Genomic DNA, 70,789 nt, shown 5'->3' on the forward strand with positions numbered 1-70,789 from the left:
GGCCTGATATATATGAACGGATTTGATTTCTTTCTTTTTCCTCCTTTATCTGGGTTTGCATAGCTTGAAATACTCCTGATGGTCATAAAGTTATCCTGGCCTTTTTAAAAGTCAGTACTTGCTATTTAGTAAAACCATGGGGCTACAGGCTGGAAAAGATTCAAGTCTCGCTAGCTTAGTGAAAAGGCATTAATTCACAGCATATATACATAACAATGCTGTCCTAACTTGCAGGGAGTCCTGCCTGCAAGATATCTTCCCTTGCCTACAAGATGGACTTTGGACATCTTCTTTTATTGTTTTGAAAGCTCAGTTTGATGGATAAATTGTCCAAAGCCGAGTGAGGTCTTTATTAAAGCAAGAAGAGACATATATCAAAATTAAGTGCCCAGATGACTAAGACTGGCCCAGGTTGCATAAAGCCTCTCCTCTCTAGGTTGTCTGCTTAAAGCCAGCCCATCTCTACTGCAGAGAAGATGACTCTGATGGCTGTTTTCTGGCCAACGGGGGGTAATTTTAGTCTTGCTCCAGATCTCGGAGGGTGAGCCACCCTTTACAGAGGGTGAAAGTCGGATTCCCCCTATCTAAAACAATCTCCTCCGCTGCCACTGAAGCTGGCCGGAGGGGCTGGGCGCCGCGTGGGCCGTGACGCTGACGGTCCCTCCTGCCCTGGGTAGAGTCCTCCCAGGGAGCAAGGGATGAGGAATATTATGAGATTTGTACTCCTGCCACAAGCACTAGCCTAATTAGAGGTTTTAATTCTCCRGGGTTGTCCAGCTGGCTTCATTTGCGAGCGTTAAGCCCTCACATATGCTGTGTTTGGCGATGCGATTTAAAGGGAAAAGATGAGCACGCGCGGACACCGCAAGGCAGCTTGGAGCCGGGAGCAGGGGCCGAGCTGCCTCCTCCTGGCCCCGCTGGGCGCCGGGGGCCTCCCGAGGCAGCCCAAAAGCTGGCAGGGCTCGGCCGTCCCGCCCGCGACCCGCCGAGGACCCGCGAGTCTCGCCTCGGGGGGCTCTGCGCGGGGCACACGGGGTCGCTCCTTTTCCCGTGCTTGTTTTGGTCTGCTCCTCTTGACCGGCGGTTGGGCCTCTGCGCAACCATCCGGAAGGGAAAAGAGAAGCCAAAGAGTAGATGTACTTTTTATTTTTGATCTTCAGAGCAGGGGAAGGGGAGCCACGCATCGCCTGCGTTTCGTTGTGACAGCGCGCGWCGCTCGTCCTGCCAGGCACCTACCACGTTTAAGGGCCGGGCTCCCGCTCTGCMTCGCTCGTAGCACGGCGGATCACCATAAATTCGTTTGCTCTTGGTGGCACTGTCACATGCCCTTTCCCTCCTGTTCCCGTAGCGCCGTGGGGGCTGGCGGGCAGGGCGATACCCGGCAAAACCAGGAAAGTCACGGAGGGATGCGTAATTCCAACCTAAAGCTTGCCACCCGCTCGTTAACCTTGAGAGGAGAGCGGCGGTCTCCTACCCGGCGCCGCCATCTGTTCCCAGCCGCGCTGCCGGGCTCCTTCCCCTCCCCGTGCCGGCGGATGAAGTAGCGGGAAGGAAACGAGAAGCATCGGCTGCAAGATGAAAGCCGGGAGCAACGTGGGCAAGGCTGGCGCGGGCGGCCCCGGAGGGACCGCGGGGTGGCGGGCAGGAGCCGGGGCCGCCGGAGCCGGGATGCTGGGCCGAGGGAAGTACCAGGGGTTGGGAGAGGGAGGATTACATCCACAGGAACTAGCTTTGCTCCCTCACTACGGAGACGTGAGAGCCGCTCGATCAGCTGCAGCCGAAGCGCGCTCTTACCTAGCGGCGCCCTGGTACCGCAAAACAGGCGTCGGGGCAGTTTCCCCCACACCGCCCGGCATCGCGCGCCACGTTGTCCTGTGACGGCCTCGGTGCGCGAGCGGCCCGGCGCATGCCACCCCGGCGGCCGCCCGCTGCGCGGGGGCGGCGTGTGGGGAAGGCTTTCCGGGGTCGCCTCGTCTTCCCACGCTCCAGGCGGACGGAAGGCGCCTGGGTGCCGGCAGCGGCAGCACCCGGTTGACTTCTCCCCCGCCTGCAGCCTCGGTTTGCCAGCAGCACGCGCGCGTGTTTCGGGGAGCGATTCGTCAAGCTGCCCCGGCTGTCGGGCCGGCGAGGGGCGCCGCGTGTCGGGGCGCAGCGCGGGGCCRAGCAGCGCTGGGGTGGCCCGGCTGCCCCACGGCCCGGCGGCGGGGCGCGACGGAGCAGAGAGAAGCAAACCGCTGGCAGGAAGCCAGGCTGGGTGGAAAGCGGTGCTTCCTTTCAGACAAATTGCAAAACTCCGTTTTTTTGGTTTGGAACAAGACCTCACAGGTCTGACGTTCTCTCTGTAGACCTGGAAGATCTAGAGAGGAAAACCCCATTGTGAGGACCCTCCGTTTCAGCATGGTTGAACTATTTTGGTGGTTCCTGTGTGCCTCGGTTTCTCYGCCGGTGGCTCCCCACCGAGCCAGGTAGTGGTCACTGAGCCCCTCCAACMGCTCCTTTGCAAAGCAGGACAGAGAAGGAAAAGGTACCAAATGTACTCTTTTGAAAAAGAGAGAGAAAGAAGGGGAAAGGAAAGCCTTTTTGCTAAATCCTCCTCCTCTTCTGCGCAGCCAGCTCTGACATAACCTAATTAAACCCAGCCATTCACATGCATCCCTGTTCACAGCTTACCCATGCAAACCTGGTTTCCTTCTAAAAATTTACAGGACACTCTCTCACGCAAACCCAYTGCTTTTCCTGAGGGACTTATAAATGATGACATTAAATACAAAAAAGCAAGCAAAACAAAGGCTGTCAGGGGTTYGTTAACCATTATGGCCCTGCGCGCGCTGGCGCTGATCCAGCTGACAGCATAGCTGCTCCAGCGTCTCGATAGCAATGTTCCATCGGTTGAAATCTGGCTCTTTTTTTTTATCTTTGGGGATGTATTTGCAACATAAACATTGTTTTGTTATTAACCTGAGGCTTTAACCAGGAAAACAGACTAGACGATAATGCATAATGCATAGCGTCGCTATGAATAATTACTGAGAGGCATTGAGGGTCAGCGGCGAGGGCGTCTGCCCAGGACTCTGGGGACATCTGTGCTCCCGGCRGTGTGACCTCGAGCCCACCCTTCCTCCTTCCCGTTTCCCCTCCTTTGTGCTGTGTCTCTGGTCAGCACGGAGTGATGTCTCTGGGGGAAGGACTGGCTCCGACTGTGTGCGTGTGGCGTGTGCGTACCACTGCGGGATAACAGTCTCGCTTAGGACCCGAAGATGCTATCACCTACTGAAATGCATTGAGGATTATTATTTGTACTCAGTTGCTGTAAGAACATTAATTTTCGTGCCTCTAGATTAAGCAATTAAAGAAATATGTGCTGGGCAATCAATGTGAAAGCTTAAATTTGCATTAATTTAGGATTTTACATTTTGATTCCTTTGGTTATTTCACAAAGAATAAAATTGACTCGACTTAATAGCTTGATCATTGAAATTGTCCTAATTATGCTTTGAAAGCCACATCCCTTTGAAGAAGGGTCTGTGTCTTACCTTCGCGGTGGTTGTTTTGCTTGGGGACAGCTGTCTGCTAAAGTGGGTTAATTGCACAACAGCAGATTGGTTTGCACTGAGATGTCTGCATCTTCGCGATGGAAGAGAATAAAGGATAATGTCTACACTGATGGCTACGGCACCGTGTAGAAAAAAACCTGAACAAAACAAAGCTGGTTTGCTCTCATGGGTAGGCAGCTCTCAGTACCTAGCCTGCTTGAAGCTGTCTGAAATCTCTCTATGCTACATTTACGGTCTGCAGGCTAGATGTACCCCAAAACATCTTCTGAAAGGCAAACCTTGAATTTGTAGAAGGTTGTGGGTATCCAGAGAGGTCAAATTGTCCTATTCCCTTTGCTCAAGAGGGAATAACGCTTATTTACTAATATTTTTATAGCTCTCCCGTGCTACCTGCAGTTTGAGCACAGCAGTGTTTTTCCTTTCCCAAGCAAAGCAGGAGGAATTTAACGATGATAAGGAAGAGTAAGGCTTTGCTGTGCTCATTACTGAAAAGAAAGTCTTCACCTGCAATTCGGAGCAAGCTTGTTGCATGGTCAAGGCAACGTCTAAGTGAAGTAGTCAGTAGTACCTGGCCCTGGTGCTTTGCTTTATTCCCTCCAGGACACTCTTGTCCTGTAGTTAATCTTCAGCCTTTCTGGTAGGTTTTGTTGGCCTTTCTCCATAGCAGCGTGGATCTCAGCACCGCTGCTCGGAGGCCCTGAGTACCAGGGTGCCGCAGACTTCGCTGCGCACGACTTCTCCTCCTCCAGGGGAACGCGTGCAGCTAGCATCTGGGGTGTTCAACAGCGCGAGCTTTGGGAGTGGATGTGTTGGCAAGCCGTGGGCAGTTACTCTAGTCCAACTGGCAGCACCGACAGCCTCGCTCCGCAGTTGCAGGATGACTCTGATTACCTGGTTCCACGTGGTTCAGCAGGAGACGAGATCGCTCTCTTGGTATTTAGGGCAGGAGACAGCAGGCCTGGACAGTTGGCTCCCGTATAGTTAACAAATGGTGCTTGATCTATGTGGCCGAAGAGCCTGGCTGCCCGCTCGGCGTGCCGCGGCATGCTTCTGCTCCTGATGAAGAGCCGTCCCGGTGCTGCAAGGAAAGTGACTGTGCTCGTGACATGATGCAGATGGTCACTTTGACATTTTCAATCAAGTGCGTTGACAGAGCTTGTGTCAGGAAGCTGAAGGAGTCAAAATATATGGGCCTTAAAAAAAAAAAAGAAAGGAAAACAAACCTGGTGTGATTAAATGTATCCAATTTACCAGATGGATTTTCTGCTCCGCTGTGCAGGATGGTCTGTTCCAAGAGTTTCCCTGCATTTCACATTCTGTTTACGTAGGAATGCGAAAGACCTCTCCACTTAATGAGTTTGATTTGTATCAAAAGTTAGCCTGTGTATCTCCCGACATAATAGGTCTCAGGCAAGGGACTGTGGGGTAAATTTCCACATAAATCTCCGGCAGTGGAATAGCACAGAAAACCGGCCGGCCGTAATGGGAGTCATCAGCCCCGTCCTGCGGTAGCCACTGACATCCACAGGCCTTGTGGAGGGGAAGCGTACTTCTAGTGAAAGATCGGACAAGATAAAAACGTCCATCTCCTTTTATTGCTTCTGCTATAGGGGCTGTAGGTGCGAGAAGAAGAACAGGCCGAGAGTGAAAGGAATTGTGGCCGAGGGTTAAAAAAACCTGTGCTCGTGGAAATGATCAGATTAGATCTTTTTAGCGTGGTCTCAATATGGGGTGCTTGGCTGGGAAGCTGAAACCCCTTAATCTCAACATCTGTCTGCCACTGCAAATATATCTAATAGGTATATAAAGTGTGGCTGTTTACGTGTAGAAAGGTGAAGGATGCCTCCAGCTGCGTCAGCCTGTATCAACACCGTAAAGAGGCCACAGCAGATTGGGGATATTTTCCCATTAGAGCCTTTTCAAATATGTAAGTTTTATAATCTTTTTATTTCATCATTTGCCACGCAGTGGGGGAGAGATGGTCTTTGTGCATAAATGCTCCGATTTCCAGCCGTGCTGGGAAGGGGACGTGCAAAGATGCAGACTGGAGAGTGGTGGGGGAGAGCGCGCTCGTTCATCACCAGCCCGGCACGTCTCGTGATGTGCAAAATCACAGGCTCTGGCTTTAATTTGCAAATCGGTGTGACCGGGATGGCAGTGAGCGAAGAGACCCTGTTGTAATTTAGATCAGACTTGTATCCAAGGCTTCGTGTAAATCCGTGATTGCACAGATTGCCGTCGTGTCGGGAAGAAGCTTGTCCTTGCGTAACGGCTGCTGATTGCTGCTGCCCGCCCCTGCCCCGAGTCGATGCGAGAAGCAGTGCAGGTCTGCGCAGAGCGAGGAGATCGGCAGCCCAGCGACAAGGTGCAGCTGCTGTTCGCTGGCCCCTCGCGGCAAGCGCAGAGGACGGGATGCGGGTGGGAAGCCCTGGGCAGAAAATGGGGGCTTTCGGGGCGGCCCAGCCTGGGGCTGCGCTGGGGCAGGCGGCTTTTCCAGCTCAGAAAGCCCCTGGGCTGAGCGTATCCCTGAGACGAGCGGTTCTTGGGGGAACGGCCTCAAAAAGCAGTTCTGGGAAGCTGCTTACGGGTACGTAAGGACAGGTAGTCCTTCAGGGCACGGATACCGATTCCCCTGCCCATTCAAATAGACATGAGTCACAACAACAATATTTTGTACCTGTGTTCTTCTAGGGAACATTAAAAGCCACCTAAATATTATTTATTATGTGCAGCCTAGGGCGGACTGTGCATAAACCATTGCCTTTTACCGAATGACTGACACTCTGCCCCCGCTAATGCCATTAGTCACCGCAGACGGCTCACAGATTTCTGGCTGCTTCCGCTCGGAGCGGGGACCAGGAGCCCTCACGAGGGACATCGCTGTTTGCGCGCGCCGCTCGCTCGCCCCCGCGCCCAGCCTGCCCTCTGCGTGGCAAGCCGCAGTCTTGGGGGCCGCCGCGCAGAGTTAGGGTCACTTGTCCCCGGCGTCGCGCTTTGCCACTCTGCGCCAGGAAGGTGAATGTAAGAAGCCGATAGCGCTGCCTTCAGCCTCGCTCGTGGAAAGGCCGAGTGCGGAGATGCTTCCGAACAGCCTGCAGCACCCGGGCCTTCAGGGCGCTCGCTCGGACCCGGCCCGTTCTTTGTGCAGCACACGGCCTCGGTCAGCGTTTTCCCTTTCCCTCTGATAAATGCCTTCCTAAGCTTTCCTACAGACACGCTGGGCTGGGGAAACTGGGAGATTTGCAAAATGGGGACATCAGCGGTGACATTTCAGCCGGGTTTGGGTTTGGATCAAACTGTCCAGCCCCTGGCTCTGAAGCACTCCAAAGCTGGCGTGACCTGCGAGGGGTGTTTCCGGAGCCGCCGCGGGGTCAGTGCTGTGGAGAGGCYGAGAACGGGCAGGGTAATGAAAAGAAACTTCTTTGGGGGCACCGGAGATGAGATAGACCGTTAGAGAGAGAAGGTCTCGTTACCAGAAGTGGGATGGGGTTTGGGTGCTATTTCTTTCCTCGGAGGTAGCTGGGCATGAGCTAGAAGCCAGTCCTTTGATCAGCGGGATTCCCACRCTGTGCGGCTGGATTCAGGGATGGATAATGTGAGAATAGGAGTAAAAACCCCCAGAACCGTGTCTGCAAAGCACAGTTATTTGCTGCTGTTGGTAACCCAGCGACCACTCTGCTTTGCTGTCCATGCCTCAGTTTCTCCACTGGTAGAAAAGGGGACCGGTAAGTGCTGTGTGAGGGTCCTGYGCTTTGCAAACACCTGCAAAGAGCAACGCGCAGGGCACTACCATCCCTCCACGCAGCCCCGTGGGGTGGCGGGCGTCCGTCCCGCCGGGCAGCCTGGGCTCTCAGACCCTCGTGCAGCTCCCGTCAGCTGCCACGGAGAAGGAGGGACGCGTCTCTGCAGCACTCCGTGTCATGCCGYGTGGTGCGCGAGCAAGAGCCGGCAGCCGTCATGGTGCAGGGCAACCAAGCGTGCACGGGGCAGCCCCTGCCCCAGCGCACATCACACCCTCTCCATGCCTTTCTAGCTATTAGGGTTGGCTAAAATCGTGCAAAAACTCCGCTGTCAGCAAGTCCTTAGTTGCAGTGAGGCTGCAGGTGTGAACCCTTGTGCTCCTTGGGGCAGAGCAGGGCAGTGGTGATGGGTTTCAGCTGTGCATCGCTGGGAAGCACCCATGGGTCCTCACGGTAAGGGCAGGGGGCTGGTGCGGATGTCCTTGCCTCTCGGTCTTGCTCTGCTGTTGCCTGGGAGCTGGTTCCTGCTCTTTGCCCAGCGGCAGCGGTCTGGTACATCCATAAGTGGTGCTGCATAATCTGATGCAGCTTGTAAAGCTTGCAGAGGTAACAGTGTGTACATAGGTGCGTATTTATTATTATCGGAATTAGCAATTGGGGGGAAATGRAGGAAGTGCTGGTAAAAGCAAGTTTTGCATTGCATGGTTCAGCTAGTTTCCCTAAGTCATGTACTGCAGGGTTTTAATCACTCAGGGGAAAAGTGTCATCTGTGTTTTTGTTTTGTTTTTGCTTTGTTCCGGTTGCTTTCTGCAAAACGGCTTTAGTCACAGGTCATGATTAAAACAAGTTCCCACTGAGAGCAGAGTCTTCCTGGTAGCCACAGGAAAGTGACCTGGACTAGTGAGAGCAAGTTAAATTATTCATTGCTGTTAGTTTGTTTTAATAATTAAAATTTTTTTGTCACGTTTTGTAAATTGTCCAACACTTCATTGTGATTCAAGGTTTTTTTTTTTAATCTGTGGTTGTTCAGTGGGTAATTTTTTCCAGCTTGTACAGCCTGTAGGTTGCTGATGAAGTACTTCTGAAGGGTTCCTGCTGCTTATTTTTTCACCTTAGGGCTGGTCACCTGAGAATTGTGATATTATTTCTTCCTTTTRATTTAATAGCCTTGTTCATAAACAGAAGACTCCTTTTTTTCTGCTCACTGGTTGCTCACAGCATCAATAATTGTTCAAGACACTTGCACAGCTAATAGAAAAAGCCTGTCAAGACGAATAGCTCATTGTAATATTTCTGTTTTAAAGAGATTGTGGGAAGCAGCAAAGCCAACCAGGTAGCAAATGTATTTTTAGCGTAGTTGCATGGACCCAGGGACAAGAGGCATAAGTGGACTTAATCCTCCCRCAAATGGATGCTCTATTTCACACCTCAACAAAGCTTCTGATTTATTGACTCTTTAATGTCACAATATTTTTTTATTGCTTAAAACTAAATGGGAAGGTGCAACCAAGGCCTGCGCTGAAGGCTGCTGAAGTAAACATAAGGACTGCGGCTGTTGTTAACGGTCCTCGGATCAGACGCGAGCACAGAACACGGTGTAGGAGCTTTTGGATCTCCAGTCTGTAGAGGGCTACAGGATTTCTGCCATCTCTTGAAAGGAAAATTGAGCTATACTGTGAGCATATTTAAACAAGCAGTCCATGTCCTGAGGTTATCTTCAAACCTAGCGCATCTAGCTGGAGGGAAACCTAATGCTACAAAGGGCAGGAGGGAAGCCGCTGGCCTGGCAACTAATGAGTGGAGGAAGGACGTACAGCTGAGCTGATTTATCAAGCTAAAATTCTGTCGGCACCTCTAAGTGGGGAAACAGTTAAGTCATGCTGGAGGTCCAGCTCTGAAGCCTGGGATGGAGGCTGAGCAGGGAGTGAGGACGTGCACAGGCCAAGGCAGACTCCCCCATTACTGGCTCTGCTGCGGAGAGGGAGTCGAGCCTGGACTCCATCCTGGAGGAGATGCTGTCCTAACAGAAGAGCCAGTAAATGGAGTTAGCGAGAGATTTGTTTTGATGTATAACAGTCTGTTCAGTTAGCTACCAGATGTGGTTTGTTTAATGACTGAAACCGAAAGACTAGGAGCTCATCTTGGTGAGACCRGGAGAGAATACAGATTAACACCATTGTTTTCTCAATGCATCATTGGCTTTCCCTATGTACTGTGAATAAATGTGTTGTTCGGGTCCAATGAGATGGCAGACTCATTAASGGAAAACAGGACCTCTAAAGTCACCCCATATGAGAGCCTTGCCTTGTATTCACGGTTTGGTAAAGAGCAATTAGTGTTTCTTTAAAAATATTCTGTCATTTCTGTGCTCATCTTGATCCCAACCCAGCTGGAAGACAGAAAGTRTTTGGAAGTTATCCGTAAAGTCTGCTTTGGTGATGTCTACAGCCCACTGAATACCCAGGAGGATTGGAGATTTTAATTATATGTCCAAACATCTGTTTGCTGAGACAAACTGAACCTCTGGAGAGTGGCTCTGCCAGAGCACGGAGCAAGACCTGCCACATGGATCGGCTGCCTGCTGTCCCCCRCGCGCGGGGCCGGCGTCCCGCAGAGCCCGGCGCCGGGAGAGACCAAGAGATGGAGACTCCCAGCACAAGATGTTCCTGCTGGAGGGGGTCCCCGCGGGACGGGAGAGCATCTGCCCTCCTGCCAACCCTCCGCAGGCAGTGGTGAGCCGAGGCGGCGGAGCGCAGGGAGGGGAGGGATTGAAGCGCTCCCTGTTCCCGCTGTGTTGCTTTAGCAGATGTTTCCTGAGGAACATTTTCCAGCTGGCTCTGTTCACAGCAGCCCCCAGGCTGCTTCAAACTCCACCAAGTCTGGTGCAAAATCATCCTGAGAACCAGGGAACCATGAACATGCCCKTGTCCTGTGCCATGCCCGTAAGACCCTGAATTTGCCAAGTCTTGGTCTTAATGTTTCTTCATATAGAGGTGATGTGACTGCAGGGAAAACGGGGCAACCTCACTTCTGAATTTATCAGGGAAAGTTTTTTTCCCTCGATTACATGTGGAAGGAAAGTTCTCTTAATTTACAAATGCAGGAGCTATACCCAGTGTCATTTAAWTTAACCCTTTTGTACTGGATCTGATGGGAGATGCCAATACGATGTTGCTCACAGGCGAGCTGGGACGCGCTGCCTCGGCGGCTGGTGCCGCTGGGGAAGAGGTGCGCTGGGAGGCTGCTTGYYGGCTCTGGGTGCTGCCGCCAGCTCCYGCATGCGGTGGAGAAGGGGCGTCCAAGGGAAGCACCTTTCCCGGGGCATTATGTGAGCCGTGAGTGCAGCGGCAGCTCAGCACCAGCAGCCGCTGCCAGATCAGCGTGGGATATGTCTCGGCATTTCCAGGTGCTCCCYCTCACAGCGACCGCTGCTGGGGTTTGGTCTCCTCCTCTGCCCTGCTCGGCCCCCTGCTTTCTTACCTGGCGTATGTCGTTCGACGTGCTCTGGTCTGTCTTGTGGGTGGAGCTCAAGTGATCCCATCAACTAATATAAAAATCACTGCGCTCCACTACAAACGTGATGCTGGGGCTCAGCCCTGGTGCCAGCGGTGCAGGTGCTCAAAGGCGTTTTTTTAAAGCAGGTCCAAACTCTGCTGCTAGTACTTACCTACCAGAAGTTGCAATGGTAGTTACTTATTGTGCGACTCAATAAAACACAATATTGGTGGTGTTTAAATCCCCCCGGTGGTGTTATTGGCCGCTGAGGCCACCAGAGCRCTAGAATTTATCACATCTTTATTTTTAGTGAGAGCATGAACACTTTCCTTTCTCATAAACAGCTCTCAGCATTTGGGGGAATCAAAGATGAAACCTGGCGTTTGCCGTTTAGCTTTCCCCCGAGCTAACCCGTCCTTTCCCATGCCGCAGGCTGGCCTCTCTCGGGCACTTCGGGGAGCTGCTGGGTGGCAGGTTGTTGCTCCCCAACCCCGTCTTGGCCGCGGCAGGGACAACGTGGCCCTCGGGCTCTACCTGGCTGACGCCAGTGGGATCTCCTGCCTTGGGAGCGAAACCGCAACCCAACTTCCGTAGCCTCCTTAGGCAAGAAAGCAGAAGAGCAGAAAGCATCTGGCCGGTGGCATCTGTCACCTAGACACGCTGCTGCCGAGGGAGGGCTGTCTGCGCCCGTGGCAGACGCGGCTCCAGCTGCACCCTGTGCGAGAGGCACAGGGCTATTTTCAAAGTCATGTGCAGCAACAGGTTACCTGGTTTCGAACTGTTTTTCTAGCGAGATGAAAGAATGCTAATTCGGTCATTTACCTAAAATCCCACTGTAGTTCAGTAGACTATTATATGCCAGAACTTTCTTCTTTTCTTTTTTTAAATAACTAATTGGTGACAAAGGATGTTTCACCATGACAGATAGCATTATGCAAAACTGAGGCTGATTTAAAAAAAAACAAAAACAAAAAACAAAACTATTCCCATTGAAACTCCTTTTTGATGGTCATGTGAAGTTTTGATTAAAGAAAAACTTTGCATCATTCATTGCCCTTGCATGGAAATTTTTGGGATGTGATGGAAAAAAACCCAATGTATTAAATCCCCACTGAGAAAAATACACTTTCATATTGAAAATACAAAAGAAACTACTTTGTTTTTATTTTTTGTCAGTTTTTCTTATTCAGGAAAGAAACATAAACCAGCTCCAGTAAACATTGTTCTGTGCTGTACTATTCTGCCTCCTGTCTGTGGATGGGAATTGATGCTTTGATCTTCAGTTCAAAGAGGCTGAAAATGCTGTTTCTTTGGTCCACAGAGAATTTCTGCTTCTACAACATCCCTTGATTAATTCTGCATCTCTGGAAAGGTTCTCGGTATCCATCTAACCAAAGAGATGATTATRCCTTGTGTTAACATCTACCGCTGAGCGGGTGAAGGTTGCCCCCAATCAGGATAATCTTATTTTGCGCACATCTTGCACTTTGGAGTGTGTCATTCCTTGAACCCCAGGAGAACAGGCAGCGTAACGCGAGCAGGACCCTGCGAACAAGCGTTTAAGGTTACCGRCGAGACCTGATCGCGTACGACAACGCTCGCGGGCGGCCAGGCTGGCGTCCAGGCGCTGGCTGACAAGTGAGCGGCGCTGGAGCTGAGGTGCTCTCGCTGCTGGTTTTTGCTGACCCGGATGTGCCAGGGCCCAGGTCCTCAAGCGATGTGATTTTTCTGCTGCAAGCCTTGTCAAGGGACCCGCTGTCTTTAAAAGTTGTAGGTTGTGCCCTTTTGCAACGCTGCTGTTGTTGACCTAATCGAACATTTAGAGCAGGGGGAGGGAGAGGATATCATTAGCGGTTGCTTTAACTTCTCCCCTGAATTCTGTTCGCAGCGTCAGCTGGAATTAAAGAGCTGTTTGGATTCAAGTGAACTCCACCAGCATGAGCTAATGAAACTGTTCCTGTAGTTCAGCTGGGGAGGCAACCAAAATCCTGGTTGCAATCCAAACTGCGGTTTTTCTCCTAATGAATTAATCAGCTGATTRTGTGCATGCGATAGCTCATTAGAGAGGTACATGTCAACCTTTGGAAGAAAGTTATTGGCTTTGCACGGCCCGTAGCCGTTGCATCGCAAGAAYGCAGTCCTTGGAGTCCTGCAGCACCATATGTGTTGCTCTAGTTAATGGGCGTTGTTCCTAGGGTCATTTGATCTCCTGAAAATTACTGTAAAAATTTGAATACTGTAAACCTTCTAAAACTAGAAGAAAAACTCAAACGGCCAAAAGTGATTTCCCTTCAATCTAGCTTTTGGTGGCGGTGATTTATTTATTTATTTATTTATTTATTTTTTAAAGCTTCCGTCCTACTTAATGGTTTCAGTGGAGATAAAGTGAAGTCTAATTTAGAAATTAGTTCCAGCTGTTTGAGTTGTAGCTTTATTTTACTAATCTGGATCGTTAATTTTGTTGGATGCTGTGTTTGGACTTTCTTCCCGYGTGTGCGTGAAGGGCCATGATGCTGGTTGAGACCTCGCTGCGGTCTTTACAGGTTGCTCTTGCCGAGGACGGTGGCGAGAGGCAGAGTTAAGGAGGCTGCTGGGCTTCCTGGTGTTTCTCATTGTTCTTGCCAGTCTGAACCTACATGGAAGACAACAAAGTGAGAAAAGGGTGTTTTTTTTAATGTTATTGAACTTGTGTTTTCACGCGAATACCATAAATGCTGCGCCAAGGGAAGTGCTGCAGACTTGTCGGCTGGGTGGCGGAGGCCGGGCCGAGCCGCTCTGCCGGGCGCACTCGGACCTCGTGTCGCTGCCGGTTGTGCTGTCGCTCTTGGTGTCCTATTGATTTCAGCTAAGCCTCCGTTTAGTGCTTCAGYGTCTGCGGAGCCATCCACGTAGAATAAGCTCCCTTTGCAAGGTATTCACGTCCGCAGAGGATCAGAAACTGTTGCGTCTCCTGGGCTTCTAGGATCACTGTCAAGGTGAAAATACTGCGGCGCTGAGAATTTTAGGAAGGTGAAGACTTAATAAATCAAAGGAAGCGATAGCAGGGCAGCTAATACAGAGCGAATCCTGCCTGTGCTGCTGTGCAGCCCGCTGCTGCCTTGGGCTTTGCGGTGTGCAGCGGTTCCTCTCCCGAAGGGCTCTTCTCCTTCRTGTGTTCTCCCAGCAAGCGCAATTGCCTTATCGATAAAGTGAAAGCGCCACTCTGTTGAGGGCGTAGTGGGACTTCCAGCAGGAAAGGAAGCCTTAAAATTCCGGTGCTCCCAGGTGAGCTGCAAAAACGAAGCTCGTTCCCTCGGTGACTGCGCTTTGCTGCCGGGCGCGGGCCGCCCTCCCCAGCGGTGCCCGGCGCTGGCGCTTTCCGTTCCCGCGCTCCGGGGACGGCGGGTTGGCGCAGCGGCGAGAAAGGTCGCTCCGGGCCCTGCCTGCCTGCCCGGGAGCCACACACAATCCAGGTTACAGATTTAGGCTCCCAGCCTCGACAGGAGCTTTTTTAAATTAATAAAAACAACCGGTAGCTTGATTAATTACTAGAGGTTCAGCTGGGTAAAGCTTTTCATGGAATATTAATGAAAGGGATCTTCTGAGTGAAAAAACCATGCCTCGTTGCAAGCCTTGGGCTGCCCTGCTAATTTGGAAATCGGACTGGGCGAGTATCCTCTCCGCATATTGCATATTCCGCAGGTTTCCCTACGCGTGTTGCAGCGCGTCCAGGAGTGCCGCTCCATGGACCGTCGTGCAGCAAAGGGGCTGCTGGAGGAAACCCGGCCGCGGCAGGGCCAGCGCTGAACCGGCCGCAATCCTGCAGGGTTCCTAATGCTTGCTTTGCCCGCTGTGGATCTTTCCTGTGTGTTTATGCAACACCCAAGTGAAAAAAGACTTTTTTTCTTTTTTGGCTAAGCTTTAGAAACGTGGTTATTACAAAAAGTGGCAGAAGCATGGAACAGGCTCGGGTGGAGTTTTTCTGTTTATCCTGATTTCTGTTGTGCTGTTTATGCTCTCCTTGTTATGCTGAACTGTTTTATATACTTGTAAATGCCAGCCTGCGACCCTCATAAAGAAATCAGCAAGAAGAAAACTTGCTGACTRAGTCTTTTTTTGCCTGTGGCTGTTGAATGAGCCCATCAGCTTATATAATATTAATATTTGTAAAAGCAAACCTACAGAGCTCATAAATCTTCCATAAAAGAGGGACAATATCTACATCTATTTTAAAATGAAGCAGGTAACTAGGRGCTAGGACAAAAGGGTATTGATACAAAGGAAGTGGATATATGAAAGAAGTGAAATTGCCATTTTAATCTGAAAATTGGCTCTGTATAAGCGATAGCTGGAGGTTTCATTGTTGCTGGAACCAGCGTTTTACTCTGGGTCTGGACATCACTTGACCCAGTAGAGCCCCAGTCCCCAGCTGCTGCCACAGTAATAGTGTGTCTGTCCCTAGCGTTTGATTCAAATTGACTGAGGAGTAAAAAAGTCTGAAATTCAAGCAGGATTTGTTCACAGGGGAGAGGAGGACTTTGTTAGCATTTTTCCTAACTCTGTGTCTGGTCCAAAAAAAATTACATAAAAAATTCTGCAGTTGCAGATTCTGTTAACCATTTTTTTTAGGGCATTAAGCAGGCTTTTTGCCCATAACTTTCTGCCACAGCAATATGGGAACCCAGATGAGAAAAAATAACACAGCTTATTTTTAGTCAACAGAATGAGCTCTCAGTCTCCAAACATGCACTGGAGCAGCTCCGTGGAGGAATGATGCTGTTGGATCAGAGTTAACACAGTCACTTTTCAAAGGAAACCTGCACTTTAAAGCAGTTGCTTTAAAGCATCTTTTCTTGGGTACCACCGGCAGTGGGACTGGAGAGGAAAAATGGGGCAGAGTGTTAGAGGGGAGGGAAAACCTCTTTTTTTACGGTGCAACCCTTCATTTCTTGCGTCGTGTCGTCCTTACCCCTTGGCACCGCTGTCCCGTCCCCAGCAAGTGCTCGTGAGATGGCGGTGCCCGGGGAGCTCGCGGGGTGCCCGGGGTGCTCAGCCGTGACACCTTGCTCCCGGCCGGCTCGAAAGTGAGCGGTGCCATTAGGGGGTTGTGTTTCCATTCATCTCCAAAATTTTTTGTTCTACTAGTTGACATGCCACCTTTGACTCACCYGATGGAAAACTTAAGCCGCTGCCCCGAGAGGCGAGAGCGTTGCGGCAGCTTTGCCCCTGCTGCCGGAGCCGAGCCCGACCGACCCGCTGCCAGGCAGAGCGCGACCCTGCGCGGGGCCCGTGGCGCTGGGGCGACGTGCTGTCGATAACCATCGCGACTCTGTTTTTTAAGGGAAATAGCTGTGCCTGTCATCTGCTCGCTGCTGATCAGCACGAAAGATCTTGCTGGCAGCTGTGTTTACCCACCGCAGCGCAAGGAGCGGTTCAGATGAATGGATATCTTTGGACGCTTGTGCCATGCAAGCAGTTCTTCCTTTTCTTTTTCGGAGCCTGAGCACAATGGTAAATCCCTAGTTCCGTGCTGTTCGGTGGGGGAGCTGGATCAGAAGATCCTTTGTGGACTCGGGCTCGGTCCCTCCTCCTTTCTCCCACCCTTGTATTTGCAAACTCTTGGAGAAAGAGGAAAAATCTGTTGCGCGGGTCCTCTTCTGGCGGTGGCAGTGGAAGGCGATGGCAGTATCGCTGGGTCCGGCCGGCAGCCCCGAGGACTTGGGCGAAACACAGTGGGGACTGCCTGCCCTGAAGAGTTCGCGGTGCGAGCAGACAAGACCAATGAGGGATGGGAGGCCAGGAGATACTGTTGTGTGGGTTTCGCAAATGAGGAATTGGGGGATGGAGGYGCAATTAGGTGGCGCTCGGGAGACCTCAGCATGAGCCCCAGACCGAGTTACGTACCCTGGGCCATGGCACRAAGTGACAAGCGCGGCCGTATTCGTTTCCCGCTCATCTCAGAGATGGAAGCAAAGGCTTCATATTGGTTCAGTCTGAAATTTTTGGTGAAGCAATTTTTTCCTTTCGAAAACAGGGATTTGCTGAAGCTGAATCTTCCTGTAGGATTAGGTCAATTTGTTTAACTCTGCACATTTCTGAGCAAAATTTTTTATCATGTCAACTCAATGACTTGGGCAAGAAATATGTTTAAGGAATTGTAGCATTTCAGATCAAATCTAATGAAACTATTTCATTTAAACATTTAAGCTGGTGAGAGTTGTAAAAAGCTTCTTATTTTAAAAAAAGTGGAAATAAGAAGGGAACACTTTGTAGTGATCTCAGGGAAAATGTTTTCACATTTTTCATTTATGCAAGTTTATGAGTTTAGCTTTTGTCCTAATTAAGGACAAGAAAATATCAGAAAAGCTTTCACAGGAGACACATATAATTAGCCAGATAATTCCAGATGGTCTTTCTCATCTCCAAATCCGGCTGCATTTTCCCTACTCAAATTTTCTGCCACAGCAGAGGTATAATGTAAAAGTTCAATATTATGGATCAGCTAGATTATGAGGAGAGAATAAACTGGCCAGAAGTCTTACCATGGAAAAGAGATGAACGAGAGTGATATAACAGAGGTCTATAACATTATGAATATTATGGAGAASCTGAATAAGGAATGATAAACACGATGGTCTGGATGAAAAATCATGTGCAGGAGAATCAGTGCTTGCAAGATATGTCGGATGAAGGGCTCCTTGATATTTGTCGCTTCCTTATATCTTTTCTTTAGGGAGCCTCCCCTTTGCTCTGGGCTGTCCATGTGTAAGCTCTCCTTCCCTCCCTTTGGATTAAGGCAGAGAGCAACTCTTGCCCTTGCTGCAGCTAGATCAGCAAGGCGGTTGGCTAGACCAATCCCTCTCCTCTTTCTTTGCCTCTCCCAGCCCGCAAYGGTGCATTCACTTTCCCCAACTGTTCTTTTCCACCTCGTTCTCCGGGCAGGCTTGAGCAAAGTTGAATTATTTAAATCTCCAGTGTACAAAAGGCTCCACTATCATTAGAGGACAAATGATGCTGTCTCCATGGCYGGAGAAGAAACCAAATTAAACCCCACCATCTTTCACAATTGATGGGCTGACTGTAGAGCTCCATGTCAWAGCTGATTTTTCATGAACAATTGGGAGCAAATTGTATATCTAATTTCTGTCACAAATGTTTTTGCTATGCAAAGGGACAAATAACAGCAGTGAGAGAAGATAGAAAAGAGAGCACTTGACCTGGCCTTCAGACTAATGGTGCGAGGGGACAAGAGGAAGGCTGCAAAGCTGCTAACATGTTCCTGGTGAGATGGTCACTAACGGAGTTGTGCCATTGCATTAAACAACAAGAAATGGCARCATAAGCAGCTTTTTCTGGCTGTAATGATATGCCACCAGCCAACTATGAGAGAGGGCGAGGGAGGAACTGAATTGCCAGTGAGAAACCCAGTGCAGGAGACCATATTCCCCGATGGAGAACCCTTAATGCTGCTGCYGTAGCAAGCTTAGGAAGATCTATAATAAAGCTTTGTAAGTGTGAAATCATTTAACTGGACTTGCCGGAGAGAGGCTGAGGATGCTGTGGCATTCAGGRTGGCTGTGGCAGGTGATACTAAGATGAGAGACATTCAAATTTTAGTGATAAGCAGGTACCGACTTTTGGCGTTAATCTGACTAAATACATTTGTGATGTATTGACCAAGGTGAAAGTCTAGATCAATACCAGTCTTGAAAAAGCTCAATAGATCAATGTTTCTTTGATACAGATAAAGAAAATAGAAGGTAGGTATTTATGGCGTTCTTTATATGCAGTATTATTCTTTGCTGATCCTTCTGCTGAGATAGAAGATAGGAACAAGAACAAATGTAAGAAAGGATTTAGAAAGACAATTCACAGACCATTTAAGAAACAGTTGTAAGAAGGAGATTTATGGTATTATTTTCATCAGTTTTAGGTTAACAAGAGGAAGAGAAGCTCTCTATGAAAGTGCATTGTCCATTGAAAGACAAATTTCTATCAAATAATGGTCTTGGTTCTAGTGAGGTGCTTGTGGCAGTGCRATTGCAGACATGTGGCCGTGCTCTGCTCACCGTGTAGATCTCATTTGGGTTTTGGCAAGGATGGATCAGTGGGTGTTTTGCAGGCCCCCTTGGYTCCCGATCATAGAAATATAGGTGCCTGACTCTAAATACTTTAAGGCAACTGGCAGAGAGGTGGTTAAAAGCATGTTGAAATGCTAGAGAGGACAGCACAGGGAGAAAAGCCATTTATCCTCTTAAATAAATCAGTCAATCCTGTCTGGGGTTGTGGGTGATTCAAATTTCAGCTTCCTCCATTAAACAAATCCTGGCATTCCTGGTGCTGCTCRGGTGAGCATGACCATGTCCCATTTATCCAGTTGAACAAATACTCTAAACTTGAGAACCACCGTCTCCATTATCAGTGGGATATTTTTACAGCTCTTTTTTAAGATTTCATTTATGCCTTTATTCTGTAACAAGGCTTATCAATCACCAAGAATGACTTTTTAATGTAGGTCAAATTTTAGCCTGAAGCTGTTGAACAGTTTTTCTTTGTGCGGCTGTGGACACCGTGTAGGAGCTCCCTGCCCCCCAGATCTCCCTTGCTGGTGTAGCTGGAGGGGAGCAGCGYGGCTTGGAAACAGCACAGAGCAGAGCTCCCTTTGGTGGCACTTCGGCTCCTGGAAACTGAGATCTTTGCATCTGAAGGGTGTGCGTTGCCTGGAAACTGAGGGGAAGAGACAAAGCGGAGGTCCCACAGCGTGTGTGGCGTGGTCGCCCCCGAGGAAGCGTCTTGTCATTTTACGTCTCCATGGTGTTTTCTCTGCAGGGCTCGTTTGTGTGTAAGCATTGAGGTCATCTCTTCTGGGCCTCGGATGACTGCTCCTGCGCTGGGGTTTGTCTAGGTGGTAACCAAATTGCTTCTGGCTCCTTCTTAAGCAGCCTGAAAACGGGAGAATTCCCTTGGACTTCAGCAGGAATTTGGCTCCAGCCTGTGGCTAAGGGAAGATATTAACTTTCTCCCACAAGCATTGGTTCAGTTTGGTCTCTGTGCATCTCAGTGCCCAGTTTGCTTTCCCCAGTTTTAGGAACTTCATGGTTGGACTTTGTGTCAGATCAAAACTGCACAATGAAATTCAAGGTGAAAGAGTCCAACTCCAACCATTAGGCTGCGTTCGGGGGACTTTTAGCACCTGGTGTCTTTTTGGGTCCAGCTGTCAGGGATTAGGGAGACCCCCCTCCTTTCTCTGGAGCTGTGCTTCCCGTGGCACATACCGTCTGAGCAGCCTGCAGGTGAAGGGAGTCTCTGCCCTTGGTGTCCATGCCAAGTCTGTTTCCCCCATTAATTTACCACCATGCCAAACCTCAGCCATTCCGCAAGCTAACGCCACAGCGAGGGAACCCAGGTTCCCCTCTGCTTTGAGCTCCTGGGGCCAGAAAACAGGAGGAGGAAAGGAGCTGAGAGTCGCAGCAAGACAATTAATGTTGCAGCAGGGCAACTTAGGTGCAACCACGAGAGAAGATATCTGAAGGTGTCCTGGGAGAGGGACGGACCACCTTAGGCACTGTCCCCGCGATGGAAGAGCTGTGAAGGGCGCTTGGCCATCRCCCCCTTCCCTGAGCCTGAAGGGAGGAGGAGAGGTCCCCATCTCTCACCCCTTACGGGAAGGTGTGACCTTACTGTGGCGCCTGCTGGGGATAGTGGGAAGTTTGAAGCACAGGGATCATGGTCAGAGGGGGCTGAGCGAAACAAAGTTGAGCAAAATGCATCTGCCCTCCAGCTTACGTTGGAAGTCAGGGAGGTTCCTCTGTTGAACCCAGAGACCCTTCTTCAAAACCACCAAGAGTTTCAAATTTGAAATGAAGCCTCAAGTGAGGTGGGATTTGCCTGGCTCTGGTCCTCCCTTACGGGCATTTTGTTGCACTCTCTGTTCTCAGCCCTGCAACAAGTTTCCACTAAGAACTGCCAGCATCTAAGAGGAGAATAAAAGATGACTGTATAATCCCTCGGGTTAGGACTCTGCTGTTGCCATTATCAAAGATAGTTTGCAGCCGGATGGGAAAATTAAATGTCAACATTGGAATGCATGAAGGTCATCGGATCCCATTACTTAAGAAATGTATACAGATCTGTTGTGACACATTCATTTGTTAACAGAGACCACACAGTTCAATAGGGAAGTCGAGTATAAACATGTAAATGGGAAAGGTATTTCCATGTGGAACGGACGGGACCTTCAGCGCCCTCCTCTCTCTCTCTCTCTCTCCCTCTGTGTATATATATATATATATATATATATGTATATATTTCTTTCCTTTTCTTTTCTCATCATCCCTTCTACATGTTTCACAGGACTGGCTGACAAAATTTGGTTATCTGCCTCCTCCGGATCCCGTCACAGGACAACTGCAGACCCAGGAGGAGCTCACGAAAGCCATCACTGCCATGCAGCGGTTTGGAGGTCTCGAAGCAACAGGGATCCTAGGTCAGTTTTAAACAAGCCCTTTTATCTGTGGTGCGCAGGGACGGCTGGGTGCAGAGATGGCTCTGAATAAGTTTGGGGAGGAGAGAGGACTGCATGCTCTAGTAACAGTGCGTTGTGGATTGGCAGCATTTGCAGGAAGATCTAACGCGTGTGTAATGTACGGCTCCGTCTGCAGTTATAAGAGTAATTACATGGCTCAGGTGCTTTGTTGCCTTGTGCTTTCAACAACCTGAGGCAAGCAATTATTTCACCAGACCCACAAACCCTTGGGGTTCCTACCATGCTTAAAATACCTCTTGATGTGTTCAAAAAAAAAAAAAGGAAAAAAAGGCAGAGAAACTAAGGCTGATAGGTCGTTTTGTTCAAAGCCTTAATTGCAGCATCAAACTGAGTGAAACAAAAACTCTGATTTAACCTCCACATTTGTGTATGTAGATCTTCCCATACTCTTTTTTAGGAAAAGGAGCAGGGGAGGGAGAAGAATAGCCACAGCAACACCCCAGCCACAGCTCCTCTCACCCCCTGCTCCTGCCCGTGGTGTTTTTGCAACGAATGGCTGAGGACTTTCCTGGTTCTCCTTGGAGAGAGCGAAGCTAGGGCTCAGCCACGGCCACTCGCAGCTGCACGGGGATGGCCTCATGGTTCACGCATGAGGCTTGGGTGTTTGGGAGTCCATCCCAGCGGCTGCCGGGGATTCCCTGTGCGACCCGGGTGTGCATTTAACCTGCTCCTGCCTCCACTTTTGACTCAGGAAGGTAGAGATGTGGAGCAACTGTGGGTGGGTGGAAAGGCTTCAGTTGTTGCTACTGGCTATATAGAGTTGCAAGGAGTTGTCACAGTGCTGGAGCAAGGCGGTCTTTCTGGTTAAGCATTTCACAAGCCGAGTGCCTCCAACATTGCCCGCTGTGCGAGGGCTGCTTTGGTTCCCGCCATGCTCTCAGCTCTCCTTGGGATCACCATGGCCGGGGGCCAGGCTCGGTGGCCCCACTGGGTTTGCCCAGCCCTGGTAGCCCCAGGTTGGCCCAAAGCCCTGGTCCTGCAGCGCTTGCCCAGCGCCCGCCAGCCCAGGCGGCGAGGGCTTGGCGGTGGGTGGCTTTTGCCTGGGCTGGTGACTGCATCTGGCTGGCATGAAGCGCCCGCAAGCGTGARCCAGCCGAATCAAAGCCAGGCTGAAGTGATGCAAGTTCCCTTGCTTGGCCCTGCCTGGTTTTTCTCAATATTCCCATTGAAAGAAGAGAGGGAAGGAGAAAGCGAGCATTATCCGCGCCCCGTCAAAGGGTGCCTGTTTGCGCTCTTCCTCTCGCGGCCGGCCAGCAATCGGCCCCGTTGTGCCTTGGAAAGCGCCGAGCCCGACGCCCGCCGGCGACCTCCCGCAGCGCGGTCAGCTTGCTCTCACTGCTGCTATTTAGGAGAGAATTAGGCAGAAGCTGCTAATTAGCAGGCGCGTCTGCCGCGCCGGCTCCCGGAGCTCCCTGGCAACGCTCGGCGAGGCCCCGGCCGAGCAGCTGCGGCCGCGGCCCCCGAACCGCCCGCCGCCCKGCCGCCCGCCGCCCGGCCCTTCCCTCTCTGCTCTTAATTAAGCAGCTGCAATTATTTTTCCCTTCCACTTTACTGCAAGCTCCAGGAGGCCCAGGAGCAGGCACTGACTTGCTTTCCAATGTACCTGCACCCTCTGGTCTGGAGTGATGTTTAAAGTGGGACTTGCAGGTGGCCCTGGGTAGATTGTGGGTTTGGTTGGAGCTTGAAAATGAAGTGCTTAACTAAAGAGATGAAACCGGCGCTGAAAACTGGTGAATGAACAACATCCGTCTGCTTTTCAGCAGGTGAGAATGTTCCTTCAGTTTCAAAACTAAAAAAGAAGGAATATGAACATTTTCCAGATGAGTTCCTAGCTTAACAAAGATATAGCATATTACATGCAAACTTCTCCCCACTTTGCCAGAGGAATAACGGGTAATTCAGAGAAACAGGGAATAAAACAGAAGAAATAAAATCCTGTGTTTTAAAAAGTAATCAAAGCAGGTCACAGGGTGTTTTCCACGCAGGTTATCTAGAGCAGTAAAGTGTCATGCAGAAGGTAACATACTGAATTTTCTTCCACAGTTCATAAGGCTGTCAATTTACCCTAACACAGTTGCTGTCGTTTAGCCCAGGTGTTAGCCGACGAGCCAGAAGAGCACCCAGGCTCTCCAGCTGCGGGGCGAATGTTGTCCCCCCTAGCCCTGAGCGGCCCAGCCTGGTGGGTAGTGCAAATAAACGTGCTTTCGGCCGAAGGCTGCGTTTGGCGGGCGCTCCGATTTGGACGGCTGCACGCCGGTGCCACTGGCCACGCGGGGAAGCCGCCGCTTCCAGGTCAGCAAGACCCTGGAATGGCTCCAGGGCTGTTGGACAGGGAACGTTATCGCAGCAGCATTGCCACCGCCCGACGGATGAGTGCATTGCCGCGCTCGCTGCTGCCTCCCAAATGCCTCACTTCCCTTTCCCCTGGCCCCGGGGGGAATTTTTAACCCACAGTTTCTAGCTCTGAGAGCAGAGGCAGTAAAATTATTTCCAGCACATTATTTCCATGTTTTGCTTTTCCTTTAATCTAGACGAAGCCACGCTGGAATTAATGAAAACCCCTCGCTGCTCTCTCCCTGATCTTGCTGCCTCAGAGACCAGGAAAAAGCGGTATGCTCAGGCCGTGACCAAGTGGAACAAAAGGAACTTGTCTTGGAGGTAGGAATTAGTCTTTTGCTATTTAAATGTTGCAGCAAAGAGCTGGTCGTATGCAGACCGAGGCTACATATATATGGCTTTGTGGTGAGGCATGACTGTGTTGAAACGCGTGCTTCCATGCTCCCAGGACCCAACGGGGTCTCTATTTAGACTCTCCTGCTGCCGATCCCAGACAGGATTCCCAGTCTTTGCCATAGGTTTGGCTTCCTGGACCGGTGTGGCCATGGGCCGGCAGAGGTGTGGATTTGGTGGTGCATGAGCTGGGTGCCGTTTACTATATTGCAGTGTTACAGTGCTTCTTTAAAGTGCTTTCTCTTGAGTTYCCGGGGACCCTGCTGTCTCCGGAGCAGCTGCCACAGATTTGGCTGGGCGCAGGTTGTTCTTAGATTGTCCCACCTGGGATCAGAGGTTGGGAGCGTTTTCTGTGTAATGGGGTGATTTGGTCCCTGTCTTCTAGTCCTTGTCCCAGAGGGGTGTTTTCCSTTCAAGTCCTTGGGTGACAAGTGTGGGACTCTCTGAACCTAGGAAATGTGGGAGCTTGGGTCCAACTTCCCAAGCCCACCATGTGCAGGCCCCTGCAGGCGGAGTGTTTGGAAACAAGTGTCCTCTTGATCCACTGCCTGACCAAGATTCGCGCTTTCTGAGGCTCTTTTTTCCTCCCGGAAAGACTGTGTGCAACAGTGATCGTTCTTCAAAGAGCAGCTGAAGAAAGCTGAGCGCCACGAGAGGCTCATGCTATCCTGAAGACACATGCTYGTGGCACAGAGGGAACTCCTTATTAATAGCAAACCACGCTTTGATCCTGACATCGTCCCTCGAGCAGGTCCCTCGAGCACTGCAGTAACCAATCTTGCCATGCCTGTTACTGTTGACAGGCGGTGAGACTGTGGCTTTAGCAGGGATTTAGTCTGCTTGCAGCCTGTCCTGCAGAGACCTTGTTTTTGGGAAGGATAAATATACTTCAGCTATTAGCTTCAGTAAGAAACAATTTTGGCTCGCGGAGGGGTTTTAATAGTGGCTTGGGAGAGGGTCCTGAGGCACTGGGATTTCTGCGCCTTTACCGATCAAGTGAAGAGAACTGCCCAAGGAATGACCCCATTGAGTTATCAATTACAGAAGCACCTGGAGCGGGGCAGTGGCTGTGGCCGGAGTACGTGGTCCACGCGAACCTTGCAGCCGCTGCTGAGCTCTGCGTTGCTGTTACACCACTAACAACTTGCAGGGCAGCTACCCAGCTCCAGCCTGGGTAAATCTAGAGAGAGCTGCAATCAYGGCAAGGCTTGAGCGTGGTGACTCTCATGGCAGGACTCAAGTCATGCTGATATATGTCAGTCGTCCCAGGCTCGAGTGCAATGTAAGAAGAGAAATAAGGTCAATCTGTGGTGGTGGCCTCAGCATCGGGGTACAAACCTGCTTCACTTTCCCTCTGAGGCTGAGTGGTGCTGCTGCAAAGGTTGCCATAAAAAAGGGTTTTAGGTCTGAGACAATTTTATATGTATGATATAAAAATTCCATCTCCTGACAAACTCATTTCTGCTTTTTATTCTTTCATCCTTTCCAAGATCTTGGCTGTTGTTCAGGAAGGGGCTATATTTTATAATTGGAGGTTGTGTAAGCCAACAGGAGGCTACAGCATTATACTCCAGTGTGGTATTTACATCCAGCACTGAGATTAGAATAGCTTTTTGGGAAACTGTCATGAAAATCTGCCAATACAGGCATAAAGTTTTACGTGCCTACCTTTTACGCATTGATTGGAGATTTAAAAAAGAGCAAACAAACCCCAAAATTCTATTGAGCTATGCATTAGAAAAGCAAAGGAAGCCTGAGCAAATGCGAGGCTGGAATAAACGGGCAAGGAGACCTTGCACAGCTGTACTGAGGGGCAGCCCCGGGAAGGGCCGCTGCGGGGGTGGAGGAGGCAACGCCTTGGAAACAAGATTTTACAGGGCTGCTGCTTGATCATGTTTCTTCCCTGAACCTTCCTCTTTTTACCCGCGAGCACAGCTAACCCGGTGCACCTGGGAGGCGCAGGGAGCAAAGCGGGGCGCCTGCATCCTCATGTCAGGTTGGAATATCCTAGCGCAGGGTCAGACACGCGCTCTCTGCTGCGCCTTGTCTCCACGGGAATTCCCAGGATATCAAGACGTATAAATCTTCTTTTCATGAAATTTTCTTGGCATGGTGCCTGGGTACCAAGGCACTCAGTTAGCTGACTGGGATCAGGTAGGAAGGGGATAAACTCGGGGATTGTCAGCGGCGGGGCTGTGGGGAGCCGTGTGCTGTGGATGCCCTCTGCCAGCGCTGGGAGCTGCAGCCCCCACCGGCTCCCTGAAAGGGGTTTCCCTCGGGTTTTGCAGCCTGTTTGTGCTAACTTTGCTTGATCGCTTCCAGTTATACCTTACAGAAGGGGGATTCACAGGCAGTGTTGTCTGAGGCGGTCGAGGGCACGAGCGGAGGGTCTCCTCGCTGCTCCTCAGCCAGCATGGCCTGCACCACCAGCATCAGGACCCCCCCTTAAAATGTGCTAACTGCCCCCGAGGCACAGGGATTCAGCCAGAGCCCAGCTCTCTGAATTTTCCGGGCTTTATCTTGCTGAACTCCCAGCCTGATGCTGAACCAAGCTGACTTCCATCAATCTTTAGTTAAAGACAAGTCCCACGTGCTTGATCCAAGCTGCAGTCTTGCAAGCTGCAAAGCTCAGGGCTTGGRGTGTTGGAGCGGGAGCAAAACCTCACGGTGGCAGCCCTGCAATCTCCACGAGCATCTCCCGGCTGCCTGTGGTGGATTTGTGTTGCCAGCTGAGCTGGGATGTGGACCTACTGCGGCGAGGGGACAGCAGCTCCCTCCTGGCCAGCAGCAGGAGCAGGGGACGCTGCCGGGCAGGTGCCCATAAATAACAGCATGTGGCCAGGATGACCCCCCTTGCGTGCACGCACGTGTGCCGGGGCTGCCCCACTGCCCCTCGGAGGCAGGAGCGTCCCATCTCGGGTGTGGGGCTGGTTCCTGACTGCCGTGACGTGCCACCAGCGGCACCTGTGGAGCCCGTCGTGGGTCTGTGTGACCTTCATGTTGCCGAAGAAAGAACGAGGCCGCTCACATCACTGCGGTGGCAGCGCAAGCTCGGCTCATTGGGCCTCATCCAGCACAGCTGCTCCTTTCCCAGCCTCAGGAACCGGCTGTGAAATTTGATTTCGCCCTCATCTTCTCCCTGGAATCAATTATCTCCCGTGCTGTCACGTACGGCCGAGCTGTAGGGTGCTGCCTGATGGTGTGTGCGTATTAGAAGGCAGAATAAGGATTATTGCAYGGAAAGAGTGGGAGGCCGATTTCACTGATCTTTGCAACATGCTGGGAGAGCCTTCGTTAAAGGGGTTATGGAGAGCGCAAGCTCTCCAGCGCTGGTTTCCTGGCATTGCCCATCTGGAGGCTGGGGCTTTTCCCGGGACAGCGCGGCAGTGTGCCGGGTCCCGAGCTGATCTGTCGAGCGACCCCGGGCGCTTTGGACAGCGTCTACACTTTCAATTATCCCCTCTTCCCCCCACTTCAGAAAAATCAATTGGGGTTTATCAGGCAATCCATGGTCTGTTGTGTTTGGTAGTTATCAGCATTTATTTTATTTCTCTCTAGTTTCAGGGTTGCACAACATGAAGGAGTGCTTTCATTAAGCAGGAATTGATTTCCCGTACATCACCAATACGCTTTCTCTTTTGTCATCGTGAGGGGGGAAACAGGAAAGGAACCCAGAAATGCAAGTACTCATTGGTGCTGMTGCTGGCCCGTGGTGGACAGAAACCTCAGTCCTCTCTGGGCTCTACTTATTAACCAATTCAGGCCCAAAATTACTTAGGGATGGGGACTAGTGAAGACACTGGCAGTACTTGCAGGAACTGGTTTAAAGCTAGCTTTTATCTGTCTGCAAGATATTCTCTTTGGGCTCCAGCTGTGCCGCTTAAAGCCGCTGGGTGCTCGGCAGCAGGCTCTTGCAGCAGCGCGGCGATGTTGCCTTGCCGGGAGGCTGCAGCTGCCCCATCGCTGGAGCTGCAGGCGCAGGCACCTCTCGCGGGGCTGCAGCACCTCCCTGCTCCCGCGGCAGAGCCGGTTGCGGCATGAACTCCCCTCTGGCACTCAGTTTTTGGAGCCTTTTCGACACGCAGCTTTGCAGAGGGCCAGACTGGTGCCGCAAGCGGGGAGTCGAGCTGGCCGGGCTGGAGAAGCCGTGTTGGCGATGCCTCTTGAGCAGAGCCATGTGGACAGGGAGYGGACTGCGACCCGTCCTGGGAAACACACCTCCGTCAGGCAGAGCCCCTTCAGAAAGCATGAACCCAATCCGTGYGCTTCAAGTTGGACCTGTTGAAGTCGGTGTGATGGGATGATCTCCCAGATTAGGTGCTGTGGCTCCAGGAGAAATGAGGTGCAAAGCTGGCTCAAGGCTGCTTAGGATAGATGTTTGCCTCGGCGCGTCCCTGGCTGCATCACATTAGATCCRTTTTCTCCTGCCCAGTTTCCGTCTTGCTCAGCTAGGATTTTACTTTCTTTAGCATCTCAATCCATAGCACCTCTTGTGGGAGTTTCTGGAGGGGGGAGTTTTCTCTCCAGTTACTCAAATCAGGCTTTTACCAGAGGCTGGAGCTCTTTAAGGGGAGTGTCAGGAGGGATTAAGGTCCAGGAGCAATGGGCGCTGATCTCCACTGGCTACCTAAGCACTGTTATACTATGAATAATAGTAATAATCAAGGTGGGAGGAAACTTCTTTAGCCTTGTGTGCATCTGCATTATGTTAGAAATGTGCTGCTTTTTCGGTGGGRTTGATAAAGCAATGCCACTGAACATCCTGTTGATATAATAGTCTTCTCCTAATCTCACTGAAAACAATTAGCAGAGCTCCTGCAATCAAATCAGATTCTGAATTGGAAATCCTGATGGGATTCTCTTGAAAAATAAAGGAGGTAATGAATAAAGGATCAGGGATTTTTCACTTACACCTGCCGCGTGCTAATAAAATGCGGGTCAGCTCAGAGGAGCAGGACCTTTTATAAGAAGCAAAATAAGTACTGATATTGTTTCTGCCTTAATTTAATGTTTCTGGAGTTAGGGATTAGAATGAATATTAATAATATTTGTCTCTTCAGACAGTGCTTTTCATCCACCAGCCTTTTACAAGTGAGATCAGATTTATTATTCTCATTTTTACGGCTGTGGAAAGTGAGGCAAAGGAAAGGAAAATGGCTCAAGCAGTAAAGCACAGCTTGAGGCAAGAAGAGCAGATAGTATTCCTGAATCTGAGTCCCATGGGCACTCAGACCTTGGAGATGAGGTCTTAAATCGTGGAGTAAGCATGGTGCGCTTTACATGTATAATTATTTATTTAGTTGACATTAAAGCTGCAAAGGATTTACCTAAATCTGGTGGTGTATCCTGGAAGATGAAGACACTTAGTTAAGGATTATCTGGAAGCCAGATGACCTTTTTTAATGTAGCAGAGGCTCACAGTGAAACCTTCAATTAGAGCAATATCAATTATATGCTGTTAGTGTGGAACCTGCTCTTCATCTGGCCTCAGCCAGCCTCTTCTATAAATTAAAAATTGCCTGAAAATTGTTTTTTCTAATCGCATGCTCATACTGTTTGTACCGCCACGTACCACTCCTTAGAGGTGTATTAGCAGTCGAGGTCTGTCTTTCTCTAGACTAGTTTAGGGATAGCAAAGGCGTAGATACGACTGATTTTTGCTATTGTGGCTGTGATATCTTTTGCCTGGTCTGTCCAGTTCATTTACGGCATCTCCAGGAGAGGCTTCCCAAGGTCTTCGGAGAAACTGTCGGGGAGGTTTCTTGCTGTCTGCTTGTTCTCACAAGTCCAAGGTTTTTTTCTGTCCTGAATTTAAAACTCACTGATTTTGCCTGGGTCAGGAAGTGGTACGCTTTGGGCTGTATGTCTCTGAGGGCATGGGATACGGAGCAAGTATTTCTGAAAGCAAGAGCAACCAACCTCTGCAAGTTGCTTGTATTCCTCTTTGCTGATCCATAATGTCTCCCAAATTGTTACATAATTGTACGCAAATTTTTACTAGTAGGAAGAGCTTGGGTGACATGGCATCCCTTCCTGACACCTGTAATTGCCTCTGGAGGTTTAGTCAAGTCATTACTTTGCACTGGTGCTGGGGAACGGTGTAATATCAAGTGATGTTCTCTGAGCTATATTATGCAGGAGGGCAAATGAGGTGATCATAATTGTTGCTTCAGCCTTTAAAATCTGTCAAGCCATGAATATTTCATGAATGCTTTGGTTAGTGTGCTGGTACACAAGAAATAAAGTGTCCATTATTACTAGGGTAGAGCTGGCCAGAAATTTTCCAGTAGAATTGTTTTCTGTCAATAATTACTCAGTCGACAGTATATTTTCCTGAAATGTATTTATTTTTTGTCAAAATTGTCAATGAAAGATTATCTAAATGTACTCTTTCAGAAGTAGGGATGCCGTGTTGCATCTTTGTCTTTTCACCTTTTATATTAAATCAATAGTATTAGGGATTCTTTCTCGAGGTTTGGTTACACAGGAAACATTGACTTTTTTTATGCCAGCTCAGAGCAAAAGGGAGGTTTGAATTACGCTGCTGCAGAGCAAACCCTGGCACACTGCTATGCCCATCTGACTTTTCTTCCAGGACAAGGCAGTGTTGGGGACCGAATGGTGTTATCCCAATATAGAGAAAACATACTGCCCCCTTGATACATGCAATAGTGTAGTAAGCCCCAGGTAATCAGTACTTTTTCTACCAAGAAGCAAGACCACAGCTTCTCCACTATAGTGTTCCATCAGATATTCTGTCTTCCACAAGTAATAGGTTGGAGGATTTTGAACATCCTTTCCTCTTCCTCCTTACTATATATTGCAGTCTCAAAGATTGCTGGCAGTGTGCAGGTTTCAGAGTTTGTTTTATGCCTCCAGCAGACATGCTGGGGAATGTATGGAAGCAGCAAATCTGTCGTGGATTTACGTGCCAGTGTAACGAGAATGAACAATGACCTGCTGGTTGTTGCAGGAAAACTTATGGGCCTGTGTGTGGTGCGAAGGCTTCAGAAGTAAATAATCTTTATATTTGGGTTGCACTTGGAACAAATAAGTGGTGAGGAAATAATTATCAGTAGATCTGAAAGAGAACTCACCAAAAAAAAAAAAGTTTGGGCAAGCTCTAGAATCACGGCTTTGTGATTTCCAAGGATGGGCAAGGTACTAGTTCTGGGCACAAGTGACAGACTTGTCTGTGGAAGCACAGCTAATAGCTCTGAAATGTAAGTGACTCGGAGACTCACAAATACACATATATCATGTGTGTTGAGGCACTTCTTGGGTGAGCTAAGAGCTTTGTAGCCTCCTCACAGAGGTATTGTGTGGTTCGCAACTGAGCCAGGCATCTGCAGAGCCCTTTCTGGTGGAGCGCAGAGAAGATCCAAGGCATGGAGGAGCTCACTCTGAGACGTCTCTGTCATAAAACAATCAGCAGAATGAGAAAGATGCTCATCCTCTGTGTTAGTCTTATCCTTTTTTTTGTTTTTGTTTTTTTTTTCTCTCTCTCTCAGGGTCCGCACCTTTCCAAAAGAATCCCACCTGGGCCACGACACAGTCCGTGCCCTGATGTACTATGCCCTGAAGGTCTGGAGCGACATTACCCCACTGAATTTCCATGAAGTGGCCGGTAACAATGCCGACATACAAATCGACTTCTCCAAGGCAGATCACAATGACGGCTATCCCTTCGATGGGCCCGGTGGCACAGTAGCACATGCTTTCTTCCCTGGAGACCACCACACGGCAGGAGACACTCATTTTGATGATGACGAATATTGGACCTTCCGATCGTCAGGTACGTCAGGGTGAGAGAGCTGCAGCCAGACTCACGAACTGCCAGCTCCTCTCTTCTGCATTGATGTTTAGTGTCGTTCTGTCTCTGTTACACCTTCACTCCTCAGACCTTCTTCTGGTTCCCTCTTCAACCTTGCCAACAAGACACCACCACCCACTGTCGATGACCTTTTGTTTTCCCAGAAGCCTCACTGGCATCTCCTTGTTTCTCCCCATCATACCCACAATTGCAGGTTCCTGTTCACGGGAAACTGGAGCATAGTGCCTTTTGGACCCGGTTGTCCCCTCTGCCATGCAGTTGCCATTCATTTGTGGGAGGAGGTGTACGAGGTGACAAGGCAGTGACCCCCACCCCGCCTTTGCATGGTGGCATCCAAGGCTGGGCTGGGGAGAGCCAGCCTTCCGCTAATTCATGGATTAAAACTGGTCCTGCCACAGCAGAGGAGTCCAGGTCCCAGCCACTGCCWTAACCCTTCTCCGATCTCTCCCACGCCCTATGGCTGCCTCCTGTCTTGGAGGATGGAAATCCTGATGCGAGTACAGACTAGGCTGAAAACTGCCATTTTTAACAGAAAACAGCTAGCCCTCCTGCCCCTTAGGAAGAACAGGCAGAGCAACRCCAACCCGGTCTCTTCCCCGGCGTGGAGGGGTATTGGTGTGTGTCTGTGAGACCTCTTGGCTGGGGACAGGGTTCCCTGACTCCATCCTCTTTTGGGTGGCTTCACTGCCATGTGCCTCAGTTTCCTGTTTTTAGAGGAGCTTATTTTTAAAGCGTATTTACACTGACCTCTCTGGAAAGAGCTCTGAGGACTACAGAGAAAAAAAACTCCTATACAAGCTACGTTTGTCCTGCCATCTCTTGTCCCTTAACTGGCTTCAAGATGATTATAAGTTACGGTTTTATGGGATTTCTTTCTTTATATGTCATCTTGTCTAGCTAACAGCACAGTTTTAACAAGCGGAGGGACCTTTACAAGTGAGTGTGTCTCAGCTGTGCAAGCCATCTGTAGAAGATCCCTTCTCACAACCTTTGTGCTGGGTGCACTTCGACAGCATGTTGCTGCTGCAGTCACCAGCTGCTAATTTGCTTGTCACACCATGTCTTCTTCAGCATCCCAGTGGGCTTCTGCTCCCTCAGCTTAATGGTTTCATTTAGACCTAATCATCTTCTCTGAAACCAGCTAATATCTTCTCTCCCTGCACCCCTTTTYTCCTTTTCCTCTGTTTAATTAGATTTCTCTCCCCTGCACCACTCCTCACTGTTCACAGGCAGGAATATTCACCAGACGTGCTGGAGGACAGGGGGCTGGGATTGGCTGGAGTTAAACCTGAATGTATGGAGAACCCAATTTACAGAGACATCTGAAAGCACAAAATGAAGGTTCAGGCCAGCAGTCCCAATCGCTTCTGTTTCCCGCAACACTTTTGAGCTCGTCACTCCAGTAAGCGCTGGATGTAGTTTGCTGGTTGTTCCTCCTGCTGCATTCAGGCTCTGTCAGTCATTCGTCTGGTCTGTGGATGAATTCATTTCCTCCAATTACACCACGAATTGATCTGTGCATTAGGAGGTCCCAGAAAATGGTCAGCTTCTGCCATTGTAGAGGCATCTGGACTTGAAGGGTTCCCTGCTTCTCTGACCTCTTTGCGTCTTCCCGTGAGGTGCCCCAGATTTTGCAGAGCAGTTCAGTCTATGATCAGGAACCGGTGAACTACCACTGATGGACTGAGCTCCTGTCCGAGCGGGGAGGCGCAGGCACCCCTTGGGTACACTGCTGGCTGATTTTCAGCAAGCTTATAAAAATATAGCATTTTGTATCTTTTTTCTCCTGGTGGCTTCCAGTTTGCATCCTCATGCTAAGCTCCACTTCTGTCCCCAAGGCTAAACCCTGAGCTGGAGTTGTGGGGGCCAAAGTTTTCCTTGCTGCTCCGAGTGGAGCACTAAAATGGTAGTGCCTCTCACTGACTGAGGCCTTAGCACCAGAAATGTTTCAAATGAAATTTTTCATCTGTTGGTGAGTCCTCATATACTAGACACTCGCAATTTCTTGAAAAGATGAGTAATAACCTTCATGCCTGTGCTGTTCCCTCTGGGTGAATGATTCTACTGTGCCAGTGTTAGACAGGCAGACCCGAGGCGCTGCATGGCCAGCCCCAGGAAGCCACGGCAAGCTGAGCTGGAGTGCAGGCTGGTGCGAAGTGATGGCTCCCAGCATTGGCTTTGGACACCCAGACCTGGAGCAGAGGGTCTCTCCCACCAGAGACCTGGGGAACATCGCCACAGTGCAGTTGTGAGTGTCCCTGTCTGGCTGAGAGGAGGATGCCTTTAGTTTTGCGCTCCTGTAAAACTAGGTCAAAATCAACCTGTTCCTTGGTTCTTGCCCCAGCTGGTGTTTATTAAGAAAGAAAAAAGCAGCAGCTCTGTTTTACAGACRTACAGAGTGGAGGCGAGCACTGAAGTTTGGTAGCTTGTCTTAGCAGAKGTGTTATTAGAGATTAAGCAGAGAGTTGCCCTCTTCGGACCTGGTGGTCCTGAATGCTGTTTGTTCAAGCACGGCGGAAGGAGCTTCCACGCATTCGCCTTGGGGGGGCGGATGTGGGGAGCAGGCCGAAGGCTGGCATCCCCCGAGAGTGATTCCCTCCAAGCACGGCCAAGAGACAAGGGCATGAGGCTGGTGACAGGAGAGCTGCCCTCCGTTGCTAAGGTCTGGAACTATCTAAGCTTCATCTTTTATTTATTTTGTTCTCCCTCCTAGTGATTCAAAAATAACAACTTGGTAGGTGATATAAAAATATCCCCAAGGTTGTCAGTTTGGCATTAAAACGTCAGAAAGCATATGTCTTGTTCTCTCCTGGTGCTGGGGAAAACAGCGCAGGTTATTAAAAAAAMAAAAAAAAACAAAAAAACCCAGCTGTTTACAGACACTGTAAATAACAGTCATCAAGGTAGAAGGACAATTCTGCAAAAATATCCCCCAACACCGTAGGCCCAGTGGGGGGTGCAAAGCACTACACGGGGTCAGCCCACGGTGGCTTCTTTGGGAGCTCTCCTCTGGCCCCTGCTGCGGCTCAGGGAGCAGGGGGCTCCCCTGGGCTCCGCGGAGGTGTCAGCTTTCCAGCCCCMCTACCTCCTTATTACAGTACTTGTGATCGTGAACTTTGTCACAACCATGCTTAAAATCATTGCCGCTTTCTTGGTATTGCTCTGCAGTGCGTGGCTATGCAGCGAGGAGCCGGCAGTTGCATGTGTGCTCAGCCCAGGCTGGACAGGGAGCCCTGTGGTGTGAGTGCCCCAAACAGGATCGGTCCCTTACGGCTGCTGGGGGAAGTTGTTCTTTGGCTTTGGCAGCGCTGAAGGTTTTAAAGTGGACACCAACCCATGTTAAGATGTGACCAGAGCAACTGAGGCTCTGAAGGGGACCATTCATTGGAAGGATGGGTCTGTGTGGTGCATGTGATGTCAGGCACTAGGGGTTAGATTGCAAGTAAGGGAATGTGGGGGAAGACAGTAGAGTATGGAGGAACAACCAGTAAAAAAGTCTTTGGGGAGGTATCATTGTTAAATAAGTTCTCTCGGATGGACAGTGAGGTGTGTAAAGAYCAAAGTGTTTGCCTAAAGGAGCAGGCCTAGAGTCCAGAGCTGCACACCCTCCTGGTGAAGTCTTCAGCAAGATGTGGAAGGTAAGAAGATGGGCAAGTCCTCTGGAAACAGCTTCACATGACCACTTGCCCCYTTTGCCATACTCTGTGAGGACAGTAGTTAAATGGGCAGCCTGGCAGGAGATTTGATGACTGATGAGAAGATGGATAGCTCAGCGTTCATATGCGTCCAGGAAGCTCCTTCACTGTAGAGCTTGGCCAAGGCAACGGTGTGTGATTCCAGCAGTTAACAGGCAGGGAAAAGCCCAGCTGAAAGACTGAGCAATGCTGGCATTGTACCTCAGGCAGGCTGGCTGTGATCCCCGCAGATGTCCCCTCCTGCTCTGCCTGGCACTGTCCAGGCATGGCTCTACCTGACTCTTGCAGGTCCTTTGGTCCAGGCAAGGCCAACAAATGGCTTTTGCTCAGTATTTCAGATGTTGGAGAGCTTCCAGTTAGCCAAGGCAGAAGTCTGGTATTCTGGGCATCACAAAGACTTTGTCTGCAGCTGCTACAAAAACATGAAATACAGGAGACAACTGTTCTGGACCAGCATCTCCACCTCTGGTTAATGGGAATGATGGATGGTCTTGCTGAATGTGCTGTGACAGCCATTTGTCCAGCTGTTTGCAGGTGCYGTTAGTGATCTGGGAATCAGAGAGGTGATCCTCAAGCCTATGTTGTACTGAGGACTTGCACTGTGCCTGATGTCTGGCCTTCTTTCCCTTTTCATATGGTACACTTTGGTTTCCTTTTTTTTCAACTGGCAAATACTTTCTTTTTCAAAATTTCATCTATTCCAAAACATTTTTTTCCGGTTTAAGGGGGGAAATGACCCTGTTAAAAACCCTGCTCCAAACCCTACATCCAACAAAAGTTAAGACTGTTAGCATAAAAGACTGTAAGGCCTTCACAGGTGGAAAACAATGTCATAATCACAAATATTCTCTTATGATGAGCAAACCCTTTCCTGTGCAGCTCTGAAGTTGTCCCACTCAGATATTAGACCATAATCTGCTAGTGTGACTTCACCCAACATACACGTATATCTTCTTTTACAGCCTGTCCAAACCCACAAAATACAATCAGCATGTAGTGACTTATGTTTTGATGATGTTTTTATTTCCAGATGCTCATGGGATGGACCTATTTGCTGTAGCTGTCCATGAATTTGGCCATGCCATTGGCTTGACCCACATCTCTGCCATAGAGTCTATCATGAGACCCTATTATCAAGGTCCAGTAGGGGATCCTTTGAAGTATGATCTACCTTACGAGGATAAAGTCCGAATCTGGCAACTGTATGGTAAGTTTGTGTCCCTAAACCCACCTATGGCCCATTTCTGCCACAGGATACACTGAAATAGCTCTTCTCTGGGGCGAGTGGAGCATGTGGGGAGGATGGTGTTCCCCTCTACTGCTTCTTTGTCTTTGCACGTAGGAGTCAGGGAATCTGTGTCCCCCACAGCCAAGCCTGAAGTAAGCAAAACAGAAGACCATCCTATCCTGCCGGAGCTGCCAGAGAACCGCTCCACTATCCCGTAAGTCAAGCTCATTTTTGTTCAGCTGTTGCTGATATTTTTGCAAAGGCCATGTAGTAGTAAAAGACCACTTAAGCATCAGGATCTTGTCTGCTCGCTCCAGCTTTGGTATTTCCCTCTAGACCTCTTGTCTGCCTATAAATACACACACAGAGTATCCCTTCTTCCTTATGTCTCCCGATCATCCCCTGCATATGTTGTTGCTTTTTTCAAGCAGTGTATGTGGAGACTGGCCAGCCGGCCCATAACTGAAGTGGTTAATAGCAGCAGTGAGTGACAGTTGCTATTTATTTGTTAGCTGATTTTTATTATTCAAGGCATGTCGAGAAATTCTGCATCATTGTGGAATGCTTTGCATTTCCCTAAGACTCCAAATTTCACCCGTGTTAATGGGAATTTGTCCCCATTGCCCTTAGATGAACTCATCCTTGCTGAAATTTTAATCAAACTTCTTCTTCAGTGGCCTGATTTGTGCATGCATAACTTACCTAAATCTTTCCATGGTGAGCAACTCCCTAATGTACCTGYGGGGGTGAATATTGGAACAAGTGGACTGAGAATCTGCCTCTCGCACAGCTTTGAATTGGCAAAGAACTGCTCATACTAAGTGTGTCATCAAGCAACCAGCACACCCTCATTTAGGAAAGCTCTGGATTTAAGTCATTAATAAATGCTGGAGTTACCAAATTGTTTTGCTTCTAGGACAGCAGAAGGGTTAGGAGGGGAAGTGTCCTTTTGACACTGAGTAAATAGGTAGAAGTTAATGGTTACACACATTTTTTGCCCGATGCCAAGAGTGTCCCAAGTGAGAGCAGCAGAGACAGAGCAGGTCACCCAGGAGGTGCTGGCTTTGTCTCCCGTCTGTCCCTCTCCTGGGTGTGACCTTGAGGAAATTACTTCACTTCTCTAGGCCTCAATTCCCCCTCTTTAAAGAGGGGATAACAACAGCATCCTTCCTCACAAAGTGAAAACATGAACAACTGGATTACTGCTACAGCAATGGGGCCATAGGAGAATATAATCTTGAAAAAACATGCTGTGCTGTAGTTACTTCTTCCCATCTGGACACCTTCTTCTCCCCTCTTTGCCCAGCTTGGTGTTACACCCAGATCGTTAGTAATGACTAGTGCCAAGAGTGTGTCCCAAACACTGGCCTTCAATGACATTAAGAGCTGGTTGTTGCTATATACCGTTCCCTGTGGTAGTGATGCCACCTAGGGCTGGCTGAATTAGTGCTGCCAGCTGAGATGGGCTCTTCTAGGCTAGGAGGCTCTGTATCTCCCACACTAGCATGTGGCCAGCGTAAGTAGCCGTGTGAATTTGCAATGCCATCAGTAATCTTTCTTGCTGCGTAGCTTCTAAAGGAGCTTGTCCCCGTAGCTCTGTATGACCATCGTCTTGGCTGGTGCCTGTGTGTGTTGTGTAGGGGACCTAGGGACAAGAGAATATATGTATTTTTTGTTGCTGCTGCAGCAGATCATCATCCCACAATGGCAGCAAGGGAGCGGGAAACTCGTCCACCCCCCAGCCCCTTCTTTCTGCCCTGTGTGTGACTGGGAGGATGAAAGGGGTTCACCTACTCCCCTGTCACTTTGTGCCTGAAGAGGGCTGTGAAGCCGACTCTGCCAACCTAACGCAAACCTTCTATCAGCAAATTAGATTTATGCTTGCCTGTCACCTGGAGCAGCTTTTTTGCGTATATTTCCGTCATCCTCTCCTTGTTCTCTATCAATCATCATTCTTCACCTGGGCTTCATAGCTCTTTAGGTCCTTCATACTCTGTGCCTTTCCCATCCACCTTGTTAAAAGCAACTCAGTATCTCAGCCTGTGACTTGCCAAGTGGCTTCCACCATATATCATGTGGCATCATCTCACCTCCAAGTCTCTTTGTTTAGTCTTTGCTGCTGCCTCACTTTCCAGCCTTGTCACCTCTAACTGGCTTTTCTGAGCTCAGCCTCTGAGCACCAATGTTCCCAGCCCCTGGAGTCAGATGCCTCTCGCCCTTTTATTCATCCAGCATCTTGATGCTTCAGGGCACCTGGCCAGACCATGATGTCCTGTGCCACTGGTGAACTGGAAGCCAGCACTGCCCTCAGCTACTTCAGCTAGTAGATGTGGAGTCTGTGTCCCTCAGCTCTACTCAGCAATGGTCTCAGGTGGCCCAGGGATTGCGTCTGCCACAGAGCTGCCTTCAGGCTGATGTTTGCCCAAGTCCGTGCCTGGGAGATGCTCCGTGCACATAGTCGGGTTCAGAGAGTGCACTGGGAGAGCGAGGCATGACAAACAGACGCAGCCTGTGATGCTCTGTGCAGCTCTTCAAGAGTGAAATAGCTCCTTCAGCACGAGAGCCCAGAGCCGCAGCGCGGTTTGCTTCAGCTCTGGCGCTGCGGAGAGCTGCGGTGCTTGCGGCTAGGAGAGGCGGCTCGCGGGCTGGGGTGAGCGGCGGCAGCGCTGGCTCGCGGGAGGGCGAGCGGGGACCCGCCTGGCCCCGGGAGGGGTGCCGCACCACGCCGGACCGGGGCCGGGGCGCCTCCGTCCCGCTGCTGGCACGGGCCCGTTCTCACCCGGCTCGTCTCTCCGCAGGCTCCGGAGGGATGTGCCCAACAGATGCAATACTCACTTTGACGCCGTGGCCCAGATCAGAGGAGAGGCTTTCTTTTTCAAAGGTAAGTGGCTGCTTTCACCGCTGCCGGTGTCAGTGATCTTTGTATGCCTGAAGCCCTGCAATGATGTACGTATGACGTTGCCAGGCTAGCTTTGTAACGCTGCAAAGGCAATATCGGGCCATGTGGACCATGCGATTAGGGTAAACTGGCTCTGAGTTCGCAGACTGCAGAATACTTCTGGGTCTTGCAGAGCCCGCAGACCCAAGCAATGATTCTCACGGACCACTGTCACCTTTTGACCCAAATAAAAGGTCTGAGATCTTTAATCAACCYGCCAAGGCTGAGGACAGATGATAAGGAAGTTTTAATGTAGATGAGAAGCCACCTCCAGTGCAGAAGGAAACGCCAGTCTCAGCCCTGCCAGATGCGGGATGGTGAAGGAGGTGCCAGTGCGGAGGATGCCCAGGGACACGCAGCAGCGCTGACGAGTGACAGGCAGAGATTGCGAGGTGAGGGGCAGCAGCTAAACCGGGACTCTCAGGGAGCAGAAGAAGAAGGAATGTGGTGGAGGTATCTGAATGACTGAACAGTAAATCACACATTTCTCTTTATCCAAAAAAAGATGAGAAAGCCAGTGAAACTAAAACACAATTTACTTAAAAATGATGAAAAATAATATTCTTTAACACAGCACATAATTAAGCTAAGGAGTCTTCAGCCAGGAGAAATTAAGGGTGTGACAAGGTTAGAAGGATTCTAGTGGGTCACTAGCAAGGAAGAGAGATCAGAGGAGTTTCTGCAGTTACACTAATGGAAGTAAGCCCTCGTGCTTCAGGTCACCTGCTAATCACCGAGCGTGCAGTGCTCAGGGCTTTGCCACTTTGAAGTGGCCGTTCTGGTGAAGATCCTGCACTGCACTTTCCACTGTGCCACTCGTTGATCCTTTGCACCCCACTACCCAGGAGTTCAAAGCAAAGAACTGAAATCTGGCATTTGCAATATAAAGTCAAAATCTGGGTTGAACAGGAAGGATTAACAGAACAACAGCTCTCTGTTGCTTTTTCCCTGGACGCCTTCAACTTCCCTTGCCTCCTACGCTTCATCGTTCCTGCTGTTGCTTGCTGTGCATCGCTCACAGACATCACGCGCACAATTACAGAGCCATCTGGTTCTGTGTTAGCAAACAGTTGCTGACAGTGTTCCTCCGGGGTGCCCGGCTGTCTACAAGGATCCCCTCAGTGCCTTCTCTGCTGGACTCCGTGGGCTTTCTCTTCCATCTTTCCAGGATGGAAAAGTGCCCAGTGAGCACTGCTTTACACCCTTGGCCATAGCTTGGCTATCCCAAACCGATCCAGCACGGAAACAGAAGTGTCTCCYGCGGGGATGGGAAGCAGTGTCGAGGTGAGCGTAGCCCCTCTCTGCGTAACTCAGCGAGGCTCGGCGGGAGGGAAGGGCGGCAGGTGGGCTCCAGGGAGAGCGATGCTGTTGTGCCCTTTGGGGAGCGCAGGGCGGAAGAGGATGTTCCCCTTGCAGCAGCAGTTCAGTTTCCTCCCCGCGACTGTGGATTCAGATGCTGGCTCCAAAAAGCCCCAGGGAAGAAGGGAAAATAAGAGACAAGAACTGGTGTCCAGGATAAATGGCTGTCTTTTTTTTCAGAGAGGAACCAAAAAAAATCAAAGCTAAAGAAATCCATCTCAGTGTCTATTTTTTGCATATGCTTATTTTTGCATATGCTTACTGTGAGCCCAAATGCCCACAGTGCCCAACCGTGAAGGTCCTGGGGTTGGTGCACTGCATCTGCAAGGCTGCCTTTGGGGCTGCAGAGCGCGCGGGACTGCCGTTGCCCTTCGGAGGCTCCCGGCGCCGCGCAGCCCTGGCTGATCAGAGCTCCCAAGCGCTGCCGTCAGACGGTCCGGGGCGCCGGGGAGCAGTGACGTCGCCTCCTGGGCAGGATTTTAATGAACTCCAGTGACTAGTGCTCTCCATCAATGAACATTTTGTTCCAAGCCGATCCAGCTGATTTCCTCGTTGAGGAGAAGCGTCTCCCTCTGCGGTCAGACGCAGGGACCGGCGTTCCCCAGGGCTCCCAGACTTGTCTTTCATTCAAGGCCACGGTGGTTCTCCACGCTAGTGAAACTCAGCTTGCTTTGATTWAGGTGCCTCACTACAGACTCCTGAAGTTTTAAAACAACTTTGGCCTGCGTGTGTGCGCGTGTTTGTGTGGCGCATGCAGCAGTCTTGCCAGAGGCACCCAAAGCACTGAGAGCATGGTACACAGCTGGAATCAAAATCACCTAGTATTAAAGAAAGCGATTGCCTCAACCCATCATCCATATAAAATGAGACGCTTGGGACAGCAGGACTTTACACTTAGTTTTCATCCTTCTCAATCTGCCAGCTTGGAGGGTGGTTTTAAATCACACTCTTCAACTTGAAACGAACATGGGTTGTTTTTTTTTTTTTAATTTTATTATATTTTTGCATGCTAATGGCAGCAGTTCCCCTGCATGTCCGGCTTTGCCCGATGAGTGTCCAAGCAGCACTTTGGCAAGCAGGCTTGGCCGTGGCAAAACATGAGTGTGGGTAAACTGAGGCCATCATCTTAAGAATTCATTGCTACCTCAATTGCTAAGTTTTTTGCTTTTTCCTAATAGCCTATCAAAAAAAAACCAACAAAAAAMCCCTAACCATCAACCCAGACCATGCCTGACTTTGARTGTAGATTTAGACCTTGCTTGCTGCAGTGCTGCATCTGCTGAGCCCAGTGCTAGGAAACGGCTAAAATATCAAAAGCACTGGAGCTTCGCTTATTGTCTCAAATTAGCACAGAGCACTTAGAAGTTTAGATACATATCTACTAAAGAAGCAATTATGCCAAGCTATATTTCATATTAAAAAACAGTGAAAATCTGGCTTTGTCTAGTGCCTCTCTAATTAGAGATGCAGAGATCATCTTTATTTAATTACATGTGTTTCCATAGGCGTACAATGGCCATCAAGTTTGAATACTATTTTTTTAAATGTTCTTAAAAAGAATCTATAATTATGGCAGTTCCTACCACATTTGAATGTATTATTCATCCATAGGTTTCAGTCAGATAGAGCAAATATGCAAACTGGAGCAGAAGAACAAAAATATGATATAAATCCTTATAATTATAATAAAAAAAACTCTCTGCAGATGTTTAAGTGTTGGAGTTTTGCCTCCTGCATTATTAGGCTAAGATCCAATTTCCATAAAATTTTGAAAGACCGTGTCACTATCTGCCAGCTCTGGAGAAAGAGCTGAGCATCTTGAATACAAATCCGAAGAAGCATCTTTGGTTTCTGTTGCTCATTTCCCCTTGGGAATCGATGCAAAAGCAGATGTAAATAACATGCAATAATTTCTAACAGGCGATAACAAATATGAGACGAAGTTGAGAGTTAGACATCTTGCTTTGACTCAGCTTTCACTGTGTGGGCCTCTCCAGGGAAAACGCAGCATGAAGCATGCTGCAAAAACTCAGGCTGAGAAACCCAGAAATAGTGAAGACAGTTTTCAAGTCGCCACTAAAATCATTAAGACTCCCCTGGAAATCCAGCCGGAGGCATCCTTCCCGCACAGGGCCAACCTGTTTCCTTTTCCATACCCCAAAATAGGTGAAAAACGCCCCCAGCCCAACTCTCTTTTGGTGGAAGCCGCAGCAGCTTTACTGCAGGTGGGGGAAGCGTGCCTGCTTGTGCCACCAGCAAATGTGGCCCTTCGCAGCCCCTCCGGACCCTGTCCCCCGCTTACCATATGCCTTTAGATTGTGCCCAGGCGCCTTCGTTGTGCCGCCTTTTCTGTTCTTCCCCGGCCCTGCTTTATTAATATAGTTTCCTCCTCCTTTATTTTCTTACTCCGTTTCTTCACTTGAGAAACCTCTGATATGTCAGTTAGTGTTTTATGCATTTCTAAATGCTAAAACAGCGGGGCACCGCACTGAAAGCAGGACCGCAGCCGTGGTCGGACACTGTTTGCRGAAAGCCACCGGTGCTCTGGGGAGGACAGAAGTAGACACATTTCTTCAGAGCCTCTCCAAAGGCTGTGCTAGTCTGGTTTAGTTTTAGCGGCTCCAGTGATCCGTAGGCTGCTGTTCCCAGTTCCCAGGAAGTCCCCATGCAAAAGCAGCAAGGAAGGAGATGAAAAACCTCCTCTTGCCGTGGGTGATCTTCTCCGATTCAGTGGTGCAGCAGCACTGGCGGGAGCTTCACTCCTCGGGCAGGACTGCGATAACTGCAGTGCGGTCCTGGAGTTGTTGCAGTCCCAGAAATTGGGGATTTCTCCTAAAGGCTGCCAGGGACATGAAGATCTAGCAGCTGATGGTGGGAAGCAGGATGCTTGTAACTCATAGCTCCCATCCTGTGCACTCTGCTTTCTGCTCCTGATTCATCCCACAGCTGTCATCTCTTCCCCCCAGCCAAGGTGTGTTGCAGTGTGGTTCAGTAATGCCCAGTCTGTTCCTCCAGGCAAGTACTTCTGGAGACTGACTCGCAATAAGCACTTGGTCTCCCTCCAGCCGGCCCAGATCCACCGTTTTTGGCGGGGTTTACCTCTGAATTTGGACAGCGTGGATGCAGTCTATGAGAGAACCAGTGACCACAAGATTGTGTTCTTCAAAGGTGAGACCAAATGCAGGGATGGAGATATCCCATACCCCTAGTGACGTGTCTTCCTGTTTCCTAGCTCTGTGTCAAGGTAACTTTAYGGTGTGACAAGTCCTGCAGATAGGGGAAGCTCGTGTCGTTCGGTGACTGAGATTCTCCCAGGCGAGATGGGAGACCGGCTACCCAGGCAGGTCTGTGAGCCAGACAGCGCCAGGCTGCCCAAAACGAGGCTGTCAGGAAAGGCAGTCCAAAAGCAGCGAGCAGGTTCCACGAAATATGAGGCAAACTTCATTTAAGGAAATCTTCAGACAAAGCTAATTGAAATCTTTGCTTTTCAAGAACAAAATGAAAGCGGAAACCACCATGCCCCTCCACTTTACTGGGTTCGTTTTCTTTCCTTCTTGCCTCTTCTCTCTTTTCAATATTTTTTGCTGAGAAGAAAGGAAGCTGTAGAGGAGACAAAAGTGAAAACCTCAAGAGTAAGGGTTGGCTTATTATATTTCTATTACAGTTTTCTTCTTAAAATAAGTGCTATAATCCTCTTATTAAAAAAAAAAAAAATCCCTTAAGTTTCCTTCTGAAAAGCTAGGGGAGAGAGATTAGTTCTCAGTTCCTAAAGAAACGTCCTTCTAGCATCTTTCACGTGCCACAGTGTCCCCCGAAATCRTTTGGTACTGTGGGACTCCCCTAGCAAGCTTGCGCGGGCCCTGCAGGCGGCGTTGGCCAAGGTGGCCACGGCCAAGGGTCGAGTTGCCGGCCCGCGTGGGCGCGTGAGCCCCCGGCGGGTGGGCTGCCTGCCCCGTGCTGATAATACTTTACCCCAGCGCTGAAAGTCACCCAAGCCTCGGGCAGGCGTTTGGTCGCGTGTCTGAAAAGTCACGCGCTGGAAGAACTAGGTATATCCCCGCCCTGCAYCGTCCTCGCGCTGTGATCGCCGCCGGCGGCTGCTCTGGCAACACCAATAGTCAGATGAGTTCCCCCCATCGCGGCTGAGCTTTGCCGCTCTCGCTGTGAGCCCCTCGGCAGCACAGCACGGCGTGGGACGAGCTCGCCCCGGCAGCGCTGCCGGCTGGCCCGCGCGCCCGGCTCCGGCGTGGCGTCTGGCTGCCCCGCCGCGGCGTGCTGCACGCTGGGGCCACCGTGGTTTGCAGACAGCAGGTTTATGGGATAACTCGGCTCCGCTAAGCGTCTTCCAGTCGGAAACTGCTTTTTGTCTCTCTAACGTTCTGCTCCGAGCGGGAGGAAGCATTGATTTGGGAGGTGCTGAACCATGCAAGTGAAGCCGGGAAGTGGCTTATGCCTCGGTGGTGGGTCCCAGCCAAGCGCCCGTGCCCAGGGAAGCGTTCTCCAGCACGGAGGGAGCCTTGCCGGCTGCCCGGGGAGCCCCGGTTCCTCGGAAACCCAAAACGGCGCTGCAGCGTGCCGAACGGCACAGAGCGATGCCAAGCCGCGCGTTCATCCGGAGAACAGCACCTCTGGGACAGATGTTCCCCTGCTCTAGCCGTCCAGCCTGGGCCAGGCTGAGGAGCGCGGGTTCGGCAGCGCGAGCCCCCCGTGCCAACGCGAGCGCTGCCGCGGAGGCGAGCGGCATCCCTGCACGGTCCCCGGGGAGGGCAGTGGGTGCGAATGCCCCGGGAGCGCGCGGGCTGTCGCAGGGACGTGCTCTCGCTGCTGCTCAACCTGTGGGTAGGCGCAAGGCTGGCGGGCGACCTGCGTGCAGAAGGCTCTGCCGCGTGTTTCCAGCCGCCCTGGACAGCCTGGCTCTGTTAATTCAGGGGGAGTCGAGCCCGCTGGATGGCCGCAGCGCTCTCCTGCCGGCAGCAGCCCTTCCCAGCCAGGTGTTGAAGCTACGGGGATGTAAATCCAGCACCTCCTCTGGCAGCGCTGAGGCCGCGCAGGGCTGTGCGGGAGCATGTGCTCCCCTCCAAGCAGTCCCCCCGGACGTCGGCACGGTGTCCGGGCCCGTGGCAGGGGCGAAGCGCTACACGGCGCTGCGGTGCTCTCGTTCCCACGCGGCAGGGAGCCGGCTGCGATCCCCATCCAGCTGCATGGGTCTCCCCTTCCCAGGTGCGCAGCTCCCGGGACGGTGAGCTGGGGCAGGAGGCTGCGCTCCCTGGAGATGGATGGACGGACGGATGGACCTCACGCGGCTCAGTCCAGAAGTGACTGTGTGTGACGTAGGTGCCACGACTGCAGCTGTGCCACATCTGGAGACGTGCCGCTGCAATAGTCACCTCCCCTCAAACACAGCCGTCTACGGCCCCGTGTAATCCGTTAGTTAGTCCTGCCTAACTTGTAAAAGTAAACTAGAGATCTTCTTTTCAGCCATCAAATACTGTCTCGTTCTCTCTCTCCACTGCTATTTCATTGATCCCTGGGCAGAAACCAAAGCACACAAATTACCCTGCTGCTGGTACCTGGGCATCTGTTTAAGCGCCTCTTCAAATTTTCTAGAAAACTGAGGGAAGAAAAACCTGATCTTTAAAGTAGGTTGTGTGATACGCAAAAGGGCACTGCAGAGATACTGCCTTGTCGCAGGCTACCAAAGAGGTGTCTTATAAATAGAAAGACTGCCCCAGTGGTTAGAATATTAAGTTGGAACTGAGGGATCTGGGTTCATTTTCCTGTCCAGCCGCAGACTCCCTGTATGACTAAGGGCAGGTCATTTAGTGCTTCGTTTTTAGCTGAAAAATATGAAAATATTTACAGTGCTCTCCTGCCCAGGGTAGCATCAGAGAGGGTGGTGGTGGCTGTATAAAGCACCTTAAGGACAGTGAGCTGCTCAAACGTGATTTTTTCCACCCCTGCACACCTTCTTTACGTCTCTTAAAATCAACAGGTCTTTCAGCCCGCCTGACTCTAAAGTGTGGCGTGTTCCCTTCCCAAGCTGGAGCATGCTTTGCTTTTCAAGAGCTGAATCGCAGGCAGAATGTGCTCAGTTTGTCCTCAAAAGCTGCGTGTAGCTTTGTACTTCTTGCAGTTGGATGTTAGGCAGAAATCAAACGGGCAGAGCACCAAAGGCCACGACCGAGCGCGTAGCGGAGGCGGCTGAACCAGCGCGGTGCAGCGTGCGCAGGGGGCTCCCGTCCGGGGACCGTCGCGCCTGCAGCGGTTCGGAAGCGACGTGGGGCTGTACTCCGGGGAGAGGCTGACCCAAAAAAGCAGCTTTTCAAAGAGATTCCCCGCCAGGCTGCTTCCTTACAGTCCCCRTTCTTCAATGCCAACAGCTGAGCCCTGAGGACAACAGATAATGAAACCCCAGCTTGTCTGTGGGGAAGGCTGGTTTCAGCTGCGAAACCAATGTGATTTTGCCATGTGCCTCTTTCCTTTCCTCAGGAGACAGATACTGGGTGTTCAAAGACAATAACGTGGAGGAAGGATACCCACGGCCCATCTCGGACTTCGGTCTGCCACTGGGAGGAATCGACGCCGCTTTTTCCTGGGCCCACAATGACAAGACTTATTTCTTTAAGGACAGTCTCTACTGGCGCTACGATGACCACGAGCGGCRAATGGATCCTGGGTATCCTTCAGAGACCATTTTGTGGAAGGGAATTCCCAGCCCTTTGGACGATGCCATGAGATGGTCAGACGGTGAGTCCGTGCGCCGATTTAACAACGAAAGGAAAAAACAGAACTCCATCTGCACTGAGAATACGGGCCCTTCTGACCATGCCTGCATACATAAACTGCTAAACCCCAGGTGTGCGGACACCCGTAGTTGTCTTAGGTAGAGCTGAAAAAGGGAGCTAGACTTTGAGTCAAAGCTGCCTGTGCTGCACTCTGCTCACTAAAAGACATTGTAAGTTCAAGCAGGCAACAAAAATATCCTGGGGCCCTAATAATTGGGTTTTATTAAAAGAACACAGTTGATCTTTTCTTTCTAAATGATTTTTATACTAATGTATGCTGTTTTGCTCTTCACTGAATTTGTTGTAGTTGGATTTTTAGCTCGATAAATGAGAATGTGGACAAAAATATTTTTAAAGGAAATATTTTGCCCAGAATTAGGACTGTTAGGACTTATTTTCCAGGGATCAGATTTCTCAGTGGTTTCTGCTCCCTGAAAAAAACATGGAAATTTTGTTACAGGAGATGTTTAAAGCCAGCCGTTCACTCACAATAAAGTGATACTTCCAGGTTTTATTTGCTGGTGACCTAACAGTGTAATAGCAACCGTTAAACCAGGCAGAGGAGAGGATCATTTCCAGAGGCTTATCAAATTGAATTCCAGAAGCTGTTGAGAGTGACCCACCATTCACTCTGAGAGGAGGCCCTTGTAAGTTGGAACATGCTCAGAGAGTTCAAACCCTCCCCACTCATCGTGGAAAACACGCGCCCCAGAGCAGAAGGTGGCTGGGCCTTTCATGGGCACAAAGTGTTCAGACCAGTCCTCTGCTAAGTGGGAAGCACTTAGTACACAGAGGTAGCTTCTCTCCCTGCTTTATGGATTATTTATCTAAGAATATGGATACCACAGCCCAAGCCATTAACAGTTATGTGAGGTCTTCTTCAGCCTTATCATGCCCTGTTAGCAGACCGCCCACTGAGGGCCGCTGAGAGATGTGTATGAGTCTCTGGGTACCCGTATCTGTGGATCGCTGCGGGCTGGTCACCCTGCACACCCTCAGTGCCAGCGGGATGCCTCTGCTGTAGGATGTCCCACCAAAGAGCTGGCATCCCACCACCCCATCTGTCTTGTGGCTCCTGTCTGGCTCAGGCGTGTGCGTGAGATCCCAGACAGGCAGGCATCATCATCTTCTAGAGCGTCCTTCCACCACCACCGTACTAGTAGAGGGTATTGGCAAAAAGCCGTGGTGTTGCAGGCACCTCTGCTCTTGTGTTCCAGCTGAGGGTGCACATGCTGCTTCGCTGCTGTAGACACTCCTGTGTGGTTTCCACTGGAAGACTGCCCGTCTCCACTAATCTTGCCTTTGGGTTTTGGTTTCTTTTCCCAGGTGCAAGCTACTTCTTCAGGGGCAAGGAATACTGGAAAGTGCTGGACAGTGAGATGGAAGCTGAGGCTGGCTATCCCCAGTCCATCGCTAGAGACTGGCTGGTGTGCAGCGACATGCAGTCGGACTCCCCGGAAGCAGCAGGGAGCAGCAGGACTGGGGCACGCTCAAAACCAGGGCAGCATGATGAGAGCCGGTCAGAAAACGGCTACGAGGTCTGCTCCTGCACCTCGTCCTCCGATTCCCTGCAGGCTTGCCCTGTGCTCAGACTGTCGGCCAGCCTTGTGCTGACAAGCATGTGGACAGCAGCACTGATGTGCGCAGCTCTATGACATCTCATCACACGGACAGGACAACACCATGGTGCTTCAGGGACGGGAGGTAGATAAAAGTCCCATGAAAATCCCACGCTGTTGCAAGCAGAAGAAAACATTCCTAGGAACATACCAGAAAATGTTTTGAATTCTCCATGAGAAGTGAACAGTGGTTTTTTTTTCTTTTTAATTTTAGTTTAAAGGTCTAATAACAGATTTTGCGTTCTGCACCTTCCTATTCCCCCATCCAGTTAAAGATGAGAGCAGCCTATAATGTTGAATTTAGAAATGTTCCATACAGATGTGTTGCTTTGAATGTTTAAAACCTGCAAATAGGGGAGGGGAAAGCTACTGTGAACAAATGAGAACAGAACAGATACTGGTGAGACGGGGGCAATATCCTGGGAGGAAAGGCAGCAGGGCTGGAGGAGACATGCAGTAGTTACGCTGACATTTGATGACACAGTGTACACATCCTATTGGATGTACTAGGTAGAAAGAAACTTTGGCTCCACTAAGATTAACTGCAAGGTGATCATTTTACTATCAAATCTGCTGTGGTAACTGATGTCAAGATAACCTGTATCAGTTTCTATGGGTCAGAAACACCTGTGCCTTTCAGAAGGCGGTGCAGCTTATCTTTGTATCCAAGTCATTTGAATTTAAGAGTTTCTCTAATAAACCTTGGCTGCCTACGCACAGATCTCACAGTCATCTGGCACACCAAGTCTGCCGCCTTCTGCAGGGTGCTGACAACCCAGGCACCTCTATGCAAGCAGCAAACCTACTGGGTGCAGCCGTCCAAATGAGATGCAGTTACACCCACCAAACCAGTCTCATCCATGTACATGAACTTCTCAGCTCTTGGAGTTGCTGTTTCAGGTTGTTTTACGGTTTGGATCAGGATGAATCTCATTCATTCGTGACTATGTCATGACTGGCTGCATTGGGGAGGATGGGATGGCGTGGGGGAGGGATGCTGCATAGTTAGCCTGAAACTCTTCTTGATAACTTTGCCAAAATTTAGAGTGACAGAAGAGCTGTACTGGAATGCTCCTGACCCTTTTCTCACTACTAATCCATTTCCTGAGATATAATTTGGGCATCTGACAGTCCTTGAGAGTAGTGAGTGGGAGCCTGTGGAAGGAAACGTGATAGAGCTGTTGAAAAGGCCAATCTAGTGTTGTCATGGGGTGTTAAAGGGGAGAAATTGGCAGCAGCTTCTGGGACACGCTGTTCCTCTCTGTCTGGCTTCCTTAAGCTCCCACCATGGCTCCTTGCTGCCTCTCGCCGTGCCAGACCCCAGGGGAGGCCAGGCAGTGGTGAGAAGCTGAATGCAGCGTTGTTTTGGGACCCAAGGCTGCTCCGCTCTCCCCAGTGCCAACCAGGGTGTCGCCACTGGACTGGGTCTAGCGCGAAGCCCCCGGTAGAACCAGCTAGACGAAAGGCAGCAGAGAGCTTGGGCTCTGTGTGTCTGGGAGCGGCCCTGGTCCCAGCCAGGTCCTGGGCGATGAAGCTGGTGCTGATGGGCCCCATTTCCTGCTGTCTGACAGGAAAGATACTCTTCTCTCTTTTTTTTTTCCTCTTTTTTTGGGGGGGGGGCTTCTACTCCACAAGGGAAATATCCAGAAGTTGCACCTGGAAATCAGAGGATCAGAGGTGGGGATGTGACTAATCCTGCTTCCACAGGTTCTCCAGGCCAACCAAAGAGCCTGCTCTTGTGGCAAGAACTGGTKGTGCCCTCCGTCATGTTGGATGCTCACTGGGTTGTGCGAACTGGATGTCATGAGCTGTGGAGGACACCCCCAATCCACACTCATGTCTTCCAGAGCTTAAGCTCAGGGCCTGACAGGGCAGGCAGGGAAGGACCGTTCTCCTCTGTGCAGAGGATAAATACCTTGTTGATGTGTTGTGGAATTCAGTGTACAAGACAGTACAAACCAGACCAGTAGGGTGCACAGTCACTTCACCATCCAGAGCGGTGTGACCACGTTATGGGAAATTCACTCCAGAGCCCCTGGTTCCCAGGCCTTCCCTGCTGGCACCGGGGGTGGCCTACTCTGCCGTGAGCTTCAGCGGCAGTCACCACGGCAGAGAGCAGGAACCCCTGCCCTAACCCAGCCTGCTGGTGAGTAACTAACCTGTATGTGAGTAACGAGCCGTTCGCGGAGGCTGCCGCGTCCTTATCCCCGTAACAGAGGAAGATCCCGTCTGTCCGGCTGCAGGGAAAACTTGTGCTTACCCGTTACAGACCGTGCCAAGGCCGGCCCACGCAGACCGTGCTGCCGAGGCACCGGTGCCCAGACTCACCGGACTAAAGCCGGCTTGGGGTGTCTCCAAGTGCTGCAATCCCGCCTCTGGCTCCAAGAGACCCGCGGAGCCGGGGGATGCGAGGGGCAGAGCGGTCACCCGTGGGCACAGACGTCCGCAGCGCAAAGGCACGGTTGTAAWGAGCACCCTGCCGGCAGGCGGAGAGGGTTGGGGTTGGGCACGACCAGGTTGCTGAGCCCAGCTTGCGCCTCCCGGGGGCCCCGAGCTCCCCGCGGCCGTCCGGAGCAGCCCCCGGGCCCGAYGTGTCGGGAAACCCCCGGCCACTTCCACCCCCGTTTGCAGGGAGGCAGGAGAGGACTTGGAGCTCGCTCTTAGGGTAGAGCCAAGGCACAAATCACCGCCCAAAGCTGGCGTACTAGGCTTGGTACTTGGGGAACCCGCTTGGCCTTTGCTGGTTTTTCTCCTAAAGCGTGACTGACTTTGCTTTTTTCTGGACCTGGGGGAGACGGGGGGGCTGGCAGAGGGGCTGCAGCGTGGAGGGGGCCGCGCTGGYGCGATGCGCGAGCAGCAGCAGGAGCAGCCCCCGCCGATGCTGTCGGCACCGCGATAACGGGGCAGGACACCTCCCCTCGGCTCACGCCCGGGGTCGCGGAGGCTGAGCACCGCCGGACGGCGCAGCCTGCGTAGAACAAGTCTGTGCCGGCCCCAGGGCTGCAGGCGCGTGGCGACCCCGAGACCCCGAGACGCCGAGACCCCGGCAGCACCGCTGGCGAGCCAGCCACGGCCACGGCCAGGGCCGCACGGGCGCGTGGGCAGCGCTGGCGCTCCCAAGCGCGGCCGCGGGAGGACAGCAGAGACGGTCGCTCGCAGCCTCGCGGCGCCCGCAGAAAGGCCTGCTTGCAGGAGGGTATCAACATTTCACAGCAAGTCACCGTGAAAATGTAACGCGTGAATGTGGTCGCTGCGCTCGGAAATATTGCTGATGCTCCACTGCTGAGCTCCTTGGCACCGGCCCTGTGGAGGAATTCCTCTTGTCCTACCTACCTTGCTGTATCAGTTTTTCTCCACAATGACATGTTTAGTATTAGCTGAAAAGGCCAAACCATCCCCCCCCCTACGATTCCCCCCCCCCCCGAGCATCATATTTATATTGTGTGTAGTGCCTTTACTCTCCAAACTGAGTTTGGCTATTTTCCAAGTATTTCAGTTCTTGGAGGACTTTGTGAGGTTATTTCAGAGTTGAAATACTTATCCTCTGTAACAAGACAGATGGGATTTTAAAGTGGGGGGCTTTGGCCACCCAAATCCGTAAATATTTAAAGCTGAAAACCTCAGCTTATGGCAGCTGTGCTTGTTGCTGGGGCCAGTTCYCATGCCTCAGTCGGGGGTTTTCCTGGCTTTCACAACCCACCCATCCCCAGGCTCAGCCAGCCCTTGAGGCCCTTTCTGTTTTGCTGCTAGAAAGAAAAACAGAAGGAAAAAAAAAAAAAGAGTAAGGTGGGTAGGAGCAGCTGACAAAGTCATGGAAATGCCTGGATTAAAAAAAAAAAAAAACTCAGATGAGACCTAGGATTCAACATCTTAAGAAACACAGTAAAGTCATCAAGAGGAGACTCATCTTTACTTGCGAATTTAAAGCACAACCGATGTCTGTGTTACACAAGGTTCCTGCCTTCCGCAGCCCCTCACAGCCAGAAGGGAATACTCAGCCTGTAATCYAAAGGGCTTTTCTAAAATGCAGCCTACTGTTTTATTGAGAATGAGATTTTTCACCCTTCCCCTAGCCCCCAGTTTAATAAGAAAATGCCCGTGCATAGCTGGGCCGGAGGAGCAGGGATCAGTCCTGTGGCTCAGGTGCAGCTTGTCTGCATGATGCACTACATCAGCACGGGGTTAGGGAGCTGCTTGCCTTGCCACCGCTCCCAGGCRGAGCTATCTTTCCTTTGCAGATGGTGGTTGGGAGCAGGCAAGTCCCAGACTGTTCCAGGTCCTGCTGCCTTGGTTTTTCCATCTCTGCTGCCATGTGAGCGTGGTGTAGGAGCCAGGTGCTGGGACAGTGCTGCTGTGAGCAGCAGTCAGCTGGGGGGATGCCTTGTCCAAGGAAAGGAGGCTGATCCTGGCTCTCCATGGTCTGGCAGTTCCTGGTAAGCTCAGGGCCATGGGTCACTTGCTTGCTTTTCCTTGATGTTTCTAGATGGGGGAGCTGGTTGGCCCTGAGGGAGTTGGCTCAGGCCACGGGAGGGATACAGGAGAGCCAGAAGCAAGGAGCACATGGCAGAAAAGTTGTCTATTAGAGGTGTTTGGGCTAAGAATAGGAATGAGTATTAAAGCTGGATGGTAACGTGGGGGATTCCTGCAGGGATGTGCTAAGGCTGTAAACCGGGAAACAGAGGGGCTGTCTCTGGCTCTTCTGCGGTGCAAGTGGTTACTAGCCTCCTGGTACTAACAAAACTACTGCAAGAGCTGCCAGAGTAGTTCCCTGTCCTCCACCTAAACTTCTGGCCTCAGTGTTTTTAAAAAAAAAAAATTAAAAAAAAAATCCAAACTTTTGGCTAGATTTCTTTGCCCTGCCAACAGTGAAACCCTAACTCAGCACCGGGTTGCCAGCTCTGTAGTCTCATCAGAGCAGTTTGGGCTTYGTGCTCAGTGATAGAGAAGGACCTGTCATTTTAAATGGCTTTGAGCTTGGCTGCACACTCAAAATAATCAAAAAATGAGGCCCAGGCCTGGCTTTCCCTGGGATAGCGATCTGCCTGTTCAGAGCCACTTTCAGCAAGCATGGTTTGGCAAGGGGAATAGCTGGCCCATTGCATTAACAATGAGGCCGCTTTGCTGCGGTGAAGACAAAACTTCACAAGCTTTGCAAAGAATTGCTTGAAGATTCATGGGCTGTGCTGCTTGGAGTGCAGTAACTTGTCTTTGGACTTCATGTGAGGAAATGCACGTCTTGGGGAGAGGCCTTCCTACTCCACATCTGCCAAGCACAAACTAAACCAATGTGCTCTGCAGCTGGAAACCTTGTGAGCAAAAGGGTCTCTTGTGCTTGGGATCAGACATTGGCTGTGTTCTTGTCCCTCAGAATGAGGAGAGATTTTGGGGGAGGACAGCTGATGACTGCAGAAGCCTCTCTGTATGCAGGGCCTCTCCACTGGGTTTAAAAGAAAATGCCTTGTTTGCCACATCTGCTGTACTGCAGGAATAGCCAAGCCTGAAGGATGGTCCCTGGCATGTGCTCTCCCTGTGGAGCAGGACAGGGAGCTTGGTGGTTACATGGCAGCTGGGTGATAATGTCTCCTTCCTCTGCCCAGCCAGTTTGAAGAAATTAGTGCCTGTTCTGGATCTGTGGCTGGTTTTGTCTGGGAGAACAAGAAAATTATGGTGATGGGTGGTCTTCCTGTGGAGACTTGTCCGTTGTGACCTGTCTTCAAGCACCAAGCCCATTTCACATCCTGCAACTCCTCTGTTCCTGGGACCTTGCCCTCCTACCCCCAGCTGACTTAGATGGCAGCTATGTGCAGCACACCGGTGCCTGGACGTCAGTAAGGAGTGCTGCGGGTCGTGTTTGCTTGCTTCTGAAGTTGCCAGGTAATGGAGCAACTCTGGCCAATGAGTGCTTGCTGTGACGAAACGGTGGCGGCACCTTGAAACCCTGCCTTTGAACAGAGCTCCTGGGGAGGGGCTTCACGCAAGCAGAGGTAACTCTTTGCCCCAATTATTTGCTTTGCTGTGCTAGAACTTACCTGAAATGTCATCGGTGCRCTCAACCCCAGGCTCCTAACCACTCTATTTTTTTTAAGCACACAGAAGTGAAAGGCTTCATGATTTACAGCAGTTACCTACTTTAACCTTCCCTCTGCTGTGTTCATCTGCCCTTTCTCCTCATCTGCTGCCATGAAGTTCTACTCCTCATCACAAATGCACAGGTCAGACTGGAGTCGATCCTCTCTTTGGAAAGAAGATCCTGGAGTTCTGCAGGCACTGGTGGTTGAAGAGATCTTTGCACCTCTGCTTCTTCCTCCCTGTTGGCAGTGCCAGTGACCACCACCTATTATAGGGTATCATGACCTGAGCCCTGGGTCATGAGGATTGAAAACCCCACATCATATTTAGTAAACCTCCGATAGTCTGACCTGGGGATTTGAGGTTGGGTGACAGCAGGACTGGAGTGATCGGGGAACAGTTACAGAAGGGTGATTTGCATGACATGGAGTCTGGCAGATGTCTGTGGTGCTGCTTTAAAGTTTCTGTCCAGATGTGTCTGCTTGGCAGCAGCACAGTTTCCAGCTGCAATGAAAATATGCCTAAAGAAACCATGAAGAAGACCAGAGCAATCTGGCAGTAATTCTGGATGCTCAGCTGGCTCTTTCTCTGGAGGTAGCCGTGCATGGGGGTGAATTCCTGCTCTTTCCAGCCCTGTGCCCTAGAGGGGTGCAGATGTTTGACCTCCCAGGGAGAGAGTGCTTTTAGTGCTCAGCAAGAGGTTGCACAGCACTCCCATGCCTGATCTTCACACAGCCTCTCTTCCAGGGCAGGGGCCCTGCAATGGGGGACTCTGAGATGTCCTTGCCCTGTGAGGGCACCTTGCAGCCTGGTGGGGCTGCAGAGGCTATGGTGCTGCTCTCCAGCTATGCAAGTGAGAGGCCCAGCTCTGGGCTTGCAGCAGGCAGGAACTCAATATGTCCAATGAACGAGACTTCACATAGAGCTGTGGACCCAGCTTCACCATCACCCTGCGGCTTCCACTGTTAACTCACCCCACTCATTGCCCAAGCCTGCAGAGGGGCTCTGTCTTGCAGTGTGTGCTCTTGAAACGGCTGAAGGCCGCTATATAGGTAGCGAAGCCTGTGTCTGGGGCCCAGGATTGCTTGAAAGGGGAAGCTGGATGTAGATCCTGTCCTACTCTCATAAGAAACACCAGTGCCTCATGTAGGCTGCTGAGCCTTGACTTGAACGAGGGGGCTGACAGCAGCTTGCCAAGAATGCACTTCCTTCATCCCTGTTGACTCTGGAAGGCTTTCCTGGAGATGTACACCCAGGATAAACAAGTGAGATCAGAAAGCCCCTAAGCAAAAGCTGTGCTCGGGCAAGTAGAGTTTTGGAAGGCCCATGCTAATCCTAGTCGGCAAAACACATGCCAAACACTCTCCTTGTGTTTATAGGAGTGAAGTCATCTCCCCCTTGGCCTCTGCCTCCTTCAGGGGTGCTGATGGCAGCTGGGCTGCACATCTCGAAGCACTCCTTCTCCCTGTGTGCTTGCCAGGGGAGCAAGCTCGCCGCTGCCCTGGGAAGTCTGCCTCTAAATAGCTTCATTCTGGCAGCACGAGGCGGTGAAGCCTGAATGTTATTCTCAACCCTTAGGTCAAGCAAGGTAGCAGTGACGTAATGGAAGAACTTTCTTCTGCCCTCTCCGTCACTGCAGCTATGAAGTACGGTTTATCTCAGCCGCCCTGCTGCGAGTGCATCGAAACTTGTCGCTCCCTTCGTTGCTGCAAAGGGGAACGGCCCCAGCGCTCTGCTCGGCTGTCGCTCGCTGGCACAAGCCATTTCTCACTAGCGAAGCGAAATGTACTTTTCCATACGTTGCCAAGGGTGATCTGGTTATACAGTGCTGTCCACCCTGCCGGGAGCCAGGCCAGGCTTCCTCGCCTCCTGCACTGCTGCAAGCGCACGGCTCTGTCTTTGCCTTATTCTGCCAGTCCCCTTGGTGCGGGCAGCATGAAGCGATCCTGGCTGTGGTAGCTGGCATGCTTACAGTCCTAGGAAAAGCCATTCAAGGATAACTTCTCTCTTTCCATAAGCATCTGGAGAGTGACACTGATAACAGGCTGACTTTGCAAGTGCTTGCCAAGAGATGTTGATCCTTTAGTGTTTCCTGTAATTCCTCGGGTCCCAACAGGAGGCTGCCATGAGAAAATGGGCTTGACAAATATCTGAAGGGGCCATTTTACAGGCTCCTGTGTCCCTCTCTGCCACATTCCCAAAGCATAAGAGATGCTCCTGGGAGTGCACCAACTCCCCAGTTCCATCCCAAGCCTTGTGAGCACGTCAGGATTTTGTTTTAATTCACATCTGCTCCCTACTTACTTCTCCGTGTCACTAAGGGTGAGCAAACAAATACTTGCGAACAAATTCCACCAGAAGGCATAGCTGGGTGGTTGTCTGCCTGTCCTTGTAACGCGCCTGTGTTTACACACGCGCTATCTCCGGTTTGTTTGGACTAGGCTGGACTATGCAGGTGTTTGCATTTGAGCTGCTGGGGGTGTGACCGCATTGCAGAGAGAAAGTGCAAGTATCGCGCTCCGTCAGGCGCCAGGACTCTGGCCTCACTTGAACCCGGCTACTGGAGCATGCTAGCATAGATGGATGCGAAGAGCTCCAGCAGATGCTCAGAAATAATTCAAGCGTACATCGGTGAATCTCCATCAGACTCTCAGGGATGGGTATTCTGGGTTGCTGATCCCAGCTCTGCAGAAGCTCAGCTGCAGCAGGGCACCAGTCTGTGCAGCTGTTTGAACCCCTCTTTCTGCGCTGAGCGGCCAAGATGACATCCTGCCCTCTGAGGACTGAAGTCCTCATCGCAGGCAATTGAACTCCTCCCAGTTGGGTTTCTAAAGTGTGAGTTCTTGTATTTGCTACTGGACTCCATCTCCTCCTTCCCCCCCCTCCATTTGCAGTCATGAGTGCCAAGGAGGTTTTTTCCTCTTTCTCTTTTTTTTTTTTAATGCCCAGACAAAAATCTAAATTAAGTGGTAAGCAAAAAATGCTGAATTAGTGTGTGGTGAGCAGCTGGAAAAGCATTAAAAATTGACTCCAATCTTGCCCTTTATATCAGCTGCAAGCTTTGTAATTAAAGACTTGTATTCTAAATTGGAGAACAGCAGCCCCTTCTGATTTGCTGGCTAAATCCAGCAGCACGCGCGAGAGCCGGCGTAGCAACCGCCGGGGACACAATGCCGTCCGTTGTCGCTCCTTGGCCGAGGCCTCGGCTCGTGCGCGAGCGCAAGTCATTAACCTCTGCAGAGGGCAGTTAACTCGCGGGCCGCCTTCTGCATCCTTCGCTCGGCGCTCTCGGGCTTCCCTCCGCGGGACGGGAGCCAGGCGAGCAGACCGATGGGCCGGCAGGCCCTGTCTGATTTTCCGCAGACTGCTTAAATTGCGGTAGGGCTATCAGCGAAACCACGTCTCCTTATGGCCTCTTGGTTGGCAGGTGATAAAGGCCTTATCTCCCACYGCTGTGTTTTGGGGACGGGGGAACATCTTGCATGGGTTTCTGCAGAGCCAAACGCAAGGTGACCGCACCATAACTACTTGTAACGACAAACTAGCCCTACGCGTAGCTCCAGTGCTCTGTACTGGGCCCCGGAGACGCACCTCGAATGCTGCGGGAGACGAGCCGTGGGGYGCGGGGCCGGTGCAGCCGTCGGCGCGGGTCGTTTCTGCAGCCGCACCACCCACGGGGAGGCCGTGGGGACTGGCCGGCCGCCCAAAGGCTGGGGAGCTGCAGCCCGGGCTGCCGCCCGCGGGGCTGGGGCAGCGCGCTGCAGTGCTCTTCCTGCCCTCGCTCTGGAAGAAAGATGGGAAAACTGAAATAACGATGGGAAAACGCCAGTATTTTGAAGGCTGCTGTGTGTCTTGGCTAATGCTTTGTCCCTTTCCAAGGGATGTGACTTGCCAGCCCCCACCAGGCTGCAGCGGTTTGGAGGTCGACCCAGGTTTGGACCGCATGGATTTTTTGCTCAGATCTGGGACCTTTTGCTAGTTGGTTCAGTTCTGCCCGTGCACCCACAAGCAGAGTATTTGCCCACTGGCATTTCTGCCCTGTGCTGCCCTTCACGGTAAACAACCATCCTCAATCTAAACCCTGATAAGACTCCAGGAAGCAACTAGCCCTGGTGTGATAAAACTAGCCGCGCTGGTGCTCCAGCCCTGCACACGTAGGCACAGCACTGGAAATAACATCTGCCTCTGCTCTGTGCTGCTTTTGGCTCGTGCCAGGCTGCGTCTCTATTGCTTCTCCCGTCCTAGCAAAAACGAGCGCTATCTGCTCACGTGTCCGCGGCAAGAGCCCTGCCAGGAACAAAGAGAAGTTCAAATATTTGTGTTCACTTGTTACTCTTTCCATTCAGACAATAAGTGACAAGCTTAAGCAAAAGCTACCGGTGCCAAGTGCAGGATTTCCATCATACTGGCTCTAGCTTCACACCCTCACCAAGATGAAACACCTGCAATTAGCAGCTGGGTTTTAATTTGGGGAAATGACTGATGAGCATGGCTGAAATAAGGCCTTAAAAAGAAAAAAAAAGTCATCAGGGTTTCTGTGTGTCAAATGAAGCATCTGGTCTTTGTGTGCCGTTTCCTGCAGAACTGCGTTTTCACCATGAATCCTGGAGCTCTGTCTCCGATTTCCGCCCTAGTGCCTGGGACAGAAGCTGGCTAACGATTAATTCATAAGCTTCACATCTCTGCTGCTTAGTATCTGGGAGGCTGCTGTGCTTCAGCACATGGCAAACCCAGGTACGGAAGGGTGAAATGATATAGTTTGAACTTCCTCAGAAAAGGAGCTGTGCTGCCGTCACTGGGCCTGTTGAAAACTAGGGCAATAACGAAAGGGAAGGTGTAATCCAGCCCTACGGGGTTTCACATGCCAACCTACCAGCAACAGGGAACCTGAAAGTCTGGCCATCCCGTGCGCCGGCTACAGCGGTATGGCAATATTACATGGGGTAAACTCTGCTTTAATGCAGAAGGACAAGGTGAACAAGAGTCAAGGCAATGACAGAGATTTTCTTTGTCTTGTCATGCTAAAATAAATGCCGCATAAAKTACCCAGGAGTTGGATCTCTGCAGTTTGAGACATCCTGAGAAAGTCCATGCGGCTTTGTCTTGTGGACTCTCCTTGCCTCCATGCAGCTTAATGGTGTTGTTGCTTCAAGAGCAGGACTCCGTAACAGAGGAATCGATAGTGGGTGTTTCTGTCCCGGGGACTAGTCTGTACTCTACCTGGGTCACTTCTGTGTCACGTGCTGATGACACTTTGGCTGTAAACTAAGTTGGGAACCTTTCCATTTTTTGGTAGGCTATGCAACTGTTTTTTTTTTTTTTTCCAAATTCTTGCAAAAATGATGTAATCCGCGGTAAGGCTTGATCTCTGACCAGATGGCACGTGTCAATAGCCCAGGCTTGGGGAGCTGCATGTGCTGTTCTCGTGTCTTTGTTTTTTGTTTTTTTCCCCTTTGTGGACTTTGGGCTCTTCCTCTATAGTACTGTGGATCCTCTATTACGTCTGGAGCATTACAAGCCTGCCAGCCTTTCCTAGCATCAGTCTGGACTGGACAACTTCCTTTGCTTGACAAAAGCTGATTGCCTTCTCAAGTTAATTCTGGATCTTCCACTAGTCCCGCCATGTGCTTTTTGGCTCAGAAACTTCTTATCAGGAGCTTATTAACCCTGAAACTTAAAAGAATGACTCTTCAGGCTGAAATATGCTCTGTAATTATTTTCTCTTTATACTGTACTTTGAAAGATATCTCCAGTGTTTTGTTTTACACAACATGAAGTACTCCTCTAATTTCTATATTATAACATCAAGTTTAATGACCTCTRTCTGGGACAACTGAAAACTTAAAATCTCAAGAGTTTCAGTAAAAACTAGTGTCAGAGACGAGGTTTTTTCTGGCTTTTTGATCATACTCATTGCATGCAACAGAGACAAGAAGCACTGTTTAAGCCTGCTCCAGCTGCTCTCCATTTCCAAAAAGGATCAATTCCAAAAAGGCTCTTGAAGCTCCCTCCTTCTCAGGCCACTTCTGAGGTCGCGTAAGAGCTGAGGAATCTCCCAGTAGCCTGCTTTGCTAAGTGCTCAGCTCTGTTTTGCTTCTAGGCTCACAGGCTGACACTTGATAGTCGTGCCTATCAGAGATGTAATAAAAGTATGTATTAAAAAGTAGGTATCCCAGGCACACAGTAAAAAGTGGGTAAACTCTACGTTGTCCACATTAGAAATGTTGAAATTCAGTTTATCTGCATTCACTCTTAACTGTGCCTGACCCTAATGTTCCCTGCCTGGGACATTTGAGGAGTGAAGTAGCAGAGTACTAAATCCCACATTATCTTTAGATCTTTAGCACTGGCCCTGGGTGAAGGTCAAAGACAACAAGGCTACAGGGAGAAAACTTTGCCAGATATCTTTCCTTTTTCTAACATAAATACATGAAACTTAGGCTTAAAACACACCCACTAGACAGGTTGCATATATTAATGTCTCTTTAAAAACCGTTGACTGATAACCGCTCTTGCAATCAGCACAGCCAGTACAGTTAGAAACTTCCTGGAAAACACGTGCGCACAGCAAACCCATTACAATGAGCTGCATGATAAGAGGTACTGCACTTTAATGGAGTTAGCGTATAAACATCAAAGAGGCCTTGGTTTCTTGGATAACAGCAAATAAAAGCAGACRTTATGTAAATCAGCAATATAAGTCAGTCACTGACTTTGTGCAGCTACAAAATAAGCTTAATGCTGGCTATAATCATTGCCCACTGTGAACTTAGAAYGTCTTCATTACTCATGTTCTCCYGAAATTTTCACCTCTCCTCCCCTGCCGGGGGTAATCAGGCCAGTATTTCAGCTACCTGGTAGTCTAGCTGCCCAGTGGTTCTTCRYCCACACTTGCAGCCTCTGGAGCTCCAGTGAGGAGGCATTCAAGCTGAAATAGCCTGACGCTGGTAAGTCTGATGTTAAARGCTAAAGAGCCGGCAAGAGCTTTGCTAAAGAAAAGCAACGAATGGCCAGCCTAAGTCCAGAATGCGATGCGCTATTTAGCATGTATCAGCAGGGATGCTAAATAATTCCCCGCTTCCGCGGCGCATAGCGATGCCTGTACGTGGCTGATGCCATGCTGACAGCAGGGGAGAGCCTGGACGTTTCCTGCGTGATGCAGGCAGCGCGCGCCTCTCCTGCATCATGGGGAGCCGGCTGAATGATTATAGGGAGGACACTCGATTCATTATGTAACAGCAGATCCTCTGTGATTCAGATAAGAGCGCGCTTACGTTGGTAAAACGGTATAATTTGCTCCGGGGCCTATTTGCATATGGCCTTGCTAACTGAATCCAACCACAGCTCCGATCAAATTAGGCAGGTCGGTTTGGCACTGGTGGGTCTGCGGGTTGCAACCCTCCTCCTCAGTGACGGTGCTGACTTTCAGTGATGCATGTTGTTTGTGCTTTGATTGTATCGAGTGTATTTTTTGTTTCTGGGTTTGCCTAAATGCTGTTAGGAGATATGTGGGGCTGGGTGTCCTATTTCGACATAGAGGGACTCTTCTTCTGAAGTTCACTGTAAGAAAAGCTAAACATCACATTTACAAAGGCCTAATCCTACCGACTCTCATTCATATGCAATGATGAGAATGAGATATGTATGCACGGGAGAAAATGAGCGTGCGTCTTGCTACGGCTGTTCCTCCTACTCACGTCTAATGGCTGGTTCTGTGTCAGTGCCTTATGTAACAGTCTGCAACCATAAAGGCATCAGCAGATTTTTCATCATGGCCTTAATTTGGTGTCCTGTGACACCTTAACCTGATGCCACAGTGGTTACACATCTTTCAAGTCAGATCTCTTCCTCAGCCTGTTGGCTAGCCTTAACCAGATCCTCAGAATGGTTGAGTCTAGTCTTAAAACATATGACCTGAGGAATATGAAATGCTTATAGTTTATTTTGTGAAAGATGCTATCTATATTAGTTTAAGAGATTAAGACTGCTGATAGAAAAATTTGTTCCTTAATATAAACCTTGAGATCTGAAGGAAGTTATGCCAAACAAACCCTAATTTTATAAACTACAGGATAAAGTCATCATCAAAAAAAATAAAGCAACTTTCTTAAAACAAATATTTCCAGTGTTCCTCTCTTCCTCAAATGTCATTTAAACTGTATTCTTTTGCCTGTTTTTCCCCATTATCCATCATATGTAGCTTCTGAAGAAGAAAATCTCTATTAACTTATAATCAGTATTGTTGGAATAATACAGGATGTGTTATTATTTAAACCAAAATGACTGCAATGTTTTAAATGGGAAATGTATTGCACTGCTCCCTGGACTTAGGTCTGCATTATTATGCCTATACAAGAGGATTCAAATAGGTCATTAGGATCCCAGAAATGTTAAAGGTCAGATTGAGACCGAGCACCACATTAAAAATAATGGGGCGCTTCCCCTTGTGAAGTCCTCCAGTAGACAAGCTGTCCACAGCCAAACCTTTTGTGCTCCTCTGGAGTTTATACTTGTTCAACATGTATTATCCCAGGCCCTCTATGGCCTCCGTTACTGCAATCTACCACAAAATCCCACAATATTCAATGTATTTCATCTTCTCTGCTCTGCAATTCCACCCACCCCTTTTTACAGAGAGAACAGAARTGTAGAGGGGTTAGAGACGTTTGTCTGCAGTCTAATTTACCAACATGGTCATACCGTTATACTTGCACAGGTAGACAAACTACTTGCCCAGAGATTCCTAGGAAATTCATTGCAAAGCTACTTGAATCCACATTTCCGAAGTCCTGAGTTCATTCAGACTCCCCTGCGATGGGGTCCATGGGGTCAGCTCCAGAGCAGACTACTCCTGGTATGGAGTTAAGCAAATGTATAATATTTTGGCAGAAGGGGGCCAGTTAACCCAGTTACAGTATTTTATCATATAGTTCATTTAAGGCTATATTCTGGTGTATATTTATTTGCCTAATTAATTTTGTTTATTTGCACTGGCATGAAAGGGAACTGCATTTAAATATAAACTAGTATTAATAGTTTGTTGCAACTGGTTATGTTTTCTGCAATTGGATTATATTAATACTGCTACTCAAGCCTAAAAGCTGCAAAAAGTGTCCTGTCCTAATTACATAATCTCAGCTGAGGTACCTTGTTAATAAGTGAATGGATAAACTCTTTCTTACGAGTTTCTCCGTTATCAAAAAGGAGATGTTGATGTCCTGCTTAATACACCACATTAATTTTAAACAAGCTCTTGTCAACCAACAACCCAATAGTTTTTTTTTTCTCTTTTGTTTTGTTGGGTTAATGCATGAGTCATGGAACATTTGACTAAAATCTAATGAGTCATGGAAAACCTCTATAGCTCTGAACGATCTTGCCCAGCACTGCTGGGATGGGTGTCTTCCAAATGCCTGGATATACATCATGATGGCATCCTATAACATTTTGCAGTGTCAATAAAAATGTAGTCCTCTGCTGGGAAACATCAGGGTTAATTATGGCTTTATTAGCTGAAGAACTCAAACAGCTTGTACCTAGCCCTGGGGAGCATTCGCCACAGACAGAGAATTTCTAAACTGTGGTTAGCATTTTTTTCTGTTACTTTCCTTCAGATATTTATTGTCTTGTCTTTGTTAGTGATTGCAGCTTGTTGCATTTGACAAAGGGCAAAYGACATCAGGGCTGCTTTGCTGAGACACATACATTTCTGATCTTCARTTGGATATAACCATTACCATTATTGCATTACAGTCACTGTCAAAATCAAAGTAGTACAGAAATTAGGTCTTTAAAGACCTTGCCATTCACACAGRTGAGAGAAAGGAAAAGAGGAACAAACAGGAACTTAGGGGAATTAAATACTAAACTAAATACTGTTCAGAAATGTGGCTCTGGTTTGTCAGGAGGGAAGTCTGTGGCCAGATATCTTCAATCCCAATCAAGTGCTTCAGCCAAACTGTGTTTCTGGGCAATTGCTGTATGAATTCATTGAGTAGAGAGCTCACAGAGATGTGCAAAAAGACGGAAAGAAATTCAAAATTCAGGTTAAAAGCAACTGCTTTATTTCACTGTCTCCCTCACCTTAATTCTTCCCTTTTGCTGTAGTGCAGTAAGTGCTGGAGTACAAATATGGGCAGGTCTGACATCTTAGCAGACCAGTGATTTTTTTTTTTTCCTTCTTCATGAAGTGCATTTGAAAACACCAAACACTAAGGAAACTTTTCTGATGCTCCCCTGAAAACTTTTCTTCCCTGTTACTTGTTGCTATAGGCTTCTGTGCTGGAGAATTTCTCCCTCTCTGACTTCCTAGAAATGTGCCAGGACAAGGGATCATTGCTTTGGAGTGTTGCAATGCGTGTMCTGATCCCAGCTATTTGCTATTGCAAACAGCAATGTTCAGAATCACTGGGCATCTGTGCCTAATTTTACATTTCTGTGAAGCAGCCTGTCCTTGTCTGTTGAGAAAGCTGGCTGATAACAGGTCCAGAGGAAGGGCCGGGTTTCAGAGCCAGGTTTTTCCCAGGCGCTCGCTCTTTGTATCAGTAGGAGTCAGAACGGGACGATGATCTCGAAGGTCCGCTGGCCGGAGTTAGGAGCAACTGCTCGGCTCCGGGCTTTACGGAGAGAGAGTCCAGCCTCTGCCCCAAATCCGTACCCTGAAGATGTGTCAGGGAAAGGGGGCAAGAGCTGAACATTGCAGCCTTGTCGAAGGCCACGGATTGACCTTGCACGTGTTGCTCCTGCAGATGTTTGCCTAAGCTGTTCCCAAAATGCTGCAGCGATGACAGCGCTCAGCCTGCCCCGGCAGGCTGCTCCCATCCTTGCCTAACCTTGCAGATAGACGTCAGGGAGAGAGGGTGCCTTTACTGCCACTTCATTTCATGTCCTATCTCCAGTGACCTTCCTTGCTGGCGCAGCCTAAACAGCTGCTATTTGCACACCTCTATCTGTACGTACAGAAATATCATTTCTCGCCTGTCTTTACCTAGTGCGAGTAAGGCCCTGGCTGGCACAACGCTGGCTCGAAATTGTATATTCTCCTGGTGTATGTAAAAACGTAGACACCTCCAAACAAGTTAGTCATAACGAGAGGAAAGTTTTACCAGCAGTCTCCTCCGGACACCTCTTCTCTTTTAAAACCCAGCCGAAAGCTTGCTAGGAGCAGTTAGCCATCCTGCGCAGGCTGGGCCCTGCGGAAAGAGCCAGCGGTCCCCAGGTGCTGCGGACCAAACCCCAGACTGCTCAGCTGCTCAGACCATCTGAGAACCACAGTTTTAACCTTTTGCAGGTCTCAGCACTTCCCAGGCTCCTGCCAGAGCRGAAGAGGCGACTGTTCCTATGAGCGCACACACTTTTGTTGCTCTTTCCCGTGAGCCAGTGGAGAAAGGGCACAAAAAAGCTACCTGTCTGCAGGCAGGTTTAGAAGTAGGAAAAATACCAAGGCCTCTGATTTGTAGCGGGSCAGATACAGGCCATTCTAGGAAATCACTGCAGGTGTCTAATATTTTCTAGTGTTCATAGGTGCTTTCCGTCTTAAGTCTGCCTTTGAGAAAGTTTAAGATGCCTGAGGTGATAAATGTGATTTCACTGTCCATCTGGACTAGTTTGGAAAAACTTTCTTGGACTGAGGAGTTCTTCCTAGACATGACTTCCAGCTCTCTCCAGGAGAAGGAGATGCTCCTTAAACCCAGGGGTTTCCCCCGCACGAGTCCTGCCCCCATCTCACCCCTCGCTTGCCRCTGCCCTCCCTGGGAGAAGCGCAGACTGCAGGCTGAGCAGCCTTCTTCTGGCCTCCTAAAGAGATGACTGTAGGTATGGAAGACACGGGACACGATGCTACTTCTCCTCCCTCCGCGAGGTGAGCGGTTATTTTTAACACAGAGGTCACAGCTGCAAAGGCCTTTGCTAAAGCACATGAAAGCTGTTACAGAGGACCCTGCTGAGCGGGTTTTGGAGGGGGCCTGGAGCATGGGTGGGAGCAGAAGCGAGGCCTGCATCCCCTCCCAACACACCTGCGACCTGAAGGGCCCCGTGGGTGGCACGGACCCAGCTGTGCTCGCGGGTAAGGAGCAAGGCTGAGGGTGTTGAGGATGGATCTGCTCCTATCTGTGATGGACACCTCCTCTTGCAAGGAAGTGCACGATGATACCTGCTGATTTAGCGACAGGCGGCGTTCGTTTTGGCAAGAGTTAGCTTCCAATTAGCCTGAAAATCCACTGCTGTGAGTGGAGGATTTGCAGACTCTCTTATTTATGGCAAACCTCCTTTCGCTATAATCAGCTGTTTGACAGGCAGGTTGGGTAATGGTCCTTGATGCGAGCGCTAACAGATTTGAACGCTGAGTACGGCCTTCAGTGCCCGCAGCCCTCTGCCAGGAGCTGAAGTGCATCCGATATTAAAACGCGAGGGGAAGCGACGAAGCCCCTTGCCAGAGCACCTTGCTGAGTACATCAAAACACTGCCTTCAATAATTCATAAAACCTGCTCAGTGAGCCGGTTGTGTATGTGCGGGGAGGGGGGTAATAAAACATCTCAGACCTGGCCTGCCAGGATAATTGAGTGGCTAGTTAAATCTCCCAACAGCATTAATCAATACCGGGGCCCACAGCGTAAATAAATCCAGAACATAATATGACAGGGCTTTGGAAGTGCACGGAAAGCATGTCTTCCTCTCCGGTGCGGAAGGGATGCTGGGTACCATAGCTCTCTACTAGAGCAGCCTGTATTGAATACAGTCAAAACTCTGAGCTCCTTGCAGCTTAGTTCAAACATTCAGTTTTTCCAGCTGTGTTATTGCATGTGTAAATGTCACCTCACTGTCTAAATCTCTTAGACTCAGCTGTGTGTGTGACATGGGGAAGCTGCTGACTGTGAAAAGTAGGGAGCTGATTTTAAACTCTGTCACTTAATTGAGTGTCTCCAGTTTCACTGATCAAAAGCTGATGCCAGGAGCGGGGGATCCCTCCTGAAGATAAAAGCTTTTTACCAGAGTTATGAAAAGTTGTTTCTACAGATCTTGAGTGAGGCATGAACAAATACTGTTGACATAGCTTACACCACTGCTGTAAATTTACATATGTTTTTGGGGCTCCAAATTAATTTACTTGTTCAGCCTCTCTAGAAATGCAACATGACATTGCTGTGTTCAAAACTCAGGTATCCTGGTGGGATTTTGTGCAATTCTGTCAGTCTGTGTTTTACCCGCCTGTAACTGAGCCAGAATCAAACTTAGTAACAGGCATCTGAAATGGGCAAGACTGAGATGTAACTTTAGTTTTTCATTAAATTCAGCCCACAGCTTGTCTTCAATTCCATTAATGCTAATACTTACTTTTACCACTTAGATATTTGCAGACCTACACGCCTTCCTTCCACCAAGCTTATTTTCAGCCAAGCATGGCACATTCAGCTCCTTTACTCCTTCCTGATGAACCTGGCAAATATTCCAGCATTCAGGTTAATGTTGGCTCTGCCCAAACATTTGTGGCGACTATGCTCAACTGTTAGGCTGTCTGCGGAAAGTAAATGTTTAACTTGCTTTAAAGTGTCTCAGTTTTAATTAGATTTTGAACCTGCATGAATACAGTATCTGCTTTAATTCAGATGTGCTCTGAAATCAAGCCATACCCCATCATTCCTGCTACTTCTCTTTGAACTCATGCTAGTTTGTCCATTTTTTGGCTATGAAATACCGAGAATAATTTTCCAGTGGCAATGCACCCAGCTCTATGAGAAGAATTAATTACCCTGCAGCAGCACTACCTCCATATGCACCTACAACCATGTCACATGCAAGTTAAAGCTCATTTTAAAGGCTCAAGCCAGCACCTTTCACTCCATGTAAAGAAGAGATGCACGAACAATTAACAGGCAGTAACAGGCATACGCAGTATCTTGTTAAGTCACAGCTTGCTCACGTGCCCAAGCCTTAGAGTTCAGCATTTCTCTTCCTCCAAAAACACCAGTTTGTTTTCCTGGGCCCTTGCTGCCTCTGTGAGGCAGTAATCATCGCTGTAATGAGATTACAAAGGAGCCTTGGAGATTCCCTCCCCGTCTAGCAGAAGTTTGATTTCAAAATGGAGAGGTAGAGTGAAGGTGAGAACCTCTTCTTTACAGTTGTATTYGGCCAAGGATTTCCTCACCCCTCCCGGATACAGTGGTTTAACTCTGTGGGTGACCACTGTGAGGCTTCTGGTCTCTCATCAGATGCCGTTGGGAATACGGGGATGGAGTCACTGAACTAGAAAAGCAACGTTAGGATCTCAGGAAGGATAGCTGTCTGGCCCTCAGCTGATGCCTGCAGTAGCCAGAACTGTCTAGGAAGGCATTAAAAAGCATGTCACGCACGTGGCACGTGTTCTGTGCGATATGCAAGCGCAGGTCTTTCCTCTGCTACATAGGAGCAAATATAAATGTCAGAGAAGACGTGCCCAAATGGTTACATCCTGCTTTTCGGGTATGTGGGGAGGAGAGCGAAGCCCCATGTCAGTGTCCGTGGAAGCTCTGGCACCCACAGCACAGCACACGCAGCAGCAAGCAGCTTAGCACGCACTCGCCCTCCCAAGCACCTACCCAACTGCCAAGGCAGGCGCTGCAGTCCAAAACGAGCCCTACGCTGCTCCGGGCACTGGGTTACTGGTGTAAGAGTTAGCTGGTTTCAAACCCGTGCAGTTGTATCTACACGAGATTCAGTCACACCTTGAGCAACAGCTGGATAGGTGCACATGTAATTTATTCCATAGGCTGAACCGTGATGAGAATGATTTAGTCCTAGACAGAAATCTTTATTCTGTCCCAATAGCTGGTTTGGCTGTTCCCGCATAATTCTCTTGTATTTCTGTAGCTTTAACCAATTATACAGTGTAGAGATGGTGTCAGAGATATCTGTGTCATACCTCTGTAGCCCTACGAGGTAAGGAGGGCACTCTTGGATTCCTGTGAATAGAAACAGCCGTATTTATGACCACTGATTAAAACATGGTATTGGAAAGGAGTATCATCTTCAAGTTATCAGGAGTCCTTCTTGAAGTTCGTAAGCGTTGCCTCCTTGCTCTGTCTTCATGTGTGAATTACAAAAAGGAATGATGTGGCATTAACTTGCAAAAGAATTTCAAGAAAATACTCTAAGGTTTCCCACAGTTGGATGTATGTTTATATTTTTCTCCACCCATCGTAAATCTCAGCTGTAGATCTTCCCCCATTGAAGTTTTGCATTA

At 49.9% G+C, this 70,789-nt stretch overlaps 1 protein-coding gene across 1 annotated transcript; it reads left to right on the forward strand.

The window, feature by feature from the left end:
* Positions 1-20,628: 20,628 nt before the first annotated feature.
* MMP17 (matrix metallopeptidase 17) lies at positions 20,629-49,538 on the forward strand. Its single transcript, XM_026058874.1, has 10 exons — positions 20,629-20,640; positions 21,122-21,254; positions 23,846-23,972; positions 31,556-31,839; positions 36,604-36,780; positions 36,916-37,015; positions 39,600-39,682; positions 44,114-44,266; positions 47,588-47,845; positions 49,210-49,538. The coding sequence occupies exons 1-10, from the start codon at positions 20,629-20,631 to the stop codon at positions 49,536-49,538; spliced, it is 1,656 nt and encodes a 551-aa protein (XP_025914659.1).
* The last annotated feature ends 21,251 nt before the right edge of the window (positions 49,539-70,789 follow it).

Source organism: Apteryx rowi, unplaced genomic scaffold, assembly GCF_003343035.1.
Source record: "Apteryx rowi isolate R43461 unplaced genomic scaffold, aptRow1 scaffold_15, whole genome shotgun sequence".
NCBI lineage: Eukaryota > Metazoa > Chordata > Aves > Apterygiformes > Apterygidae > Apteryx > Apteryx rowi.